At 33.3% G+C, this 72,089-nt stretch overlaps 2 protein-coding genes, 3 long non-coding RNA genes and 2 pseudogenes across 5 annotated transcripts; 5 read left to right on the forward strand and 2 right to left on the reverse strand.

Annotated features, from left to right (window-relative positions):
- Positions 1–4,699: 4,699 nt before the first annotated feature.
- LOC114396752 lies at positions 4,700–5,088 on the forward strand. Its single transcript, XR_003663332.1, has 2 exons — positions 4,700–4,745; positions 4,827–5,088. It is a non-coding gene; the product is annotated as an uncharacterized LOC114396752 (long non-coding RNA).
- Positions 5,089–7,215: 2,127 nt separating this feature from the next.
- On the forward strand, positions 7,216–10,636 carry LOC114396898 (MADS-box transcription factor 6-like). The gene is made up of 5 exons (XM_028359067.1): positions 7,216–7,262; positions 9,860–9,935; positions 10,164–10,225; positions 10,433–10,532; positions 10,604–10,636. The coding sequence occupies exons 1-5, from the start codon at positions 7,216–7,218 to the stop codon at positions 10,634–10,636; spliced, it is 318 nt and encodes a 105-aa protein (XP_028214868.1).
- A 6,650-nt stretch (positions 10,637–17,286) lies between these two features.
- LOC114396750 lies at positions 17,287–18,114 on the reverse strand. The gene is made up of 3 exons (XR_003663330.1): positions 18,042–18,114; positions 17,643–17,752; positions 17,287–17,339 (listed from the first exon to the last, which is right to left on the reverse strand). It is a non-coding gene; the product is annotated as an uncharacterized LOC114396750 (long non-coding RNA).
- Positions 18,115–22,061: 3,947 nt separating this feature from the next.
- LOC114396899 lies at positions 22,062–30,205 on the forward strand (annotated as a pseudogene).
- A 1,527-nt stretch (positions 30,206–31,732) lies between these two features.
- On the forward strand, positions 31,733–32,230 carry LOC114396751. The gene is made up of 3 exons (XR_003663331.1): positions 31,733–31,778; positions 31,989–32,064; positions 32,181–32,230. It is a non-coding gene; the product is annotated as an uncharacterized LOC114396751 (long non-coding RNA).
- Positions 32,231–35,108: 2,878 nt separating this feature from the next.
- On the reverse strand, positions 35,109–39,163 carry LOC114396900 (annotated as a pseudogene).
- A 7,357-nt stretch (positions 39,164–46,520) lies between these two features.
- LOC114395577 (protein DMP9-like) lies at positions 46,521–47,276 on the forward strand. Its single transcript, XM_028357396.1, has one exon. The coding sequence runs from the start codon at positions 46,521–46,523 to the stop codon at positions 47,163–47,165; it is 645 nt and encodes a 214-aa protein (XP_028213197.1). The 3' UTR covers positions 47,166–47,276.
- Positions 47,277–72,089: the final 24,813 nt, after the last annotated feature.

A 72,089-nucleotide genomic window follows, 5' to 3' on the forward strand; every position in this document is an offset into this window, starting at 1 on the left:
TGTTAAACCGTTGTTTCTTTCTAAATATATAGTTTTGATGGTGAGTAGAGTCATCAGCTACTTGTAATTCATTAGTGTCTCTGGGTGAGCTTGGGCGAGGGACACTGCAACTTCTGATGGGCAAGCCATTGCGTAAGTGTCTATTGGGAGGTTAGTTGGATTTGTTTTTGTCCCTTATGGTTTCAGTATTCGTGATTAATTTTATAGCTTCTGGTGAGACCATCTCCTGATTTGTCTTTCGTATTTCAAATATTTGACAGGGATTTAGTATTAGAACATCTTGTGCGGATGGTGCAGTGTCGCAGATTGTTTTCTACCCACTATCATCGATTAGCTGTTGATTATCTCAAAGATCCAAAAGTATTACCAGTTTTTTATCCGGTGTAATCATCAGTGGTAAATTTTCAGAAAGGAGAAAATCAGTTTGTGCCAGTGTCTGCGCCAGGTTAAAGTACCACAAGGATACTCTTCAAATATTAAGAGCCTTGTGCAGTTCAAGGAGCTTAAACTGGTGGGGTTAAAGTCTCATGATTGTCACGTGTTGATGCAACAATTGTTAGCCGTGGCCATACGAGACATTTTGCCTAACAAAGGCAGGTTAGCCATAACTCGCATGTGTTTTTTCTTCAATGCCATATGTAGCAAAGTCCTTGATCCGGTCAAGTTTGATGACTTGGAAAACGAGGCTGTAATTATACTGTGCCAGTTGGAGATGTATTTTCCTCCTGCTTTCTTTGACATCATGGTCAATTTAATTGTTCACTTGGTCAGAGAAATCAAAGGTTGTGGTCCTGTTTATCTGCGCTGGATGTACCCGGTTGAGCGCTACATGAAGATCTTAAAAGGGTATACCAAGAATCTACATCGTCCAGAAGCATCTATTGTTGAAAGGTACATCACAGAAGAAGCCGTTGAATTTTGTTCAAAGTACATTGAAAAGGCTAAACCTGTTGGCCTTCCTGAGTCTCGCCATGACGACAGAGTGGGCGGTAAGGGTTCAAGAGGACTGCATGTTATCACTCCAAGTGTAGAAGATTTGTTACAAGCTCACTTGTATGTATTGAATAACAGTAATGAAGTTTTGCCATACATAGTTCAGCATGAACATTTAGTCAAACAAAGTAATCCAAAAATGTCAAAGAACTGACTCTTGAAAAATCATAACAAGATTTTCTCTGATTGGTTTAAAGATACAATCTTTGCTGACGAAAATGCTTCTGAAACATTAAGAAAGCTAGCTCATGGGCCTAAAAGAAATGTTATAGCTTGGCAAGGATACGACATAAACAAGTATTCCTTTTACACAAAAGCACAAGACAACAAAAGTACAATGCAAAACAACGGGGTCACCCTAAGGGCTGAATCTCAACACTTTGCAACTGTACATGATGACAATCCCTGTGTAGCTTCAATCCCTTACTTTGGCTTCATTGATGAAATATGGGAGCTTAACTATGTCAAATTTACTGTTTGTGTTTTCAAATGTAAGTGGGTTGACAGCAACACCGGTGTGCGGACTGATGATGTAGGATTTACGTTGGTAGACTTAAAGAAACTAGCTTACCAGAATGACCCTTTCATCATGGCAGAACAAGCTAAGCAAGTATTTTATGTGCAAGACCCTTGTGATGAAAGGTGGTCTGTGGTTCTAAACGGGAAAACAATTGGTGTTAATGTAGAAGATGATGATTCATACATGGACACTTATGTTAGTCCTTTGTCTACACAAATGACTTCTAACAATGTCGGAGAAGAAGAAGCTGACGACGTTCATGCTAATCGTAATGATCATGATGAAGGAGAATTAATTGACATCGTCTAACGTAATTTTCTAATATAATATTTCATTTTGGTACATTCATTTAAATAACTCATACAGTGTTTTTTGATAATATTAACTAACTCAACTTTTTCTCTTAAAAGGACCATGGCTACTCCACCTGCCTCGCCTCCTCCTCCTCTTCCTCCTCCTCCTGCAGACGCTGATGCGTCTCCATCTACGTTGAAGCGGACACGCAAGGCGACACGGCTACGATCATTGGCCACTAGACCACCTGGGGCAGAAAGACCTGTGGTCAACGTCGATCCTGCTACCGGCAAGGCCGACGGTCCCCACAAGAAGAAATTAAGAACATATTTGAGGATTGTCGCTCGTGATAAGGTCGACGTGACATATGACACCTGGAAGGAAGTCCCTACTGCTCAGAAGGATTTGATATGGGAGGATATTCAGGTATTTGAGTTTTCTTCGTTGATTTTCTTTAATAGTCTAAATTTGTTATTTACTTACAATAAAACCTAATTTATTGTTTGTCAGGCGAAATTTCAAATTCCTGAAGCTTTTGACAGTAGGACAAAGAAGAAAATTCTTCAGATTGTCGGCGAGCGCTGGAGGCAGTTTAAATCTGACTTGACTAGGAAATTGGCACTTGCAGTCGACAAGGACGGTGTGGACGACATTGTCTGTGAAAAATATGGCATTAGCAAGGAAAAATGGACTCAGTTTTGTTAGACCCGCAGAGACCCCTCATGGGAGGTATGTACTTTGTCATTTTAGTTGTTTTCCACAACAAAATCACTTCTTATAATTTATTGTAATAATAATTTTCATTAATGTTAAACTTTTGCAGGATGTACGGAAAAAGGCACAGGCCTCCCAGAAGCAAAACACTGCCCCCCACATATTGTCTCGTGGGGTTATGAATATTTAGAAGAAAAGCTCATGGCTGAGAAGACAAAGAAAAGACTAGAAGAAGCTGCCCAGTCTGGAAGCACTGAGGGCATCATTGACCCTCCATCTCCCATCAGACGCCACGTGAAATGGAAGATGGCCCGCACGAAGAAAACTGGACAGATGACGTCTGAGGCAGCAAATGAAATAGCTGACAGGATTGCAAGTCATTTTTAATTAATAATTGTAATTATCTTTGTGTATTTTGTGAATTCCTTGGACAAATATGTGTTCGGTACAAGATTCTTTGGACGAGCAGGCGTCACAGGGATCGTTTGTCCCCCATGGACGTCAAGATATCCTGATTGCTGCCATTGGGCGACCAGAGCACCCTGGCCGTGTTCGTGCTGTTGGAGCTGGTGTCACCATAAAGCAATACTTTGGATCAGCTTCACGAACATCCCGCAGTTCTTCCTCCATGCCTCTTGAAGACCTAGAACAGCTGACCCAACAAATCAGAGACCAACTAGAGGAGTCAATCACAGAAAAAGTGACTCGAAAGATGATGGAATCCTTCAGCCAGATGCAGTCCCAGTTTCAGTCTCAAATGCAATCACAGGGAATTGCACTACCTCCAGAGCCAAAGGTTGGTCCCTCAGGTCTTCGTGTCAGCACAAAGGAGAGTTGTATTGTTCCCTCAGGGAACAATCCAGGGACGGGTGACTCAGGCAAATGCGGCCTATATATTGAAGAAAATCCTTCCCGCTTGGTTGTCCTAGGAAGACTTTACGAGGGATCCACAACAGTTCACAACATCCCTTTGTTGCATGGCCAAGTCAAGGTTGGTGTTGAGGAGGTTAAAGATACAGAGGCTCTCGTTCCTGTACCCACTGACGAGGTTACCTTAGTTGGGCAGGCACTTAACACTTTCCTTGCTTGGCCAACACATCTTGTGAAGCGTTTATCAGAACAGGTATTTTACTCTGATTATATGTTTATTTTTTTCAATTAATTTGTTCACTGTAATCAAAACTTGCTAATTAACTATGTTTTATCAATAGGCAGTTGTGTCTCCAGCAAAACCTCCAGAAAGCCCGGATGAAGAGGTCGATGATCCCCTGTACCTGATGACATTGACCATCCCACAACTATTTTTGAAGCCGCTCCAGGTTATGTGGGATGCTACCATATTCGGGGTGTTTAATCAAAACTTCCCGTTGTATATAAAGCACGAAGATCTCTCTGAAATTGCACATGGTGGTCAATGTCTCAGCATATCTGTTATACAGTTGTGGATTCTGTAAGTCATTTTAGATTACTATTAATTACCAAAGTAATTGTTTTAGATTCATACATAATTAACTTTGACTTAACAACACAGCCATATGACTGAGACAAGTGTGCGAGCGGGGAATTCTGATGTGTATGGATTCCTCGAGCCACAGTCCATTCAGAGATCTGGGCAATCACAATTTGAATCCGAAAGTTACATCAAGAGTTGGATACAGAGTTCAAAATGAGATGTTTACCTTGGAGCCTATCTGAATAGGTAAGTCAAACACAATAATTGAATTTAAATAATCTATACTACTACAATAACCCATATTCGTCTCTACTGCAGTGGACACTGGCAAATGGTCGTCATTCTATCTAAGGAAAACCTAGTTGTCTGGTTTTGTTCTTTGCATAACAGGCCAGATAACTACCTTAAGGGAATAATTAACAGGTCAGTATTGTTTTCAATACATTTTCATTGGCATAACTCAACAACAGCAATATTTTAATGTTCCTTATATTCAACACTAGTGCTTTGAAAGGACTTGATGATACTCCACAACCGAAATCCAAGGCTGCTGCTAGGTGGATTGTTGTTAAGGTACGTGATTTAAATAAAAGTTCTACTTATATATATTTTATGTGTGTGTACACTAATTGTAGTTAACGTTTAATTAATATCCAAATTTCATTATGTATTTAGTGTAATAGACAAAAAGGAACCACTGAATGTGGCTACTACGTGATGCACTGGATGTCCACGATAATCTTAGGATCTTTCAGGAATAATTGGGAGACGGTAATTGTTTATTACAAACAAATTTGGTTTTTTTATAATTGTTATTACATTATTAATTTATTTTTTTATTTGATCATGCAGTATTTTAATGAAGTTAGACCATTGGAAGCAGAGAGATTCAAGGCACTTCGCATACAGTGGGCACAGTATTATCTAAAAGTTAGAAATCAAACATAGGATGTTAGGCAACTATGTAACTTTAGGTTAATTAATTAGTTTACGTACTTTGCATTACATTTTTTACAATTGTTGTTTCATCTTAACATTGAACAACCTTTGTTGATAGCTAGTTTTTTGCTAAAATCTATTTGAAAACTGAATGCAAATGATATATGTTGTGTGCTGTGTGGTCTGATTTTAAATTTACAGGTTAAATTTTGGTTTTTTTGTAAAAACAAAGACATTATATAAAAAAAATTCCTGAAAACAACATCGGTTTTTTATAAAAACCAATGTTAACGTGGGTTAACATCGGTTTTTTATAAAAAAAACCGATGTTAACTGTCAATAGCAACACATTCGTTAACATCGGTTTTTTGAAAAAACTGATGTTAACTGTCAATCATAACACATTCATTAACATCGGTTTTCTGTAAAAAAAACCGATGTTAAAATTCAATAGTAACACATTCGTTAACATCGGTTTTTTATAAAAACCGATGTTAACGTGGGTTAACATCGGTTTTTTGAAAAAAAACGATGTTAACTATCAATAGTAACACATCCGTTAACATCAGTTTTTTGAAAAAACTGATGTTAACCCAAGTTAACATCGGTTTTTATAAAAACCGATGTTAACTGTCAATAGTAACACATTCGTTAACATCGGTTTTTTATAAAAACCGATAAAAAATCGATGTTAACGTGGGTTAACATCGGTTTTGTTAAAAAACCGATGTTAACTGTCAATAGTAACACATTCGTTAACATCAATTTTTTACAGAAAACCGATGTTAACTGTCAACAATAACACATTCGTTAACATCGGTTTTTTGTAAAAACCGATGTTAACTTTCAACATTAATATACATTTTCTGGGTGTAATTCATATTAGCAACATCGGTTATTTATATAACCGATGTTGGTAATTTTAAGTTAACATCGGTTTTTCAAAAACCGATGTTAACGATAATACTATCAACGTCGATACTTTCAACATCGGTTGAAAAACCGATGTTGAAAGTCATAAATAACCGATGTAGAAAACATATTTTCTAATAGTGTTTGGACACAGTCAACCTAACATTTTGCTAAGTTTCAAGCCAATTTTCAGGATTACTCTGACTACGTCTGCACTGTGTCAAGCTCAAAGCTTTGACTTAAGTTCTCAAATTGGAAATTAAAGAAGAAAAACTTAAAACAAAGAGATTGGGGGTGGAAAGAAAAGATAGAATATAAATGCTGAAAGTTAGAGAGAAAAAAAAAAGCCAAGTTGACAAAATTATGTTATTAGTAGAAATATTTTTGAACTCGTTAATTTTGTCTTTCTGAGATATTAATTTCATTAAGTGATCTTAATTACCTTTATTACTTAATTTATATAACTTGCCCTAATTAAGAGTAATAAATTATGTTATTAATATAAAATTAATTTGATTCATCTTTAAATATGCACACAATAAATTTAATTTTTAAATCAAAGTTTATATTTTATCAAAATTTATATATGTTTTAATTTTTATTCAAATCATTGGTTTGAAATAATTAGGAAGTCAAGATGAAGAGCCAGAACTGAAAACACAATACTCATTCTCACTCCGTCCCATTATTATGTCTACAATCAAGTATTTTTCTTTTAATAAGTCTTTTCATATTTGACTTTAACTATAGAAATCTAAAGTAATAGATAACTCTAGATTATCAGTAGTTAATTTGAGATAAATGATACTATAATATTCAATAATTAATTGAAAATAAATGACGGTAATAAATGCAAGTTTTTCATTCTGTTCGATCTTTGTAATATGTTGATTTTTTAGGCTTTTATGGGCAACCCTAAGACTTATTATGAGCTTCAATTCTTCCCCTTCTTCGAAACGAATGTTAATGTGTATTAATTTTATTTATTTATTTTTCATTTTGATAAGGATATTAAGATAATTTGTGTTTCTATATTCTCTTTCAGTACTTTGTTAATGCTATAGATAAAGGCTTCCATATTTGTGCACACATATCTCAACTTTTGTTTTTAATGTATAATTTATCGTCTACTTTTTTTTGTGTGTCAGCTACATTCTTCGAGATGCAAAAAATTGATAAACTCTATCTTTTGTTTCTTTTGGATAAGACAACACTACTAAAAATCTTGGTTTTTACAACACAGTAACAACTTCGGTCTGCCTAAAATGATGTTGTATAATAAGTGGTGGCAATTCGGTAATTATAAAGATAGCAAACAAAGACGGTGATGTAGAAACCCGTCTTTGAATTCGTGAATCATATCTTCAACAACGTTCGTGTTGTCAACACGATGTGGTTGGCACAGCATTATACTCGCGTGCTACAAGCAACACTCACGTGCGTCGAACCCTAGCCTTCGTCACTATACCCTCTAACAACACTCACGTGCCATAGCTAGCCTCGAACAAGACTCTCGCGCGCCCTATCTAGCCTCAAACAAAACCTCTGAAGACCTTCCTCAGTCACTGAGGTCTCCCTTCCTGTCAACTCCCACCGTTCGTGGCGGCGCACCCGTAGCCTGTTGTGACTCACCACTCTTACGCGACCAAATTAGGTTTGTTGTAAGATTTCTTTTTGGTCCCTCTTTTACGGTTTTACCTATTTTCGCTTTTCATTGTTTTTTTTTTCAAAATAGAAAAACAAATAGTAAGTTGGTATTTCACTCCCCTGAGTATTTCATTGATCAATCTTGGTCTTGCTGATACAGTGTTTGTATGTTGTTAGTGTTTTTATTACTGCTTTGGTAGAAGTAGAAGCTAGGTAGGTGAATAAGTAAGGCTATACTTTTCTTTGGCTTTTTATGGCTTTACTGTTTCTATGCCTAGGTGAATAAGTAGTCATAATATTCTGATTAAGCTTTCTATTATACATTAAGCAAGGTTCAGTGTTTTGCAAAAAAAGTAATGCCTAAATTAGTGTTGAATAACCAGTAACCAAAGAAAAGCAGAGGTAAAACTTTTAAAGAATAACCAATAACCAAAGTTGCATAAAGAATAAGCAGAGGTGAAGAAGCTAGGTAGGCTCTACTTTTGAAGTGGTTACTGGTTCAGTGCTGAATAACCAGTAACCAAAGTTAAATGTCCATTTACTCTTACTCTGATGCTAGTTCATAACATGTTATATGTTTGTTCCTTTTACAGCCTGGGAAGCCTGGGAATCAATTCATTTGATTTAAGTAGTTTATGCATGGAAACGTGTTAAAGAATGATAATTGAATCATTTTTTATCTAGTGTATGAGCATGTGAAATAACAAACGAGGTCACTGCTTGAGGGTATTGAAATTGAAGGCACTAGATAAAAAAAGAAAACATAAAAAAAACGGTGAGAATTGAGATGGGAACAAGATCACAATCAAAAAAAGAGAAACATGTTATATGTTTGTTCCTTTTACAGAAAAAACTTGTCATGCTTTAAACTAGACCTCCATATGCTTATGTTATCAATTACTTTAATGAGTTTCTGTTTGCAGCAAAAATTATAAGGGCCAAATGATTAAATTTATTCCAGGTGCTTGATCGTGCCATCATGTAGCCTTTATTTTTCCATACTTCGTACTCTACTTTATTGCCAAGTGTAGAAGCAGTTACTTCCCTTCACATCTTTATACAAATATTTAAGTAGGCTTTTCATTCTCCATAGGTCCATATAACCAAACTTGTCTTCCACTAAGTTCATGCGTTGGCCTTGCATTTTCCTCATATCCTTGTGGAAAACAGTTGCAATTTAGATAATGCTTAAGTAGATGTACTTGTATTGTATGATCACTTATATGGGAATTTTAGATTTGATAAATAGTTCTAAAAGAGAAGGTTCTGTACTACACCTTTTAGTTCTATAAATTGCAGTTTTCATTAAGTTAACTTTTATTAGCATATGAGCAAATGAAAAAACAAATAATGTCAATCCCATGCATACACAAATTTTACATGTTCAGAGAAAAAGAAATGCCTTTACCATTTTTTAGAAGACCCACGCTGTTAGAAATGCTCAAAATTGATGGGTCACAGCTTCAGTTATTTGAAACCCATTATAGTAAAGCTTCACTTGTGATTGAACACACAAATATCTGTTTTTGATAATCACTGCCCACTCTGGTTTGTCATTTACCAAATTTCCTGTTTTTGATTGGCTAATTATAATTCCAGCCTTAATTTTGCAATATGTTGCATCCCCTGAAATATGATGAATGAATTAAACATTAATTATATTAAAAAACTTAATTACTATTTTGTTTCTCTAATTTATTTTTAATTTTGATTTCATCCTTTTATTATTAAAATATTCAATTAGATCTTTTAATTTTTAAAAATGATTCAGTTAGATACTTTCATTTGTAGAAGTTTTAATGATGTACTTTATTTTTTTATAATAGTTTTAATTTGATCCCATTTTTATTTTCATTTGCTTTAAAAAATCCAAAAAAATAAGATCAGATTTGGTTTTAAATAGGACCAAATGAAATTTATTTAAAAAATAAGACATCTAATTGAAACTTTTAAAAATAAAAGAATTAAAAATTAAAAGACCTAATTAATTTTTTTTAATAATAAGATGATTAAACTCAAATTAAAAAAAATAGAAGAGGAAAATAGTGATTAAGTAAAAAAGAAGCTAATTGCTCGTAAAAGGTGTTATGTGACATATAATTATGTGTGACATGCTAAGTGCCATCAAGATTAAGTTTATCAAACAAGTTAGTCTCTTTTAACATGATAAATCAAAGTTTGAGTTTTTTCATTTCACTTAAGTAGATGTACTTGCATTGTATGAACTAATAAATATAGTTTTTGCTAGTTAAGAAAATCATGTGAATAAAGTACAGAACCTTCTTCACAATTGTCCTAACAACACCTTCGGTGCATGGTGGAGTTGTAAGAGAACCAACATATTCTGTTAAGCTAATATTGACCAATCAGTTTCCCTTAATTTGCAGGACTACCAAAACTATTGAGCAATACCATCGTAGCTCTTTTACTCCTCAAGACGAACACGTTGAATGTGAAACTCAGGTACGCATGTGTTCACTAACTCAAGTTAGTAGTGAATTATTAGCCCTGTCCACAACAATATAGTATATATATATATATATATATATATATATATATATATATATATATATATATATATATATATATAAATGTAAGTCTTAATGATATGATACATCTCTATATATAACAGCAGTCAATTAATTTGATCTTGTTAGTGAATATTTATTAATTTTTTGTTTTGGCAATCAGAGCTGGTACCAAGAGGTGTCAAAGCTAAAGGCAAAGTATGATTCTCTTCAAAGGACCCAGAGGTAATCACTTATGCCTCTTCTAAAGAATAGACTTGTTTTAATATATATCTAATATCTAATACCTTCTGATGAATATATTATCATGTTTTCAGCAGTCACATGCATATGTATCTTAATCACAAACAAAAGGAGTTAATTAATATAGTAACAAAGGTTAGAAAATCATAACCACCCATGTAAAGTTAATTAACTTTCCAATTGTTTTAGGCATTTGCTTGGGGAAGATGTTGGACCATTGAACATAAAGGAGCTGCAGAATCTTGAGAAACAGCTTGAAGGGTCATTAGCACAACCAAGGCAAAGGAAGGTGCGAACACATATTTGTAGAATTTCTCTTTATTGCTCTATGGATTCTTGATGGTACTATACCTTAATTAGGTTGTAAAGCATGTGCCTATATACAAGAACTGACAGCAATCTTTCCAGTGCTTTAACTAGACTATGCATCATACTGTATGAGATCATATATATATATATATATATATATATATATATATATATATATATATATAAGTGTATGTGTACGTATAATCACCGTTTCCATATGATATAAGGCTGAGGTAATGGAAAAAAATGATATAGAGGAAGGAGTTTACTTGCCAAAAGATATGTAAAGTTAACTAATTTTTTATTTTTCGTGTCAAAGTCCTTGAGATAGTTGGGATAAGCATGTTCCTTGATTGTTTGGGGCAGTGTTTGGGTGGTTCTTGGCTCGGTTTTGGAGGGATTCCAACCCCGAGGAGAATTTGGGAGGGAGTTGATTGTATAGTGGGGTTTTTTGCTTTAAGTGGTATACAGGATTTTGGTTGGATGTTAATGATGTTGGGGTATGTTAGGGTAGTGAAGCTTTACTAGTAAAACCAGTGGGAACTTTTGTGAGGACTCTTATGTTTTTCTTGTTGTGCAAGGTTCTCCCCACTCCTTGTGGGTATCCCTCTGCACTATATATTAATATTATTATTTGTCTTCCAAAAATGAACTTACAAAAACATGAATTTGAGAATTGAAAAATATAAATTTTAATTTGAAAAATTGAAAATGATAAATCTTAAACTTGAAGGACTAAAAATATATTTAAGGAAAAAAAATACGGAAAAGTGTAAAATTGAGGGTGTAAAAGTTATAATTATGAACAAACCTGAATTAAAAGTAACATTTTTTCTTAGAAATTATGTTTGTAACATTTTCTAATAGCTAAGAGAAATAAGAAGAGGATAGAGGGAAGTGTAAAAATCAAATGAATGATATAATAGAAGAAAAAAATGAATTTAAAAAAATTATAAAATCTATTCATAAGAATAATATAATTTGTTTTCAAGCTCACTCCAGGCCCACTTCTAGCAAGGCAGCAAGCGGTACCACATATGCTTGGCTGCCAAAGTATGTGCTTTGCGGTACCACATATGCTTTGCTGCCAAAGTATGTGCGTGTGTCACAATAGAGTGTGCATTCTTTTAATCCCTCGTGAAAATTGCAACGATATAAACAATGTGCATTCTTTTAATCCCAATACAACATTCAATTTTCCCTTGTGCATTTCTGAGCATTTTCTAAGAGATGAGCATCTGCAGAGTCATTAGTACTGGTCATTTGACTACCAGTAGCTCTAATTTTCTTTTGTCCAATTTCATCCGGAAGTTCAGGCTTGTCATCTTCTTCTGTAAGTTCAGGCTTGACATCTCCATCATTAGCCTTTATATAAACTTGCTCATCACTGTGAAGTCAAGGACGAAAATCAGGGAAAAAGAACAAAGAAAAGAAAGTCAAATTTTGAACTCCTCATGTGATGAACATAAAACAAGTAACAATTAACACATTTATTTTGACAGAATATGCATTTAAATATCATAGACAATTGATGCAGTTTTAATAGCACACAAGAGTATCAAGAATATCTAGGCACCAGCTCCTATGTCTTTCTGTTTAATTATGACTATTAGAAAACATCAATATTCAAAGGGCTCTTTGCAACTGGCAACACCACTTTCATGATGATATTTTATGCCAACAACTACATCTTTCAGGCTTTAGAATAATATACGACTTTCTATCTATTTTGTTAAGAAGTGCCCCATTAGCTAGGAAAATAATCTAAGTAGTTGTTATAAGACTTGAGCAACCCTTTCCTCTCGAGCTAGCTTTTATGATTGAGTTAGGCCTGGTCCATTTAATGGAAATACTTGATTTGGTAACTGTTAAGAATATAGGCAAGTATTATGGATTAAGGAAGCAACGACTCCTAAAATCAAGGGGTGACTAATTGGGAGCTTGATTCTGGGTGGCCAATTCCTATTAATTAGGATGTTGATTGCAGGGTGATAGATTGACAATTAAACATTTGTATACCCTTAACCCATCCTTCTATTATAACATATGCAGTAGGGGCACTCCCCTTTCTTGAGGTGTTGAGTGTTAGACACGTTAATTCCCACACCAACACCAGTATGGCACATGTTAGCACTACTCATTCAATGTTCACTTAAAAAAAAATTATTGACCCAAACATACTATATGACTCAAACACTCAAGTCAACACCTCCATCTCCATATGGACAGACATTTTAAGAAAACTAGTATTATAAAAAAATATTTAGTTTTTAGCATTAAGAAAAAGTCACTTTAAAATGTAATATAAAATATTAAAAAACAATGTCTCTTAGTATGTTTTGTGAGGCTCATTATAATAGAAAGGTGCATATACAAGAATATACAAATATTGGTTACTATTTTAGATCTTTTATGTTTCTCATATGTATGTGTGTTTTATAGAAGTGTCCCACACTCCCACTATCCTATATTTTTTACATTGACCATGTCAGAGCATCTGTGTTAGTGTTGGGTCTAGTGTCCATGTTGGAGTCATCTGTCAGAGTATAATAAGCATGAGGAGTGAGGACTAAGGCAAAGTGTGCTTCATCCCACAACATTTTTACTCCTCTCTCTCTCTCTCTCCCCAACACAATGACCATGGAAAACTACTCATTTAATATGATACAAATTTAAATCATTTCTTACCTATAATCAGCATGCTTTCTCTTTCCACCAGCCACTCTAGCATTGTCCTTCCAAGCATTGGCTTCAATTTCATCTCCTGAGATAATTTTATTATCAACATTATAAGGTTTAAAAACCGGTATAAATGCTTTGAAGCCACCAATATGATCAATGGTTTCCCACAGTCCAAGTGTGGACTAAAATAAAGAAAGCAACAGGAATAATATTCCCTGTATGGTGAGTACCTTTCAAAAAACATTCTTCTGAACTCAAGCACAGGACATCAGTTGCTTGATCTTTTGTTTCATTCTTGTCTGCACTATCAACTATAAGCACGTTAAGATTATGACAATCAGTCTAGCTTACAGAAGAAGAGCACAAAAAGTTGATTTATGATATACTTTTCATTCAACCAAAAAGCTAGTGATATACAATTTAATTTACCAGATAAGAAAGAGCCCACTGACATACCAAGTTGAAGACCCATTTCGGATTCAATTCTGGATGGACTAGTTTTGGTAAGGGACTCATCGAATAACTTGGTTCCGTCAAAGCCACTTGGGTCATCCCTTGCTCCACGGACACTTTTCTTTAAATCATTATGCACTAAGGATTTAGAAGTTACGCTACAGGATATGTTGTTTGACAAAGACAGTTCCAGTTCTTCTTCCTCCATGATTTGTAACGTATTTGTCTTTGTCTTCACTTCCCCACTTTGCTGACCATTTGTGTCAGACATTAAAATACATGATTCAGTCATTGGGTACCCACCAACTTCAAAAGGCAATAGGCTTTTCTCACTTGTTGCTGGAACCCATATTGTTTGGTCAACCATTGAAACAACAACAGCTGTCTCTCCTGTATCAGCAACAGACACAGACACTTTTCCTGAAAAGGAATCCTCAACATGGCATTCACTATTACTATTATGATTATCTGCATTACATTCCACCGTTGTCCTCTCTACTGAATTGGATGTTCCTTTAGAAACTTCATCAACAACACATCTAAAACAAAACCCTGAATTAGAATACAAAAAGATAGAAAAATATATCAAATCAGCAACAACACATCTAAAACAAAACTCTCAATTATAATACTAAAGGATAGAAAAAAATATCAAATTTTGTCAGCAAACAATTTTATAATTCATGTGATGGTAGCTTACCTAGGGATTTTGTTAAAGACACCCCTTTGCTAGTTAGTTTTATTTTGTTATTGGATAAAACACATTATTTTCATAGTTAATTACATCGTAAATAATTTCTAACTTTTGTTTAGATTACAATCATCTGACCATGTTTTCTGTCATAGGGAACCATAGACTTTAAATTAGCAGCTACTGTTGGTTTTTTGGAGGAAATTATAAAAACAGAGAGAAGAGAGACAATGCGTATGCAGAAAAAATAGAATTATTCTATTCTAATTCAAATTGTTCTCAGCAGCGATACAATAAATAGAAAAAGATAAACTAATTAGATAACAAGATATTAGCAAAACAGAATATTAAAACTAACTTGTTCCTTAAAGATAAGAACCACTTATTTGACTAGGCTAATCCATTAAAACTGCCTTACTCCTAAAATATAGGGAATCAACTTATTTACTAAATCCTATTTTAAAAATTGAAAAATAAAATATTATGCAGTTACAAAAGTATATCTTCAACACTCCTCCTTGCTTTTGGAACTGCAAACTCCAATTCTTTGAGTTCAAGTTTGTTGATAGGTAGTGACTTTGTAAACATGTCAGCCAGTTGATCTTTAGACTTACAATAAATTAAGTTCACTTCACCACTTTGTTGCATCTTTATCAAATAATAGAACTTGATGTTGAAATGTTTAGTCTTCCCATGACACACGGGATTGTTTGCAATAGCAATGGCTACTTGATTGTCAACAAAATTTTTAGTTTTGTTCTTTTTAGAAAATAGAATGTTTGACCTTGTTGAAGTGAGATACATTAGACATCCAATCAAGCTCCCACAATATCCTTCATCAATGTTATCAACACCTTCTTCTTTTCTGAACTTCTCATTTTGATTCATTAGTGTGCTAGCAGATTTGCATTCCTCCATTTGAAACTTCTTCAAATTTTCTTTTGCATATTTCCTTTTTTTCATGTTTAGCATTCTTTCAAGATGGCAATGATCAAGTCTCTTGTGCTTGAATTCCGTGGGTGTGACTTGAGTGAAATAGGTTGTATGCTCCTCCTCTGCTGGATCAAATGAGAAGATTTTACCTTTCATTTTAACCCTTAGAACTTCCCGGCCAAAATTGTCATAGATAAAGCAATGTTGATGTTCAAAGGACACTTTAAATCCCTTTTTAATCAACTGACCTACGCTTAGCAAGTTTTGGTCAATGTTAGGTACATAAAGAACATCTGATATTAATTTGATACCTGAACACGTTGAAATTGCAACAGTTCCTTTTCCTTTTACAGGAATATAGCCACCATTCCCAATTCTGACCTTTGAGACATTAGTTGGCTTCAAATCTTTGAATAAAGTCTTATCGTATGTCATGTGGTTTGTACAACCACTATCAATCAACCAACTTTCACTTGATTCACTACTCAAGAAGCATGTGGCCACAAACAGTTGGTCCTCTTCTTCTTGATTAGCAATCTGAGCTCCCTCATCATGGTGATTTTTGTTGGCGCAGATCACCGCTTCATGTCCTATCTGGTTGCACTTGTTACATTTTGCATCTGGTCTCCTCCAACATCTGAAAGGTGCATGACCTTTTTTGCCACAATGCTGACAAGGTGGATAATTTTTCTTTTTATCCTTACATTGGTTGTTTGCACTGTTTTCGCTGCTTGCTGGCTGATTCTTCTTGAAAAAATCCTTTTTTCTTTCATCAACTTCATGATGTTTGGCGGGCAAAGCACCTTCGACAACACGATCTTGCCTCATCAACCTTCGCTGCTCTTGAGCTTGCAGGGCATGTAGCACTTCTGCCAATGTGATTTTCGATAGATCCTTTGTGTTCTCCAATGAAGCTATAGATGCTTCATACCTCTCCGGCACTGTTACCAAAATTTTCTCTACAATTCTCGAATCAGCAAAATCACTTCCCAACAACTTTATCTTGTTGGCAATACCCAATAATTTGTTTGAGTATTGTTTGATTGTCTCTGACTCTTGCATCCTTTGAAGCTCAAATTCTCTCCTTAAATTCAGCACTTGCATGCTTCGTATTCTATCATCTCCAGCGTATTCCTCTTTCAGATAATCCCAAATTGCTTTGGGTGATTTAAGAGTCATGATTCTGATGAATATCATTTGTGAAACACCAGTGAACAAACATGACCTCGCCTTTGCCTTCTTCATCTTTCTTTCCTTGTGATTTTTAATTTGGGCCATGGTAGGATTTTCAGGCAGCGGATATATTTCATAATCCTCTTCCACAGCATCCCATAAATCCAAAGACTCCATGTAGGATTGCATTTTCACTTCCCAAAGATCATAATTCTCTCCATCAAAGATTGGAAGAGTTATGTGGGAAAAACTTGCTTCACCTTCCATGGTAGAGGTCTCGTAAGAATAAGGCTCTGATACCAATTGTTGGTTTTTTGGAGGAAATTATAAAAATAGAGGAGAGAAGAGAGACAATGCGTATGCAGAAAAAATAGAATTATTCTATTCTAATTCAAATTGTTCTCAGCAGCGATACAATAAATAGAAAAAGATAAACTAATTAGATAACAAGATATTAGCAAAACAGAATATTAAAACTAACTTGTTCCTTAAAGATAAGAACCACTTATTTGACTAGGCTAATCCATTAAAACTGCCTTACTCCTAAAATATAAGGAATCAACTTATTTACTAAATCCTATTTTAAAAATTGAAAAATAAAATATTATGCAGTTACAAAAGTATATCTTCAACAGCTACAACTTATTACACTCTATATTACTATTTATAAGATAGCAGCCAATATGTACCAAGGATGTTAATAAATACAAACCATATTGAGCTTTGAGATTAAAGGAAAAGAAAAGGCAATTAGAAGAACAAAAATACCTAGCAGAATGGCCAGTTTACCTGGGGCATAACCATGTACTGTCTGATGTACCTTCAGTATCAAATCCCACATAGAAGGCATGATACCTGTCAATAAAAGACACCTATTAGACTTAACTATGCTTCTAACAGTGTTTGTTATGAACTTATCACAAATACTTTGACAAGTTAACAAACATTTTTTTCTGCCAAATGTCCCTTACAGATGAGGTCTAAGCCTAGGCAAACATGCAATTACACATAGCTGACCAATGCAACCCCAACATCCTAGTCATAAAAGATAATAATAACCTACTGAAATTTTAGTCAATGACATCTTAAACAAAAACAAAAATCATTTCAAACAATATATCTGAAACCTATTAACCTAATCTGTTGATTTAAGTTTACCATATATCACATGAATCACAGGCTATTGATGTATCGAGATCAGAATCTCCTTCAATAGTAGCCAACCCATTGCGAACCTTGCAGCCATCACCATCCAAGCAAATAACTGCCTACAAAATGATGAAATACATAAGGATTAGTGTTATGCATTAAATGTTCAAAATGGCAAGAATGTTGACAATTATATTAGTCCGTGAACAAATTATCTGCAAGGATTTTCGTTATTTAAAAATGTTGAGGAATTTATAAATGTATTAATTGTGTCAGAGAATCAACTTATGATAAGAATCAAAAGATATTTGCATAGAGGATATATGCTCATGCAAAAATACAAGAAATACTAGAAGTCAAGATTTCTTGCCTGCAATTCTAAAATTATATTATATGGAAAAAAATTACATTTTCATCAATGTACTAAGAGGGAAATGACAGTGTGTTATTCTTCTCTTCAATGGACCAGTCATCATCTCTGCAGTCATGAAGGAAAACAGTTAAGGTTATATAAATTTATTTACTGTAGAAACATTATCAAACTGTAAAGCATTTACTCAAAATTGAGTAATGAAACTGTGAAGAATTTACTTAAAATTCAGTCATAGTGATGGATGGCTAGAATTATGCAAAATTCATGACTTTCAACTCAAACACCAATTCTGAAAATCCTAACCTTAAATTGAGTAATGAAAATAAGGCTGTCAATCATACACACATAATAGAGGAAAAGTTACTTGAAGAATGAATCATCTTCAACTTTATTGTTTCCAATGGTATCATATACCTTCACAATCATGAGTTTCACATGTTTAGTCAAGCACCAAATTTAATAGTATTTTCAAGGTATTAGATGCATTAAAAACACAAAATTTCATAATAATATTAATCAAAACAACAAAGTAAATGGCCTAAAACAGAATTAATAAAGTGAGCAAATTCAATTGTAACCTGAAGATTTATACTAAAGCAATGAAGATAAAGCAGCATTCCGCAATTTTATATCACTCACTGGAACACAAGTGATTAACTGAAACTCATTCTGGCAAAGTGGGCAAAGATTAGTGATGGTAGCCCAGTTGTCATTGCATACAAAGCAGAACCTGTGAAATAAATGTACAGAGTCAAAATTTCAGATATTTCAACATACATATTGAAAAATGAAGAAAATATTATCAGCATTTAATGGGACCAAGTGGAGGAAAAGAATGAAAATTTAACATAACGAAATCATGGTGCAAACTAATAGAGGCTCTCCTACATGCATTTAATCCCAATACAACATTCAATTTTCCCTTGTAGCTTTCAAATTTAGCACCTCCATACAACAAAATAAGCTCCACCATTTTAGGACTAACTCCCCAAATAATAACCATATATAAGACTATTTTATGTTTCCTCCAGCATAAGAACCTGAAAAAACTGTTTGTCGTTGTTGTATTCTGTTAAGCTAATCGCCATTGACCACCTATTCGATACTATGCCACTTTCCCTTTGAGCAAAATACATTGTATTCAACTTTTCATTGACACCTCTGTCTTCAAACCAGGGCCTAATCCCCTACTCCACTAGCCACTGCCACTACCATCCCAATTTGACACAGTACATAATGTTATTCCCCTTCCTTTACATATCTAAAATCAATGTAAAGACTCCAATGCAACTTCCCAACAATATCTGACAAGGCAATTCCATCGGAGGATTTTGACCCTTGAACTTTTCGATAAGAAATTTTAATTTACAATTGTAATAAAATAGTGTTCCTACTTTCCCAGCAATTTTTCAATTTACAATTGTAACATTAATATATTAATTGCTAAATCAATTGGGCTGATTGTAGAATATGCCAAATTGAATCACCGCATGCCCCACTAAATTAAATGCAAAATGAAAGCCACTCACAAACTTTTCACATGACAATTCACCAACAAATTTCTCATATCCATAATAAAAATCAAATTTACATCTTTTTTAAGATATAAATTCATTCTTTAGCAACTACAACAACCTTTAAATAAATATTTCATTGGCAAGTATCATAATTTGAATGACTCAGGATATTTCGGAGTGGTCGGTTCGGATGATATAACACTTCTCAAATGTGTATACTATATAAAAATATATATATATTTATTATAAATTTTAATTAATAATATACTAATTTGTTTATTAAAAAACATGGGTAACAAGAAGCAAAAGATCATTGACTATACCTAGGCTTGAAACTGAAAGTATAACAAGCTATTAGTTAGCCATTTAGTTATTCTAGATAGCACCAAATCATCTACCACTGTAATCCAATGGGAAGCTAATTCCTGTGGCTGTTAAGAAAGGTGATACTGTTATTTTGCACACTGTAATCCAATGTTTGAACATAACTATACTACAATTATGGACCATGTAAATATATTTCATGTCATTCACTAATATTGTATGTCTGCTGCGTTGTATACATGATGTTAACTGAATTTTTCAACTGTTCAAAATAGGTATATGGACGAATTGAGTCAAAGAGACGGTCTAGGATCGGTGTATGGATTCCTTGAGCCACAGGCTATACTAAATGCAAATGATAGACGTGGACAATGTCAAGAATACATTGAAAAATGGCTTAAGGAATCGAACCGACATGTCTATCTAGGCGCTTATTTGAATAAGCAAGTTGACTGTGTTGTGCTATAAGTTAAATGATGTTTGTGTTATTGATACATCACTGTTGTACATGCAAATGTACGGGAAATTGACAACTTATTGTTTTGTGTCCTACTAAAATACTGTCGTCTAGTTTTGTTCTTTGCGTAGAAGGCCAGATGTTCATATAAAAGCTACAATTAACAAGTTAAGTAACTCATTTTAAGTTGTGGAATTTTGGTTATAGAACCCGCAGTACTATAGTAGTGTAGCCCACATTAGCTAACAATTTTAATGTTTCTTTTACAGTGCATTTAAGACTTTGGAAACCAACAGTGAGGGGAAATTTGGTCACAGTACACCGCGGTGGATTGAACTGAAGGTTAGTCGTAAATTTTGAATTTGGATGCAAATGATTTCCATTTGGAAAACATGTTAATGGTAACGTTGAATGATTTTTCCCATTCAATGTAGAGTCACGTTCAAAGTGGAGCCTATGAGTGTGGCTATTATGTCATGCATTGGAAGTGGAACATAATCGTCGGGCAGTTGAAGACTAATTGGACGCTGGTAAATTTTGTCTTCATTTTTTGTCTTCATTTTGTAGCACTACATAACTAATTACTTGTATTTTATATTGTGTAGTGGTTCAATGATGGCAAGCCGCTAGACATCGACACGATCACAACATTAAGGAAAAAATGGGCAGAATATTTTGTAAAACTTAGAAGCATCCAATGTACAAAGCTGTAGTTCACATGCGAACAACCGCTTTGGTGTTTGTCATGTATTTCATTAATTGGTAGAAACAATTTACCTGATGTAATGACTTTTATGTGTCAATAACAATAGATATTTGTTAAAAACATGTTGTTTTGCACCTCAAGTTTGACACAATGTGTTCAATTTGCATTTGGTATTTGCGTCGGAACGATCATTGTTTGTTGTGCAAGCAACCTCGCAAATTCTGCAAGTCTTCCCAAAGGTGGCAAATGATAACTACTAATCATTTCAACGAACTACAGTTCCAAAGGTACTCTTTCTCACAATTTTCACTTCCTTCCATTCTTTAATCTCATTTTCTCTTCAATAGGATTTCTATTGGAGAAGAAAGTTTTCTTCTCATCGTGATTTTGTTTTTATACTAGCCTTTTGATTATGACAAAGAAGTACTTAACTGAAACTGCAACTGTCATCCTACTTTTTAACTCGAAAATGTTTACTGCTAAACTTAACTTCTCACTACATATTGGAGCATTTAAAACTTTAGAACTGGAACTGCAGTTATTTCTTGTGCTCAGAAAGGTGTTTCTCTTAAACTATTGTGAAGAACTATGATTACTAAAGATTACATTTTGCTTTTTGTAGGATGTTTGAGATTGTTTGGCTTTGGAGCTACTACAACAGGTCTCTAGTCTGCACATGTATTCTATTTTATACTATTTCCATGAAATTTTATTCTTATGTATTTCTTTTCTCTCTTCAATTTTTCTTAGGGCCACTGCTGAAGTGAATGAAACTGCTAAGAATTTTGGTGATGAAAAGCAAAAGCCTTCAGGTGAGGATGATGTTGCTGCAAATGGAAACAAGGAAAATCCTACTAATGAAGCTTAATTTCCATTTCCATCATTAAAATTTGTCAATTTTCCTTCTAAATATTGGGTGTATTTATACTTCTTGCATTTCTTAACATGCCTTTTATTTGTATTGTTGTATGTAGAATTTCTTAGTTAATGCTTTTAGTTTCTTTAAATTTTATAGCTTAATTAATAGCATTTATTTCTTGCTGGATAAGAGATGACTCTCGAGGAATATGAAAAAGTACTAGAAGAGAGAAGGAAGGCTTTCCACGCACTTAAGATTGAGGAGAGAAAGGTACGTAGATACTAAAGTTTTTGAATCCTTGCAGCATCTCTCGAACAACAAAGGCAATGATGACATCTTTATTAAGCTAGTAAGGCTTACGACTCTCTGTTTCCAGTCTAGTTTAGTTTTACGTATTAAGTGTTAACTCCTTATTTAATTTATTCTACCATTTTCATTGAATTACCATGGGATTTCAAAGTTGGATTTGTTTTACTTTGGTATGTTTTTAGCATTTTGGTAATTCTGCTACATGGCCCTAACGGTTTGGAACCATCGTTATTTGGATAACCTACATCCGTTGTTGGGAGCTTTGCAGAAAAAAGTTAAAAGGTAAAATGTAGAGGTAGGCAAATGGTATTTTTTATATTCTTTACAAATGTCTTACATTGATTATCATATCTGTGCCATCAAATTTATTATATATTGTGGGACTTTCAAAGGGTCAAACTAATCCGGTTATATGCAACAATACGAAACTTAATGCAATTCTAACTGTGTTAAGTCGCATGATAAAGGTTTCAGTTAATGATTAACATAGATTACCGTGGGGAAACAATTCTGACTGGAGAACAACAGTATAGAACCAAAATCGCCGATGGAAATTCATCTTAGTTTTGTTTGGGAGATATAAGCCCCTAATTGCTTTTTGCTTTAGAAAATAAATTTTCAAAATTTTAAATAAAAATCACACATTTCAATAGAAATTTATGACTGAGATTAATTGATACATGATCATTAACTTGGAATTTGGAAAACATTCTCCATTCCCTTTTTGAAGTATTTGCGGTGAAGTCAAGTTGCAATTGAATGGCAGAAAGTGGTGACATGGGGGGCTTAAAGGATATGATGCATTATACCAATTGATGGCATTTATTTAATGTTCAAGTATTGTACATTTTTGTGTGGAGTGCATCTTGGTACCTTGAGTCCTTTGGAGGTTTGACTATATCAATATAAGTTGTTGAAGACTCTTGTTGGTTGGTAACCTCTGCATGAAGGGCCATTTTGTGCTAGCCTCTATCGTGGGAAGCACATTGGCAGCCATCTTTGGTTGCTGATTGTGACACCCTCTACCCCGACATATAAATAAATAAAATATATAAAAAAATATCGGTAACCAAATTCACACGGGTAAAAGGTTCACATTCACTTTACTATTATCAATTAAAACTTATTAAAATATATTCGGCTCGAAACAAGGCCGTCAAAATTTACAAAAATATTTTGTTAAATCAGTGAGATAAAATAAAATAGACTAACATTATGCAATTAATATAAACTTATGCCCCACTGTCACATCTTATCAGAGCATTGTGTCCCGACGTCCTTCAGCACAAGGTTCCTTTAAGCACTTCACCTAGCCATCTGCTCCCCCGAACACAAGGTTCAAGATCATCACAGGATCCAAACACAAACAGCAAACCGGGAGTGAGTTATCACATTCCTAACTACTAGAGAGAAACAAAACAACATATAGTAACCAAATACAATTTACTTAGCATATCTCACATTATTTCATCACTTTGTCATTCAAAATTCACTTTTCATCCATCAATCACACTTTTCAATCATCAATCACACGTTCTGATCAAGACATAATAACACCTCAATTTCATAATAAACCATTAGCAAGCGCATGAGACAATTATGCTAAGACTCAAGCCTACATGCAATGTGGTACCATGTCAGTGAAAAACCACCCTGGGGCGCTTAGGAGTATATAACAAGACACACCACACAATGGGTTTGTCAGGTCACTCTCACTAAGTAAGATCATAGGGAGACCAGTCAGGGTCACGATGTTTTGCGAGAATGCTCCAACCATATGGGATCAGCATAGGCTTAAAGGAGCACTCAAATCCGGTGACCCCCAAGGCCTATACTCCGAAGAGTCCGTCAGGGCCTTTCCCTCCTGATTCAGGTCCAACCCCTAAAATCATTTTAGCACACAGACACTGCTAGTGAATTATACAATACCCACGACCTCACACTCGTGTCTTAAACACGTACAACATATTGCGCTACAATTTAACACTGGTTCCTAAACAGGAACCTACACTTTCTCTTTAACATTGGTTTCCTAAATAGGAAACCTACACTTTCTCTTTAACACTGCGCATTTACACTTTTCTCAAGATAACACTGGTCGGGTTATTGTACAATTCACAGCTTACAACATAAATAATGTCACATCAAGAGTTAATCACACACTTATTCACAACCAAAACTCATTCACAATTTCACATCTCATAATGTCACAATTTACCATCACATGTTTTCACGTATCTCACAATTCAACACCCGTTCTACTTTACACTTTTACTCAATCTCAAGGCAACATATTATTCCACAATTCATCACATATTTCATTTATAAGCACTGCTCATGAATTATACAATACCACGACCTCACACTCCTGTTTCACACATGTTTAACACAATTGCGCTACAATTTAACATTGGTTCCTAAACTAGGAACCTACATTTTCTCTTTAACACTGCGCATAAACACTGGTCGGGTTATTGTATAATTCATAGCTCACGATATAATTAATGTAACATCAAGTGTTAAATACATCCACTTATTTACAATCGAATATCATATCCACACTTTAACATCTCATAACATCACATCAACCATCTCATAACATTCCTAATGATATTCATAAGGTACAACATACACATGTTCATCAAATTTAACCATAATATTCTCAAACTCCAACACTTAATAATTTTTGGAATCATACTATAACACTTTACAATATTATTTACATAATTTATTAATATAAATAACTACCTCTATACATATATAAACTAGCATACATCATATTGAATCACAAATTACAAAGTAAGCTTTCAATGCACAAATTCTAAATAATTATATGAACACTTTGGTCAATTTCAATTATGATATTAACTTTTTAAATTATATATAAAAACCTAAACAGCAAGAAAAAGAGAAAATACAAAATCAATATATCTCTCTAAATTTATCCTTTATTTCATCAATTCATATTAATTAGAAAGTACTCGATTTATAGGGTTCACGCTCAACACAATAGCATATCAATTCTATAACAATTGGTCTGTCAAACATATATAATTCACTGTAATAATTATAAGGATAAAATGAAAATTACAAAAACATCCCCAAAATCCATTCCAATTGATATCTCTAAGGATCCCTACACATGTTCTCACTAATTCCCAATTGTGAATAACTCATCCCTTACCTCTAAGCGGGCTCACGTGTTTTCAGTCAGCGATAGCAACATCTCTAGCGGTTCCCTGAGATTCCCCCAATCTTTTTCCTCTAATTGCTTCGATAGAGTTCCCAAACGTCAAAGAGACAGAGAAGGGATTGAAACCTCCACTTGTACTGTCATCATGTGATTTATTTTTCTCCCTCCCAAAATATTATCTCGCAAATCCCAACGGTTAAAGCTTGCTAAACTGAATTTTGAACAACATATCCAAATTTCATGAAAATCCAACGGTTAACGAAACCGGAATCGTAGTTTTTCCGAGACAGCTCTGGGTTTCTGCGGGAAAGGAAAATGCTACAATGTGAGGGGTATTTCTCTTAGCTCAGACATAATAATATCGAAATTCCCAACGGTGAGAATGCTTGGAATTGGGTTGCGAACGTGATGCTCAAATTTCACGACGATCCAACGGTGAATGAGTCTGAGATTGTCATTTTTCTGAGACAGCTTAGGTGGCCTGCGGGAAAAAATGAGGGTTTGGGAGAAGAGAGAAAAAAAAAACGAAATTGTGAGGCAGAGGAGGCTGAGGAGTCAGTCTGAAAACTGACCTATCATGTTGCTATTTATAGCTAGGGGCATTTCCGACCTATTATTTACTCTATTTATTTATTTATTATTTATTATTTTATAAAAACAAACTTTATTTTATTCTCTATCAAACAAATAAATAAAATACCCTTTTTATTTTCTCTCAAATCATTATTTTAATTAATAATTATATCTCCTTATTTATTTATTTATAAAATCTCATCATTATTTTTAAAATTCTATTTATTTATAAATAACAATTCTTTTTAATCTAGTTTACGAAAATTGGGATGTTACACTGATTGTATGATTTAATTGTGGCTTAGCGGTAGTTTGTCAGATGACCTGCCCAAAATTGTAAATAGTTTGAAACTCAGTTATCTGTAGGTGACAACTGCTGCGGGGAATACTGTTCATAATATCAAGGGAACCTCTGGTGACAAGTTCAGTTTTAAAGCCCCAACACATGGAATGTATAAATTTTGTTTTCCTATGATAAACTTGATATATCAGATGAAGTTAAAGAGCATGTATAAATATTTCAATTATATATGAACTATTGTATGTATGCAACTCAGTGATTTTAGTCAGCCAAATCTGATCTATTGAACGTTCCTTCCTCTAGTTATCTATTAAGATTACAATGGATATTGCACCACTGTGGCACTTCTTTATCTCTAATTCTTTTTCTATTTACACAATCTTGTTTAATTCTCCCAACAATTTCAGGTTGAGTTGGTTCTTGCCCAGTTTAGAAGAGCTAATGGGAGGGTTGATGAACCAGCTGTCAGGTTGAGTTGTTTATATTTCAACTCTGGATCTTTCAACAAACCCCATGTCTCTGATGCTTCTTTGACTCTCTCAACAACCCTTTCGTTCAAGGGGTAATTTGCCAATATAAGTTCGAGAAGGGTAATTTTACATTCAAGAATTTCATTATTGTTGTCTTACAATTCCTTGCCGACTTTGATATTGTCTATGCTTGCTGTGGATTATCTAGTGGACAAGGTTGCATGCTATGTCTAAGATGAAGGTGCTGCCATGCTTACATTTGAAGCACTTTCTGAGACTTCTGAGTTTGCAAGGAAATGGGTTCCATTCTGCAAGAAGTTCTGCATTGAACCACGGGCTCCTGAATGGTATTTTGCTCAGAAGGTTGACTACTTGAAGGATAAAGTGGATGCGACATTTATAAGAGAACGTCGTGCCATTAAGGTTTGAAATTGTTCCTATCATGTCATTTTCAGACCAAAAGGAAAAGCCATAAAATTCAAATTTGAAATTTGCATGAAATATGACTAATTGAGAAACATAGTTTATACTAAAGGAAAGTCGAGTTATTGCAGAGTTCTGCTTTAAGACAAAACTTAGATGTAGGTTCTTAGGTGTTTTTAGTGGTGTTCTACTATCAAAACTGGAGTTTCTCCTTGGTAATTCACCTAACAAATGTTTGCATTAAAAATCAATATAGATTACTGAAGTGAAATTTCAATTCTGATTGAAGAATAACATTAGAAACACCTTAAGAGTTGTATGTAAGTTTTGTCCTTTGCTGCTATCTATAATTTTTCATTTTTTTCTATTTGGCTTCAAGCATTAACAGGTTGCATTTGGTGTTCACAATTGTGTTGACACAGAGGGAGTATGAAGAGTTCAAAGTGAGGATTAATGCATTGGTGGCTTTGGCACAAAAGGTTCCTGAGGATGGTTGGACAATGCAGGATGGTACTCCATGGCCTGGGGACAATGTCAGACATCATCCCGGAATGATACAAGTGAGTACCATGTTATGATGCAATCTTGGTCTTCTGTGTATATTGAAAATGCTTTGTTGACATGGCATGTTTGTATGAGTTTAAGTGTTAAACTGTGATGCTATTTTACAGGTTTTCCTTGGTCAAAATCGTGTTCGTGACTTCGAAGGAAATGAATTACCTCATCTTGTCTATGTGTCTCGTGAGAAAAGACCTGGATATGATCACCACAAAAAAGCTGGAGCTATGAATGCTTTGGTAGAGTGTCCTTCTCACTATAAAACTGAACTTTCTCAGTTTTCTTCTTTCTCCATTTTCCTTACCATTTTTCTAATGCTTTGCTGATTGATTGTGAAGGTGAGAGTCTCGGCAATAATCACCAATGCTCCTTATGTACTGAATGTTGATTGTGATCACTACATAAATAACAGTAAGGCCCTTCGTGAAGCCATGTGCTTCATGATGGATCCTACATCAGGGAAAAAAATATGCTACGTACAGTTTCCTCAAAGATTTGATGGGATTGATCGTCATGATAGATACTCGAATCGCAATGTTGTATTCTTTGATGTAAGTAAGAATTTGCTACTGTTGTTTGTGCATATATAATATACATTCATATACCTTGCAGTTTGCTTTGAAGGAAAAGCTAATATTTGTTTCAATGTGTATAGATCAATATGAAAGGTTTAGATGGCATCCAAGGACCAATATATGTGGGAACTGGGTGTGTCTTCAGGAGATAGGCATTCTATGGATATGATGTCCCTACATTGAAGAAAGCACCAAGAAAGACACGTAACTGTTGGCCTAAATGGTGCTGCTGTCTGTGTTGTGGATCTAAGAAGAAAAAGATTAAAGCAAAGTCAAGTGTGAAAAAGAAGATAAAGAATAAGGATGATATAAAGCAAATGCATGCACTAGAAAATATTGAAGAGGGAATTGAAGGTACGAAATGCCTCAAATTGGCCATGTGTTTCATTTGGAAACATTCATATGCATTCTAAGACTCTAAATAATACTTTGAGATGCATTTGGTTGAGCTTTGATCCACTATTATAATGTACTTATGTGCATACTTTTACTATCTTCGCATGCTTACAAAACTTAATAGTTTTTTAATGGCATTTTGTATTCCTCTTGAAACCTTGATCACATGAATTGACAATGAGAAGTCATCACTAATGTCTCAATCGAAGTTTGAGAAGAAGTTTGGGCAATCATCTATTTTCATAGCTTCAACACTCTTGGAAGATGGGGGTGTTCCAAAAGCAGCAAGTTCTGCTACACTCTTGAAAGAGGCCATCCATGTAATTAGTTGTGGTTATGAAGATAAGACAGAATGGGGGAAAGAGGTATGCTATTTGTTTCATATTTAAAGCCTTGAAGCTCTTTCAAGCTCTGGTCTTCCTGTACTTAGAGCTCTGCTACATTTGTCTTTCAGGTTGGGTGGATATATGGCTCAGTTACCAAAGATATATTAACAAGTTTCAAGATGCATTGTCATGGTTGGAGATCTGTATACTGCATGCCAAAAAGGCCTGCTTTTAAAGGTTCAGCTCCTATAAATCTCTCAAATCGTCTGCATCAAGTTCTTCGGTGGGCTCTTGGATCTGTTGAGATCTTTTTCAGTAGGCATTGTCCCATATGGTATGGCTATGGTGGTGGCTTGAAATCGCTGGAACGATTCTCTTACATAAACTCAGTTGTTTATCCTCTGACTTCAATTCCCTTAATTGCCTATTGTGCATTGCCAGCTGTCTGTCTGCTCACTGGGAAGTTCATTGTCCCCGAGGTAGGATTAATTTTTCTTTACTTTTAAGTACAATCCTCAAACTGAGTTCAAGTTACATCCTAGGAATACATAAACACAGGAGCAATTCTTGCATAAGTACAGTGCCTCTAGGAACCACCACTCAAAAAGCTAAAGATGTATTAAAATCATAATATAGATATAGTTATCTCTAACTTTCGATTAGTAGTACCGGTGGCTTTAGGTACTGTGCTCAGACAAAATTCAAGAATTGCTCTAAACAATAAACATAGAATGTGATGCACTTTATGGTGCTTTAAACTAATGCTTTTTTTTGTTTTCTTTTCTTCACAGATAAGTAACTATGCCAGTATCATTTTCATGGCCCTCTTCATCTCTATAGCTGCAACTGGCATCCTGGAAATGCAGTGGGGAGGTGTCGGTATACATGACTGGTGGAGGAACGAGCAGTTCTGGGACATTGGTGGTGCCTCCTCACATCTCTTTGCTCTCTTTCAGGGTTTGCTCAAAGTTCTGGCAGGAATTCAGTCAGTATTGAAAATAAGCTTCCTCCTGCCAAAAAAATTGAACAACTATCATACAACCTTACTACATTGTTGCCGTGTCTTCCTGTAAGAATCTTTTGATATTCTGTCCTTTGGTCTCTCTGTCTCTCTGTTCTTTTACTTGATGTTAAGGGCTATTGGCTATATTGTATCTAATTTTAGTTAATTGACAAGAATAACAAGCTTTTGGCATGGATTTAGCTCCTAAATTATGGTAACACACTAAAAAGTTGTGAATATTTGCATGTCAGTATTTTCATCCTTGTATATTCTAAATGAGATATAAAATCTAAGAATATGAGTTTAGAATTTGCAGAAGCAAGAATATAAGGCTTGAAGAGGTTGACAAATTTTTAATTAGGTTCATATATAACACTATATTTATCATTTTTAAATAGGTTCTTGAACTATATTTATTGTTTAATTAGGTCCCTATTGGATCTTTGTTGGACCACAAGTTAAAGAATCCAATAAAAAAATTAAAAAACTAATAACTAAAAATTTGGAAAAAGTTAAAAAACCTGCTGAATAATTAAACTTTTTTATCATATCGTATTGTTTATTATATTTAGACTTTTCTCTTATTTTTCTTCTCTATAAATATCTATAAACAGAGGTGTACAAGAACTTGGGTGAAAAAAGTATGAAAAATGTAAAAAAGAAAAACCAGTTATTCACTCAAGCTAGATAGGTATATGAAATTGATTTTTTTACTGTCCTTTTTCATGTTTTTTTGTGCCGTCCCTTCAAAACGACGTCATTTTGAAGTAACAACACAAGAAGGAACAATACTAAGTTTGATGCCCGTCATAACCTTGGGTTTTAATATGACATGTTATTTCAGCCAAAATATTTTACATGATTTAGAGTTTTGACTAAGGACGTACAAAAAAATATCAACACTAAGTTTGCAAGTAAATTTAAGAAAATTTTAACTAGAACCGGAGAATAATATCTTAATATGACAATCAGTACGTTTTACTATCTGTTTAAAATAGTATCATCAAAATTAAACGGCCTAGATTATTAGTTTTGAATACCTTCTAAAATCAATTCTTACTCCTAAAATTATAGTGAAAATTTTAAAAGTTGAAGTACGTACCTATTTATTGTTTTGATATTTAATGTGATTTTAGTAGAATTAAAAGCTAATTCAAACACACTATATTTGTTTGAGATGGTGCAACAATATTGCCATTGGGTGCGTGGAGGTGATTAGGGGCGTGAAAAAAAAATAATCCGAACCATTTTAAATTAAAACCAAATAGAATTTAAAAAACATGATCATTTTGAGAAAAAAAATGAACCAAATCACTTTTTGAAATTGGTTTTGGTTCGAATTGAACCATTTTTATAAAATGGTTTGATTTGATTTTGTAAAAACTGAATCATATGTTTGCATAAGATGATGAACCAAATGGGACTGAACCAAAACTTAAAAGGAACTGAACCCATTTGATAAAAAAAAAACAAACCAAACCATTTTACAAACCATGATACAAATGGGACCGAAGTTTATGCTTCTTTTTGTAAAAAAATTTATTGTGATATGGTTGCTTGTGTACGCTAAATCTTGTTTTGGTATTTTTTTTCATGACTGCTTGCCATGTTTTGATTCTATGGTTAATGCAAAGTTAATTGTCTACTGCAGGTATCATTATATCTTGACAAGTTCTCTGGTTTATGTCAATCAGTACTTCATGAATGCAAACTTACCCTTTTACAAATAATATGTGATCACGGTCTTTTTGTGGAAATGCCTGGAAGGGACCCTTCAGATAGGTACTTATCAATATTATTTACTGATGATAACTGTTTTAGTTGACCTATGATAACCTATGTGATTGGACATGGTTTTCTTTAAATGACATGAAACTATGTTATATTGAACTGGAAGGTGCTAATAAGTAAAACTTATTGGAACAAATTGAAACTCTAAGATTGTATATTATCAATGAACCCCACATGTTTGACTGTATTCTATTGGTTTAGGAACTACCTTTCTTCTGTATTGATACAAGAACTCTTTGTTACTTTGGATCATGAAGATTTGTCTCTAAGAGCAAAGGTGAGTTTAGTTAGAATTGAGCAATCTTGATTTTTTTCTGCCTGATCAAAGTTTTATCATTTCTGATTCATAATGTTTACCTTCGACATTATCATTCTTGTCTATCCAATCTACAGGCAGCAAGAATCTTGGTAGTGCTCTTGTGCAAACATGAGTTTGATGTGAGATACCAGATGACTGAAGATAAATTGTATATTGCTCAGCTATATTTCCCACTTGTTGGACAGGTGTGTAAAATTATTTAATTTTAATTTTTTGACATTATGTTAGGAAAGAGGACCGAAGTTTATGTAATCATGTTATCATTTTTTTAAACTAGTCCTTGATGTCCAATTTCTGTAATGTATTTTGTTGGTCTTTTCAGATATTAATTAGATGAAATCCCTGTTTTCAAAATCACAAGCATAATAATATATTTTCAAAATCCAGATTGATGGATAACCCTTCTCAGAAAAATCCCTCATATCCAAATTGAGTGGCTCTGAAAAAAATTGTTTACGATCTAGGCTTGTGTAGTAATTTTTTGGGTGTCTTACTAATATTGAGGTGTCCTTCTGTTTAACCATTTTTTTTTATAAGAAAAATAAATATTTTCAAAATAAACTAAAACCTGCTGGAATTTGTTTATGTGAAAACTGGACAATGCAAGTTAAGTGCAACTTATAAATTCCATCATCCACAACATGCGGGTGTCCAAATTCTAGTGCAGTAAAAGAAATCTGATCTACACTTTTATCTAAGAGAGATTTAGTTTACCTGGTTGAACCACATAATCATAACAGGGCACTAAGCTAAGACCATGGTCAACTGCTATGACCAGTTTGGCACAAATAAACTCTTGTATTAGAATTAAAAATTCTACAATTGATTACCGAAAATAAAAAAATATAGGAAAATCTACTATTATATGTGAAGCATGTGTAGAACAAACAAAGTTAAGAGTTTGTCTAGTGAGCCCTTCAAAAGGGAACTTTTTATTTTTGTACTCCAGTGTGGGGTTGTTTCCATGACACAAGACACGGAAGACTCATACAATATACAATTGTTGGATAATTTTTGTGTGTTGTTAGAGATGATTTTAACTGCTCCTTTTGAAAATCATGAAGCAAACAAGAACTTCCGATGTAATTGGTTGATTATTTTGCATAAAACGAGGATTCACATGTGCATAATACATGCAGCTAGTGTATGTCATGCTAAGATTGTACCTCCAAATTATATTTTTATGATTTTTTATATTCTATTATGATCTTTATAATCAATATTATTCTTTTTTTAAAATAATTGACCTTTCATTGGGGGTGTTGGACTGTTTTGGCTAATTAAAAACTTAAAATCTCCCTGAAATAATAAATTTCAGAATTCAAATGTATAAAGTGGATGAAAAGAACATGAAAGAAAAAATAAGAAGAAAATTAGCTTGATTTTTTTTATTGCATGCGTAAAGTATGAACTATAGAATGGTTAATGAGTTCTGATTGATTAGTTTCCAGTTCTTTATTGTGTTGATAACAAAATTTAAAACTTGAATGAGTGAAGGAATTAAGTGAAGAAGCTGCCATGTGCCTTCTTGCACAATTTGATGGATAGTCTTAAAACGGTGGAGGAATGGACAATCTGTAGAGTCGTGGGAGGCTCATAAGGCACCGGTCCAAACTATCATAAAGCTGCCCTCAAGAGAGCTTGTTATAGGTAGGTACTAGGTATTGCTACTTGTTGATGCATTTTTGTCAACATTTTTTTATTATGTCTTATTAGTTCATAGTCATGTTTTTAAGGAAGGATTTATACTTCGGGTTCTGGCTACGGGTGTGAGGTCTTGTTACCTTATAAAGCTTTATTTGGTAATTATGTTAATTTTATGAACAAATTTTTATTTGGTAGGAGTATATTAAATAAGTGCTTAATGAAATTCTTTATTTAAATGCATCCTTAGTTTCTTTTCACAGAATAAAAAAGATGCATTCTTAGTTTATAATTTTTAAGGATCCTTTAACTGGATTGAATATTTTAGGTGAATGATGATAAACTGTAGAAGCCTAAAGGCCAATGGAGGAAGTTCAATTTTTTTACTATTTTTTTTATTTTTATAAAATACATTTTAAGATGGTTCTATGAGAAAACCGTCTTAGAATTCTCAATATATTTTATTTTTTAAAAAAAAGAAATACATTATAAGACGATTCTTTGGAAATCTGTCTTAGAATCCTAAATTTATTTTATTTTTTTAAAAAATATATATATATTCTAAGAAAAATTGTCTTAGAAAAGCTGCACATTCTAAGACGGTTCTTAGGAAAATAATCATCTTAGAATGTACAGTTTTTCTAAGACGGTTTTTTAAGAATCGTTATAAAAAGTTGACTTTCTATGACTTTAACTACAAATACGGTTCAAACCGTCTTTAAAAGTGTCTTAGAACTAATGTAGAATCATTTTTTTGTAATAGTACATTATAGTGATACTTTTAATTTCGTTGAGATATTTTATAAATATAGACAAAGCAAAATATAACCAAAAAAATTGTATTTAACAAACAGAGAAGTCAAAACATATAGTCAACCTTTTATAATCATATATATGTATATATAAATTGGTAAACTAGCTATTAAATTAGTATTTAATTATTTTTTTTAACTAAATTCTTCTTTTCAGTTCATATAATACAACCTTAATCTTGAAAGCGGTATAAATAAATATTAATTAGCTGACTCCTAAGAACTTCAGTTAGCAAAAAGCTAGCGGCTCTAATATTTATATTTATTAAAAAAAGAATTCTTTCAATGAAACAATTTTCATATGAAAAAAGAAAAATTTGCACAATAATATTTTAATCAAACCTTATTTAATTTTGATTCTAAAATATCTACATAAAAAGAAAAACCCCATCACAAATGAAATGACTCGAGATTCAATTTTGTCAACTTATTTTTCTTCTTCTCTAACCTTTAATATCTCTCTATCTTTCCCCCTTTTTTCTTTTTGTTTGTTTGTTTTTGGGTCAGTGTCATAATCCTTAACTTTAAAAAAGAGAGTTCATTTGGTCAATTAATGCACCAAGTCCTTTTCCCTATTTCCAAATTTGTTTGGTTAGTTTTTAGTCCAAGTTGGCTCCAATATGATCGTGAACGTGAAAGGCACTTACCATAATATTTATCTGGCTTACGTTACGTAACATTTTTTCATTCTTATTTACAACATATTTTTTCACATATATTTTCCTGATGGGAAATACTAACATAAAGAATAATACACACCAATAATAATATCTTCAATGTGCAAGAATCAACCGAGGATACTAACAAATATAAAGTAGAAAAGTAAAAACCACAAGCACACGTAAGACATAAATTAACAACCACCAGGATCTCACCCTGTCCTCAGAGGAAATCATAGACGGTAACCAAGTCAGTTGCAGACATGAACAGATAAATTAGATTCTATCCATTTAACACATCTGATGCATATAAAACCGTCAATAACCGCCTAACCGTTTCAAATTTTCAGATCAATTCATGCACTATGTATAAAACCTTCCATCCAAATCCATCATTCCAATTCCTTACACACATGAATATGGATCTAAATGAACAAAAAATTGGCATCAAAGTGTACAACAACAATGCAACTCCAGCACCCGAACATGAAACACTGAACCCCTCTTCCAACCCTCCTCAACCCATGAAACGTCGTGCCCTAACCTCCCTCGTCACCTTCGAGATTGTCCTAAAAAAACTAATCCTTACCACTAAAATGTATAGCAAATGAAAATATAAGAAGGTCATCATGTGATATTAGAATGTCTCAACAAATTATATTTTAATATATATTTATACATTCTTTTAATAAGATGTTTTTGTTATCCTACTCTTTTATATATATATATATATACTAATCTTTTATATTTATACTATATATATAAATTATAAAAAATATTTTTAATGATGAAAAATCACTTCAATTAAATTGTGATACTATTAACACAAAGAATAAGAGAAACTAAAAATAACTATAATTTAATAAAGGAATAGCATGTGCACAAATTATATTGTTACTTAACCACAAAATTATCATATATGATAAATTTATTATTTTTTATAATAATTATTTTATAAGTGATACTGAAAAAAATTATAATTGATCAATGATATAAAAACTTTTGCATTAATCAAACTTTTGAATTAACTTTCATATAAATTTTAACATTGATAATTTTACCCTCTTCAACTATAATTTAATAAATGAATAACATGTGCACAGAGTATATTGTTATTTAATCACAAAATTATCAGATATGATAAATTTATCATTTTTTATTATGATTATTATATAAGTTATACCGAAAAAAAATTATGATTGATTAATGAGAAAAAAATTAAACTTTAGAATTAACTTTCATATATAAAATTTCTTATACGACTAAACTGTTATAGCTGTTGTTATATTTCGTCTATGGGTTTGGATAAGAACGTCATCCCGTGGTATTAGAAGGTCCCGTGATATTAGAAAGTGTTAACAAACTATACCCTTTTATGTATTTATATACTATTTTAAAATGAATAAAAATGACTTATAAACTTTGATAATTTTACCATCTCCAACTATAATTTAATAAATGAATAATATGTGTGCACACATTATATTATTATCTAATCACAAAACAACCATATATGATAAATTTATTAAATTTTATAATAATTATTTTATAAGTTATATTGAAAAAAAAATTATGATTGGTTAATGATAAAAAACTTTTAAATAAATTAAACCTTTGAATTAACTTTCATATATAATTTTTTATACTATTAAAACTGTTGTATTTATTATTATATTTAAGGAGGTTATCCCTTAGTATTAGAAGGTCCATTTGTATTACAAGGTCTCAACAAACTATACTCTCTTATATATTTATATATTCTTTTAAATGGGTGTTTTTGTTAGCCTACTCTTTTATATATTTATTATATATATACTACTCTTTTATATAATATATATATATATATATATATATATTATAGATTAAATTTTAAAACATATTTTATAATGATGAGAAATCACTTCAAATAAATTGTGATACCATTAACACAAAGAATAAGAGAAACTAAAAATAAATTTTTAAAAATTAAAAGGACTAATAAAGAACAAATTATTTTTTTGAAGGATGTGTTCCTTTACTGAATAGAGAGTATAAATGAAAAAAATAACAATAAAATAACATGGGACTTATGCTCACTAAAAAAAGCTTAAGGTAGTAATGGAAAAAGTAAAATGCATGGAGTCGCAATCAACCGAGTGAGGACAGAAATATAATTTCATTGATCTATTCCTTTATATATATATATATATATATATATATAAGTGCATAACACTAAGGTCGAAACTATATCCTCCTCCTTCAAACCAACCAAGGTGTCCCCTATAGACCAAACAGGTGTCAGCATATTAATCAAGTAAGCCACAACACTGCCACACAAGATGCTTGATATATATCATTTGCATATCATCTATATAGGTGTTTTTTTTTCTGGTTTGCATAACAATAAATGTATGGGATTTAAAATTAAACATGTAAATTCACCATTCACCATATCAAATTATCCCCAAAATATTCAAACAAAAGAAGTGAAAAAATACAATTAGTCACTACCATTGTTGTCTCTTAAAATAACCACAACAACTCAAATTCAAACCAAAACACTAATAAACAAAACAGCACCTTCAGCCAATGCATCTCCATATAAACTTATTCATCACCACCACCTTTCGCTACTAAAAAAAGGGCTTTCCACGACGCAGTTTTTACGACGGTCATGACACAAACATCTTAAAAATATATGCAGTGTCATTTTTGTAATTTGAAGCTACTATACGAAGATGGTGTTACTCAAATCCGTCTTAAAATTACTTGTTCAACGACGGGTACTACAACATCATTGTAGAAAGCGCAATGACATTTATTTTATAAAATAAATTATTTTATTTAAAATGATTTAAGACGGTGCGGATATGCACCGTCTTTGAAGCCGAGAGAGACGACAGTGATTTTATAAACACCGTCTTTAATTGGTTTAATTAAAATTAAAAAATAATGCCCACTTCTCTTTATCAGCTCTTACTTTTCACTCCGAAGGTTGTAAATTGAGAAAAGTAGCCGTGAAGAAAGAAGTTCGGTGCTCGTAGGTGAACGACTCGAAGTTGCTCTGCACTGGAACGATGTCGTCGGCGATGGCGGAACTTTTCTCCTCCGTCTTCGAATCGATGGCCGCGTAATCCAGATCTATGTAAGGAACCAGTTTGGTTTCGGAGAACAAGTACTGAGACAAATTTAGATCCGTCTTCGGATTAGCTAGCAGCCAAGACGCGGCCTCAGCCTCCTCGGTGCTGACGTCAGCGTCAGCATCGGTGTTGGAGAAGAAGCGGTGGTGGAAGTTGATCGGCAAGGAGGCCTTGAATGAGTGTACGGACTCAAAGAACGGCGTGACAGGGATGCGCTCGTGGCAGCTGGCGAGGGGGTTGGCGAAGTGGATATCACGGTCTCAGGCGAGGTAGAGAGTGGCGGCGTCGTCCTTGCAAGTCACATGCGTTGGCACCTGCTCGCACACCTCGCAGAGCGTGACACGCGAGTGGCGCGACCCGAGCTTGTTGGCAGCATGAACCTTAGAGTAAGGTCCGAGAGTAATTACTCATTATAGTGATTAAATCAATCTATTGTTGGGCTCTAGAATGGCAGTGTAAGGTCCGAGAGTAATTCATCATGTTCTTCGCAGTTAAATGTTTGCTTAATTAACAATATGTCAATGAATAAGTACTTAGGTATAATTACATTTTTTATGGAAAAGAAATTTCTTCATTTCTAAGGCAGAGACTGCTTCATGCTAGTGTTGCCATGATCCAAATCAAAGAAAATTACTACTATTGATATCTAACCAAGGCTATACAGTTTGTTGTTGTTTAGAATTATATTACAAGCCTTTATTTATGGTCAATTTGATACACAGTTGGGCATGCAATTTAATATTGAATGAGTCCTAGTATCTATGATCAAAACCTCGCATAACTCTCATACTCTGTATTGGCTGAGCCATATGCACAGAGCCATGTTTTTCACATGAACAAGGACTTAAAATGTAGAAATTATCTATGTCTCTAGGCTTTATAATGATTGCAAAAAATTGTAATTCTACACATCAAATAAAACTTTCATTGATTATTATCCAAATGCATGTCAGTTATAATTTAGAATTTACATTCAAAGAATTAATTATTGTTTATTTAATTACATTCAAAGAAAATGCATGAGTGTTTTCAGGCCCTAGTTGTTCCTCAATTGGTTATGGAGAAGCAGAGGAGTTAGGACCCTTGTTTCCTCAGGACAGCAGCCAACCAAAGCTAAAATTAAATCCTTATTCTTGGAATAACGGTTGGTGAATTTAGATTCGTAGCCAATAATTTTTCACCACATACCAAAACATATATACTATACATGGTCATTAATTCTCATAAGTTGATTTGTAAATTTGGTAAATGTGTTTATTCAAGATAAACTATATGCTAGAAAAAGCAATGATCCTTAACCAATATAATTTCTATTTCTATAGCTGCCAATCTTTTGTCTTTGGAATCCCCTGTTGGGGTGAGGTTCTCCTACACCAACACCAGCAGTGATATAAGTGAGCTTGGTGACACCATTACCGGTAATGTTAAATGTTGCTGTCATCTAAATATTTGTACTTTTTTTATCTTGCTTTTACTAAATGTGATTTATTGATGGAACGTTATTTTTCAACATCAGCTAAAGATTCACACACCTTTATCATCAAGTGGTTTAGAAGATTTCCACAATTCAGGTCACACAAATTCTACATTTCCGGTGAAAGCTATCCTGGTATCTAGCAATGTTCTAAAGCAGGCTATTGCTTGCTTCAACTCCCAAGTTGCTTCCTACACCTCCTTTATAACTTCTAGAATAAACAATGCAGAATGTAAAATTACATTCCGGAATACACTTTTTTTTTTTTTTACTTCTAGAATGACCAATTCAAAAAGTAAAAAATCATTCCAGCATTTGGTTCTTAGCAACAAGTATGACTCCAAATTGCTAGAAATCATTGATGCAAGGTGAGTTCATCAGTTCATGAATAGGTGGAATATGTCAACATCTAGTTTTCCTTATTTTACAAGTACTTTTAAATTATGAGGGTAGGCCTACAATCCATTTTATTTTGCATTTCCCCCCTTTGCTTCTCAACTTAGAACTTTAGTTGATAACTCATGTACCATGTATGGATCCTGATTCCTAAACTTACTATTATGCAAATGCAGATGGTCCAGAATGGTGACCACAAATGTTCAAAAAGTGGGAAGGAGCAAATGCTGAATGCATCTATAACTCGAGCCGATGACATGGAGCAAATGAGCATTTATATGAATGTGGTATAAATTATTTATTGCGCATGTTGGGCCATCTTGCTTTCCATTTCACTCTATGATTTGTGTTTATAACTTCATATGGTCCTACTTTGTCTCATTATCTTGTAGTTCCTTGAATTTTTGTTGTCTTCAGTTCTTGTCGATGTTGTAATTGCTGACTTGCTGTTTTTGAAAATGTTTACGTTTTCACCTCAACTGTTAATATGTAAAACTTAAAATCTGTATATTTCCCATTTCATTTTAGGTTTGGCTAGTGCTTGCAGCGTCTTGAACATGCTCATTCTCAAGGTGTCACAAGTGTTTCCTTCTCTCGTGATGGAAGTCAATTATTAAGCATTTCATTTGACAACACAACAAGGTTTTCATTTAATTTTACTCATTTGATGCAATTTTTCATTCTTATTTATATCTTTCTTTGGAGCTTAAGCCAGTTATTAAATTGAGAAAGCAATACAAGGTTTATAAAAATGAATTAAGGGTTATTGAAGGGTTACAAACATGAACACTCATATTTTATTCCTTTTGCTTTTGAAAAAAAAAACTCAAATAAGAGTACTTGCTTATAATGAAAGTTTTACCTTTTCTGTGAAATTTTTTAAATTAACATAATATTGATATGAATTAATTCTAATGTGTCAAATTTATACTGATGACGTTGTTTAATATATATTGATTAGCTTCTAGCTTATGGGTGTTGAGAAAGGCATCAAATTGGAAGGCTTGAGTTATATGTACCGATAATTAGTATAATTATATTTGTTTTATTCACAAGTGCTATAATGCATGTATTGCTTGAGTTATATGTCTTGTATTAGAAGATTAATATGATTTTTTTTAATTCTCTGGTATTGGCCTATGATCAGGATTTTGTCAAGAGATTTTTTCCTAGTACTTTCCTGGTTTCCTTTGTGGCTTTGGTATGTTTATGTCAATTAGCTTAGCATTTGATTCATCTATGTCCGTTTTACCAAGTATCTAATATGAGCTGGAAAGTATCTTTAATGAGTATTATTTGAACAACGTAATGTTAGAGCTGATGCATTACCCTATCTTATTATAAAGTATTACAATTATTATATGAAAAGTCACTTTAAGATAATTTTTTATTGTTTTTATTTTTTTTAGTGACATTAAATTGAAACATGTTATTCTCTTTTATCTTCTATTTTTTCCATCATTGTTTGGTCCTTGTGTTTTCTTTGTTGCTTTTTTTTTTTGGAACTGAGGTCTTCATTTAGATCTGTATTAATTGTGCCCCATTTAGATGTTGTTTTTGTCATTTCATAATAATGCTTTTATTATTTTAAATTAATTTTTTTTTCAAAATAACATTCTAAGACGGTCGTTAGCTAATGACCGTCTTAGAAAGGTACCTTTCTAAGACGATGGTTAGCTTAACAACGTCTTAGAAAGTTACATTTCTAAGACGTTGCTTAGCTAATGACCATTTTAGAAAGGTACCTTTCTAAGACGGTGCTTAGCTAACCATCGTCTTATAAGGCAACGTTTTTCTAAGACGGGTTTTATAGAGGCATCGTCGAAAGTTTTGGCTTTCGACGACGTTAGATTCAAAGACGGGTGACCACCGTCTTTGAATGCTCTTTTTGACCGATGTAGAAAGCGTTTTTTTTAGTAGTGTTTCAATTAGTTAATTAATTAATCATCCCTTAAACCAAACAGTACTTACCGGAACAGTGATGGTTAATAACTACTTATCTCATTTGCGCTCACGCGTGCGATCGGAGGCATGAACGACGTTGTTGAAGGCATAGCTGGTAGTTTCCAAATTTCAATTTTTTTAACACCTCTGTGTGCCACGTCATCTCATAGCATTGTAACAGACTTTGCAGACCAAATGGGCAATCATGGACAAAGAAACAACCTTCTTGAGCTGATCTTGCTGCATCTTTTTTTTTTCGTTGCTCCTTCCTTGATCGAAGATCGAGCTGCAACATTAAAATTCAGGATGAAAATAGAAAAAAATTGAACCAGTTAACCCAGTTTGGAAATGGAGATGAAACCCTATAACGGAAGCAGAAAGACTTAGCAGGAGACGCAAAGAGAGTAATTCAAAGACCAAAAACTATTTTGTGAGAGAGAGGTGTCAATAAAGAAAAGTTGGTTCAAATTTTTTAAAATTCCAACAATGCAATGAGGACATAAATGTATTTTCATTGGACTACTCTTTTATATTAGATATATCAGATGTAGCAACTTGAGGAAAAATACAAAAATTGATTATCATTTAAAATAAAAATATATAATATGTAATTATAAATATGTGGGGGTAATATTTGAGATCAACTGAAGTTTATGACACGAGTCAAAGAAGTACGTGTTGCCTAGCACTATAAAACCAAGAGCTCCAGAATATTCCTTAGGAACATGTGGCAGGGACTGCCATAGATGGTACACAGGATCCAAGGCATGCCATGATATTTTTCCATTTGGGTTCCTATTAATGACATATATCCACTCTTCTGCAACTCCAAGACTCTTGCAGAGAGAGTCAAAGAAGTTACCAACCAAAAGACAATACCATCTTTAGCCGACTAGCCCAAGTTTACGGTGTTCAACTCATGTGACTTGGATTAGGCATCTTCTCTGCTTGAATAAGCCAATTCAAGTCCATTTTCGGGTTTCGGGTTTTGGGTCGGGTCGGATTTTAACCGACCTTGGCTTCCTTTCTTTGTTCTCTTCATTAATCTAAAATCTTCTGCTTCTCCTCTGATTTTGGAGTCCTGACCTGATCGTGATTTTTTTAGACAGGAGGATGGTTCTAGAATTGGGAAATGATTAAGAGAAGTTTATTTATTTTTATATTTTAATTGATTAGGATGATTTTTAACCGATAGAAAATATAAATTTGATTTTATAATACATACTAATGATCTTTTGAGTCGTCATAAATTATGTTGTCAAATATTTATTATTTATCGGATGCGTTATCACTTAATTTATAACATAGACTAAAAAAATATTTTAAATATTAAGGAGCCGATTTGAAAATAAAATTTATCCACGGCCCCGCCGATGCCATCTACTATGGCTTCGTCACCCCGTCGTGGCCTTCCCGGAGGATGGCAGGTTCAAGGTCGGGTTCACCGACTTCGTCCACGAAGTCATGTCAGTGATGGTGTTCGTGGCCATTTCTATTTTGGATTATAGGGTCACCAATTGCCTTTCCCCCCGGGAGGGAGAGTTTCCTTTTGATGGTAGGGATTGTTTGCAGTGGTTTGTTCCTCATCTTCCCTACTTTCAGACATGGGATTGGTTGGATGTCTACTAGTTAATTATGTAAAACATGTACGTGTGTTGTGTTTCTTTTTGTTGTTTCTTTGCATTGTTTTTTTATGTTTATGTGAAAATAATGACCAAGGATCAACAATGTTGTTGGTTTGGTCAAGCTTGGATTATTGGTTGGATAAATGTGCTTAATTAACTATCCATTATATAATGACATCATTGATTCAAATGAATTTAATTTTTAGTTTTAGAATATTCATTTTCATACCATTTCTTTTCTAGAACTAGATATTATTTGTTAAAAAACCGATCAGATTGAATATCAATGTATCCTCTCATGATCCATCTTAGTACCATCATTGCAAATTTTGTGACAATTTGTAGTTTTTGTTTAGTTCATTTTTGTTTCTACTTTCGAGATTCTACAATTTTAAGAGGTCAATCCGAATTTTGAAGGAATTTTCGTTTGTATATGGTTATTTATAGGATAATTTTTTTATTATATAACTCATAAAAACACTCATTGTACATATATGATTTCTTTATCCATTAACATATGATATTATAATTATAATTATTTGGATTTGGACAAATTCAAGTATCAACATATATATGTACTAGACCCAACAAAGATCTAGACCCGAAATATTTTTATGGGTCTGATTTAGATCACATCCATCAAAGTTAGGTGCTCCAAAATCTTACTAACCTTTTTAGAGCACATTATTTTTACCTAACACTTTTGAATTTTTTGGGCAGTTAATGTGTTAGGACCAAATTATGTCACGTGTGACTTACCTGCATATGAATTTTATAAACAAACAAAGGAGGTCTCAAACTATTGAAGCATCAACTAATTTGAATATCAATATATCTTCGCAAGTATCTCATTCACCCATAAGATCCATCACAGAGGAATACAAACCACAAGAAAAGGGTGCCTAATTACATCCTAGATCATTGCTCATACATTATACAAATATTAAACTAATATATATGTATATATGTATATATATATATTTATTTTATCAATTGCTTATCTATTTTTGGAAGAATTAAAAGTGTGTTTGAATTAACATTAAAAACACATTAAATGAAAAAATTACATGTTTCATCGCAAAAATTTCGAGCAATTATGTTATAACTTTTATCTGAAAGTCTGTTGACATTGAATTCAACAGCTTGCCAAACACACACTTAGTTGATGATACAAAGTACATATATCATTAGGGTATACTAATGGAAGATAGATGTGCTTGAAATGAATGGAGATCCAATATAAGCATCAAAATAAATCTATTTTCTAATATATAAAACAATTTTATTTATAATACACCAACACAATCAATTCGTAGTATCTTTGCTCCACTAGGCGAAATGCAAAATTGAATTTCTCTAGTGTCACAGCAAAGAGTCTATTATTCCCCTGTAGTTTCTCTATAGTCCTACTTCAGGGTCTTCTTTGTTGATGCCATTATCATTGTTCCCTTGAAATTTGATATATTTTTACCACCTAGCCATTAGTACATAAATTACAAGGTCTGCTGCAGTGAGTGCTGCTAAGAGGAAGTAAAACATATCCAAATGTCCTTTGTTCAAGTTTCCTGGGATCCATCCTGGCATCTCATCAGTGGCAGAAATCTTCATCACAATTGCAACAAGCAAGCTACTAACACAGTTTCCTAGTGATATTGAAGTCATGCAAAGTGCACTACCAAAGCTCTTTAATCCAATGACATGAGCAAAAGTTACCCGAGGACTTGAGAATAAGTGATGATATGGATTCCAGTGACATGATTCTTTCAAATTGTAAAAGAAGTAGAGCTTATGATGGGGTGGATTTGGAGGACAATCCACCAGGGAATGCAGCAGATGACTGTATGGAAACCAGTAGACAAAATAGTCTATTGTGTTCATCGATGTCCCGATGTGCAGTTGAAGGTTGTCTATCTAAGGGATTTGCAGGACTACTCTCAACTCGTTCCTTTGTGCAGCTTGGTAGGGAGAGAAGAGCTTCCTTTTGATGAAGAACCCCCACCTATAGTTAAAGAAGTATATAGAAGTTTATTTTGCTAGTTGATACCTGTTGATGTATTCATTTTGAATGTTGGCGGCATTGTAATTTGTAACATCATCATGGTGAGTGTTAAATAACTTAACTATCCATTGCCTTTGATAAAATCAATAAAAATGAGTTGTGTTTTGGTTTTATGTTGACATTCCATCCCATTGCTTCAATATGTATACTTGAATTTGAGAACCAGGTACATATGTTGAACAGTTATATAAAATTTTAAAACTTGAATGAAATTTAAAAAATTCTTTGTGTTGTGTTTCACGTCATGACTAGTAAAAAAGGTAAGACGTCCAATTCTATTTTTATTAGCTGGCTGTTTATTTATTTTTATTCGTAACAACGTGTTGTTATATAACACAGTTAATTACTTGGCCTCCATAAAATTTTCAATTATGTTCTCAAGTGGGTTTTATTTATTGCTATTGAAAATTATGTTTTATTATGACAAAAAAATTTAAGCTTGCATCACATTCTATTTTTTAAGATTAAATCAAACATAAAAATAATGACATAATGAGTCATGTTCCTTTTCAAATTTCTGGAGAGAAAAAAAATCACAATTTAAACTTAACCGTTTCAAATTGTCACAATTTAAACTTGTAAAACCGTCAATAACCACCTAACTTTCAAATTGTAAGAAATCCATACACTGTATAAAACCTTCCATCCAAATCCACCATTCCAATTCCTTACACACATGAATATGGATCTAAATGAACAACAAATCGGCATCAAAGTGTACAACAACAATGCAACTCCAGCACCCGAACATGAAACACCGAACCCCTCTTCAAACCCTCCTCAACCCAAGAAACATCGTGCCCTAATGGCAAAGGGCGTCCAAAAAACCCTATCAAAAACCTCCCTCCTCGGTAACTTCCTCCCCACAGGAACCCTCCTCACTTTTGAGATGGTCCTCCCCTCCATATACAAGAACGGCCAGTGCACCCACATTCACACCCTCATGATCCACTTCCTCCTCTTGGTTTGTGCCCTCTCCTGCTTCTTCTTCCACTTCACCGATAGCTTCCACGGCCCTGACGGTGCCGTCTACTATGGCTTCGTCACCCCGAGGGGCCTCGCCGTCTTCAAGCCCGCTGTGGCCGTCCCGGAAGACGACAGGTTTAAGGTCGGGTTCACCGACTTCATCCATGCCGTCATGTCGGTGATGGTGTTCGTGGCCATTGCTATTTCGGATCATAGGGTCACCAATTGCCTTTTCCCCGGGAAGGATAAGGATATGGAGCAAGTGAGGGAGAGTTTCCCTTTGATGGTGGGGATTGTTTGTAGTAGTTTGTTTCTGGTCTTTCCTACTTTCAGACGTGGGATTGGTTGCATGTCTGCCTAGTTAATTATGTAACATGTAACATATGTACGTGTGTTGTGTTGTTTTTTTTATTGTTTCCTTACATTGTCTTTTTTTATGTTTGTGAAAATAATGACCAAGGATCAACAACCCTATTGGTTTGGTCAGGTTTGGATTATTGGTCGGATAATTGTGCTTAATTAATTGTCCGATTCTATGTTCATTCTATAATGACATCTCAAATGAATTTAATTTTTAGTTTTAGAATATTCATTTTTGTACCATTGCTTTTCTAGAACTGGATATTCTTTTCTAGAAAATCGATCCGATTGAATATCAATGTATGATCCATGTTAGTACATCATTGCGACTTTTATGACAATTTGCAGTTTTTGTTTAGTTCACTTTTGTTTCTACTTTTGAGATTCTACAATTTTAAGAGGTCAAGTTGCGCTTCGAAGGAATTTTCATTTGTATAAGGTTATTTATATGATAACCTTTTTATTATATAACTCATAAAAATACTCTCTAATACTTTAGCGCGTCAAAATCTCTTTTTTCATATATTCATTCAACTATTAGAGAATGAATTCCACGGGCGAAGATGTATATTGTAAGGTCGGGAGACAAATAATCAGGCAAGAACAAGATTTTAACTCTGAAAATTTCTCATAATAAGGACAAAAATTACAAGTCATCTCTCGACCAAAGAAATACTTTTACTATGATCAAAGTTGTTGTTGTGAGCAGTTTATCTCACATTTCAGATTATTGATCAACGATTCCATCGTTGAAAATTAAGAATTATATCTATTGAATCTACTATCTAAATTTAAATTTAATTATAATCCCATAGTAAACAAATCTCAAGTCGTGTTTGGACGTTTGACTCTCTGGTGAGTATGTTAGTTAAACACTTAGCTTTTCATCTTTCTTTTTGTTGTTGTTCTCACAATATCTTTTAATTCTAATTTGATCCATTTATCCTTAAAGAAGTGAGACAAATGAACTTACACTCTTTGGGCCTCTAATTCTCCCCCATAGGAATGAAGCTCAAATTAAAATGGAACATTTCCTTTCAAAATAATCATGTTCATACACAGTCAAATATAAAATATACATACATCTCTTTGACAAAGATTTGAACTTTAATTTATTATGTTTTGAAAGGCTAATTTCTTATAATAAATCCAAACTCTATATCTACACAACTTAACCTTTTATTGCTAGTGAAAAGGGACCCTCGAGATTATTTTTTGTCATTACTGGCAAACTATAAAAAAAATAGAAAATAATAAGCAAATATCTTTTTCACTTATCATTTTGCGCATTATCTGACTCATTATTGTAAAACTTTCAACCAAATTTTCTGGGTTTCACCTTCCCTTGGATAAGCACAAATATTATACGTCAGTAAGTTCAATAGGGATATTTTTTTTCAACTTTTTATGTTTATTAATTTCTTTAAGTGTCCCTTAAGATTGTGCAATATAATGTGCACAAATTTATATATAGAAATAAATAAACAAAGCCGATGTTGTTCCTCCTTATAGTTTGGCGGATGTATAAAAAGAAATACTTCAGATTGTGCAATATTGCAATATGTTCCCTAACTAAATAAATTAATTGGCAGAAGCACTTGATTACTTTTTGCTAGTGACTTAGTGGTATCTGACTCAGCATTTTGAGAACTTGCAAAAAGATAATTGCGTGGTTTCCACTATCTTGGACATAAATAGATTGACTACGCCAGCAAGTTTAATTAAGAAAAGAAATGTTTTTTTGACAAGAGAAAAGAAATGTTAATTACAGTTAAATAGGCAAAGCCAAATTTGGTTAGGCAAGTAGAGTCCTTGAAGGTGTGAAGTCCTCTTTAATATTATGCTAACAGTGGATCCAACTGGTTAACATGCGACAGTTTTTTTTTTGTGTGTGTGTGTGTGTTATGCGTTGTTTATACTTTTTATTGTTAAAGATTTTATAGGAAAGTTCAGAGGCATTATCATAATGGAAGAGAATTAGAGAATGATAAACAAATGTATGAAATAAATGTTTAAAATCATACAAGTTATTTAATAAAATCACTAAGGTCCAAAGTGTTACGCTTGGTAATATTCAGAATTTCCACTACTTGATAATAATCTTGAAGTGTATGCACCAAAACAAATATATTTTTAATATCAAATATAATTGTACTTGAAACACATCATCAAATACAATCTCTAGTTCTTCTGCTTCAACAAGAGAATAAAGCATAATAGATTTTCTCCTCCATTATTGCAACAACACTACTACAAAAAGATGATTCTACATTGGTTCTAAGTCAAAACTTTCTACGACGGTTCTTGAAAAACCGTCTTAGAATATAAAATTTATTAAGAAAAATAAAATAAATTTAAGATTTTAAGATGGTTTTCCAAAAAAGATCGTCTTAGAATGTAGATATTCTAAACCGTCTTAGAATGTATTTCTTTTAAAAAAATATTGAGGATTATAAGACGGTTTTCTCCTAGAACTGTCCTAGAATGTATTTGTTAAAAAAATAAAAAATATTAAAAAAATTGAACTTCCTCCATTGGCCTTCAGGCTTCTGCAGTATACAGTCATTCACCTAAAATTATAAACGTCAATTCAGCTGGAGGATCCTTAAAAATTATAAACTAAGGATGCATTTTTTTCATTCTGTGGAAATTAAGAAACTAAGGATGCATTTAAATAAAGAATTTCATTTAGCACTTATTTAATATACTCTTACCAAATAAAAATTTGTTCATAAAATTAACAAAATTACTGAGATAAGTTAAAAAAAACTTATTTTAACAAGTTTATCTGTAAATCTTATTAAAATAAAGGCTCAAATTTAATATTTGTTAATAAAAAATATGAAGATAAAACTGTTTTTTTTTGTTTTAAAATAAAAAATTTAAATACACGAGTTAAGAATAATAGATGTACCAATCTACCCAATTTTTGATTCACTAAATTGGAGCATGGTGCCTGGACCTGGAGCTTAATTCACTGTTTTTTTCTATAACTTCAAAATAAAAAATAATAAAACCTATTGTTTAATTAAAGTTTATAAACAATTAATTATTACACTTAGATTCTATTATCTTTAAGAGGAGCAACTAAATTGGAGCCTGGTGCTTGGACCTGGAGCTGCCTACTTTACTTTCGTGGAATCTATCATGCTACATCAAATTTAAGAATTCATCATTTTTTTACTTATTTAAAAATACAAATAATTCTTACATATCTAATTAAAAATTTGTTAATATATGTCACATTTGTAGGCTCTAAACTAGTTGAAGAATCTAATTCATCTGGTAATATATATATATATATATATATATATATATATATATATATATATATATATATATAGAGAGAGAGAGAGAGAGAGAGAGAGAGAGAGAGAGAAAGAGAGGAAGTGAATAGGCATTTTGGTCCCGGTCTTTGTACCCATTTTGTAAATTAGTCCCTATCCTTTTGAAATGTAAAAAATAGTCTCTATCTTCACATCTGTTATGCAAATAAGTCTCTACCGTTAAAATTCAATTTCCACTGTTAGTCATATGTCTATGTGGTAAGTCTTTGACCCCTTTAATTAGCTTTGGAGAAAGCAAGTCTCCTTCTCACATGAAAAAAAATAAATTTCAATGAATCAAAATAAAACACTCATTCAATTATGCATCCAAGGTTTTAAACTACTGCAGATGAGGACTGCATTGGCCATAGTAGCCAATGACATTAACTATAACATAAAACCACTACTGCAATTTAAACCTCAATAGTACTAGAGTTTTGAAACCGCAATTGTAGCTGCAACATTGCGGTCAAGGTTTTAAATTGCATTCAGGGTTGTAGTTTCGCCACATCAAATACAGCCACAATTGAGGTCATGTTACGGTTGCAAACACCCCAAAAATCCTTGACATTGTGGACAAAATCATGGTCGTGGACCACTATTTAAAACCTTGATTGTGGTTTTGGAACTCTAATTTGAGGAAGAAGAAGCAAGTTAAAATTGCCAACTGTTTTGCAGCCACAATCTGTTTTGCAGCACACAATGCAGCCACAATCTATTTTGCAGCAAGTTAAAATTCGTGGATCGTTATTTAAATACAGCCACAATCTGTTTTGCAGCACTGTTGGCTCCATTTGGGTTCTATTTTTTTAGAAACCCTAATTTGAGGAAGAAGAAGCAAGTTAAAATTTCCAGCTATGCACCTCACTAACGACATTACTTTCAAATTTAGCAGCAATGACTATTTTGTAAAACTTATGTAAAGACATGGACTATTTTTTTCATTTTAAAAGGATAGGGACTAATTTGCAAAATGGGTATAAAGACAGGGACCAAAATGTCTATTCACTATATATATATATATATATATATATATATATATATATATCCAAAAAATAAATTTTAAAAAAATCCAATAGTCTGAGAACCTACATAAAGATCCCCATCAGCTCTATAATAATAAAATCATGCTCTCAAAGCAACAATAATATTTAAAAATAAGTACTGAGTATACACTGTATCATGAGACTAGTGCCGGTCCTGAGTATACACTGTATCCATTGCAACCATTCACCACTCGGGCAGCCTTTGACTTTGCATATATATATATATATATACTAGCTAACAGGGACTAAAGCACAAGCTGTATCACGACGACATTTATTTGGAATATGTAGTACCTTAATCACATGTACTACAGTAACCGCACTGTTATTAACTGCACTAGTGCAGCTGCCAGCATGATACCAATGCATTTCCTCCAATTATAACCAGTATACTGCCCTTAGCATCAAACCACTATAAGTAGCAGTAATACCTAGACTGCATCATCGAAAATGTGTTGTGTCATTTCCAACCAAAGCAATTAAGCAAACTAAAAAGAAAATCCTAAAAACATCAGTATGAAAGCTCCAAAAAATAAATTTAAAAAAATCCAATAGTCTGAGAACCTGCCTAAAGATCCCAATAAGCTCTATAATAATAAAACCATGCTCTCAAAGCAACAATAATATTTAAAAAGAAGTATTGAGTATACACTGTATCCCGAGACTAGTGTCGGTCCTGAGTATACATTGTACCTATTACAACCATTCACCACTTGGGCAACCTTTGACTTTGCATCATATGAAGGCTTTGGTTGCTTTTTATGCATAGCTCCTACTACTTTTCCCTTTTGTAACATATGCCCTACCATCATTTGTACCAGGATTTTGAGAAACATTCTTCATTTCCTTCACAAAGAAGAAAGACAAGTGAATAAAAGTAGTTTTTTTTTCTAGTAGTGTGGCATTTTGCAATGAAAGCAAGAGTGCCTCTTTCAAAGCTGGTTGGTTGAAATTGATATGGTCATAGGAAACTTTGTGGACTTGTCTTTGCCTTTTTTATGTTAGAGCCTCTCTCACTTTACCTCCATTATTTTTCCTGAGCATAAGAATAAGACTTCAATCACGGAAATTGGAAATAAATTAAAAAAAGTTTTAATAAAAAAAAACATGATTAAATTTTGAATAATTTGATTAGTTAAGATACTCAAGTTTGGACCAGGTCAAGAAATTCTAGCTTACATATGTGTGTCAGAGAACATGAAATATGTCATTGTACATTAAAGAAATGAATATGTTCTTTACAAGCTCGTGAGCTGATTCACAAATATAACATTGTTGTGCCAAGATCAGATTTACTCACAAGAAATATGAGTTTCTTGTTTGAACAAGAATAAGAAAAATGCAGAAAAGGGATGAACAAAGAAGAACTTCACAAAAATGTGATTTGACTAGAGTAAAAATTCAACTCTAAATCTCCTCACAGCAACCACTTTTATTTAAACTCTATAGATTCCTCCTCTGGGTACAATCTATCTATTGATCTAGGCTATGCAGAAAAAGAAAATAGAAGCACTATCTCAAGCCTAGCTAACTTAACCAACTTAAAACTACCTAATTGTTAACTGTTATAACAGAATAACAAAAAAAAAACAGAAAAAAACTAAGTTGGTAAAGTCTAAGAGAGACTAACTAATGGTTGTTAATGAGCCAACATACAATAATTCTCCACCTTGATTCAATAACAACACATTAACAAGAACAAAAACAGTGGCTGCAAAAATAGGATTCAATCACCCTTCAGCTAAATTAAGTCCAAACAATGGAAAAATTTGCTGCTTGGAAGAGCCTTTGTGATCATATCAGAAGGATTGTGATCAGTTGAAATCTTCTTCACTATAATTGATCCTTGACCAATAACTTCTCTGACAAAATGCAGCTTAATATCATTGTGCTTTGTCCTCTCATGATGCACAAAATTTTTGGATGAATCAATGGCACTTTGGCTATCACAGTGTACTATGATCACTTTGTCTTGTATCTTCAACTCCTTTGCAATGCCTTCAAGCCACAGAGATTCTTTCACAGCTTTTGTAAGAGCAATATACTAAGCTTCAATGGTTTAAATTATATCATCATGTGTCTTAGGTGCTTGACTTGTACTGAGCTTAAACTGCGGAGACATAGGAGTAGTTACAGGTTTGGAATTTGACATTCTAAACCTTTCAAGAACTTTTCTAAGATATAACTCCTGGGACAGATACAACAATTTCTTTTTTCTGTCCCGTTTGATTTCTATTCCTAATATCCTCTTGGCTGCTCCCAAATCCTTCATTTCAAATTCCCTGCTCAGCTCAGATTTCAATTTTTCAACCTCACTCTTGCTATTACTTGTTATCAAAATATCATCAACATATAATAGCAATATCACAAACTTGGCTTTAGAAGGAAATTTGAAGTAAACATAGTTATCATAATGACTTCTATGAAACTTTATGTGAGCCATAAATTCATCAAATCTCCTATTCCATTGCCTGGGGGATTGCTTTAAACCATACAAGGATTTGTTTAATTTGCAAACATAATCCTCTTTACCTCTGACTTCAAACCCCTCAAGTTATTTCATCAATATCACCTCATCAAGCTTTCCATACAAAAATGTTGTCTTCACATCCATTTTTTCTAACACAAGATCAAATTCTGCCACCATAGCCATAAGTATTCTAATTGACCTGTGTTTCACTACAGGAGAGAAAACTTCATTGAAGTCAATTCCCTCCTTTTGAGTGAATCCTCGAGCAACAAGTCTAGCTTTAAATCTATCTAGTTCAACTCCTTGGATGCCTTTTTTCTTCTTGAAGATCCACTTGTAGCTGACCACTCTAGAACCAGGGGTTTTTTTAATCAATTCCTATGTATGGTTGTCATGGAGAGACTTAATCTCTTCATTCATGGCACTTAGCCGTTTTTCTTTCTCCTTGCTAGCTAAGACAACTTTAAAAGTTTTTGGATCTTCCTCCAAAACTTCACTGGCAGCTACTAGAGCAAATGCTATTAGATCAACATATCCATACCTTTCATGTTGTTTGATTTCCCTTCTCGTTCTATCTCAAGCTAGCATATAGCCAGCTTCTTCTTGTTGTTTTTCTTCAAATTTCTCTTCATCAAGAGGCCAATTAACAGCTTATGTTTCAGCATGCTTGTCCTTAATCTCCACCTCAAAAATTAATCTTTTAGAACCAGCTTCCTTACTCTGATCAGTGTTGGATTGAACCATGCAGGGCTTGGTCTTGTAGGCCATCTCAGCTTCATTGAAGACAACATCACGACTCACTAAACACCTCTTAAAACCAGCCTCCAAACACCACAGCTTATACCCTTTCACTCCCTCAGGATATCCTAGAAAGATGCACTTGACAGCTCTAGGTTCCAATTTGTCTTGCCTGATGTGAGCATAGGCAACACAGCCAAACACCTTTAGCTATTTTAGACTCGATGGATGGCTAGACCAAATCTCCTTAGGGGTTTTAAAATTTAGAGCTGTTGAAGGACACTTGTTGATGAGATATACAACAGCCATTGCTACTTCAGCCCAAAAAATCTTGGGTAATCCTGCACTCAGCAACATACATCTCACTCTCTCCAAAATGGTCCTATTGAATCTTTCAGCTAAACCATTTTGTTGAGGGGTGCTCGCAACTGTCCTATGCCTTGCAATGCCATTCTCTTTGCAGAAATCATTAAAAGGTTCAGAGCAGAACTCAAGACCATTATCAGTATGAAAGCTCTTCATCTTTCTGCCTGTTTGGTTTTCCACAAGCGTCTTCCAGCTTTTGAAGTTATCAAAAGCCTCATCTTTTTTTTTTCTAAATGTAGATCCACAACTTCCTTGAGTAGTCATCCACAATGCTCAAGAAATACCTTGCTCCAAAATGAGAGGGGGTCTTGGTTGGACCCCAAAGATCAGCATTGAATTTGACTCTGCAGGATTTGCCATAGACACAATGTTCACAGAACTTCAATTTCTCCATTCTGTCCCCACATAGCAGCTCCTATTTTGCCAATTCAATCAACCCCTTTCTCACTTAGATGGCCCAACCTCATGTGCCATAACTCAATTTTTGATAAAACTCTTCCTGTTGCAGTGGCTGCAGAGCCAATTACAACTTCACCATCCACAAAATAGAGCCTATTCTCCATAATTCCCCTCATGACAATCATGGAGTCTTTAACTACATTTAGTATTCCTTTTTCACCCTTGAACACATACCCTCTTTTATCAAATTCACAAAGAGAGAATAAATTTTTCTTCAGCTCAGGTACATATCTGACCTCTGTGAGAATTCTCTCAACCCCATCATGAAACTTGAACCTTATACACCCAATTCCTTCAATTTTGCAAGGCTTGTTATCTCCAAGGAGTACTAACCCATCTGCTTGATCAGAAAATTGTTCAAACCATGATCTATTTGGTGTCATATGCCATGAACACCCTGAATCCATTATCCATTTAGTTTCTGGATTCTTTTCAAACACCATCAGTGCCTCTGCAGATTCATAGCCATCATCTTGAACAATTGCAGCATTTCCTGAGTCCTTTTTCCTATTGTTATTGCCACCATTTTTCTGCTTTTCAGGACAAACTTTCCTTGTATGATCCTCCTTTTTACAGTGATAACATTTGATTTTGAAGACATTTCCTTCACCATTCTTCTGGTTTTCTGGCTTTTGCTTCTTCTTATCAGATTTACTATCTTTCTTAAAGGTCTTGCCTCTTGCTGTCGGCCCTTCACCACTTGTAGAGGACTTCTTTTCCTTTCTTTCATTCAATTCCTTTGAACTCAGAGCAACCTGCACTTCATTAAGAGAAACAGAGTCTTTTCCAAACAGTAAAGTCTCTTTGAAATGAGAGTAACTCTTAAGCAAAGAGCACAACAATAGCAAAGCTTGATCCTTATCATCAATGGTGACATAGATATTTTCAAGGTCTAGCAACAGTTTATTAAACAAATCCAATTGTTCTCTTACTGATCTATCTTCATGCATTTTAAACAAATACAAAGGCTGCTTTAGGTAAAGCGATTAACTAAAGATTTAATCATGTACAAACCTACAAGCTTTGACCAAACCCCAGCAGTAGTTGTTTCCTTAGAGACTTACCTCAACACCTTGTCTCCGAGACTGAGGATAATTGCACTGTGTGCCTTCTACAGTAGTGTTTTCTTATCCCCATCAACCATCATCTTTTTTGAGTTTGGCTTCTCCATCAAGTGCTTCTACCAGGCCCTGTTGAACAAGAAGGGCTTTCATCTTCAATTGCCATAGCCCAAAATCATTTTGCCCTGTGAATTTTTCAACCTCATACTTGGTCGAGCACAAAATCATCCACGCTCACCGCACCAGTTTGTTGTGCCAAGATCAGATTTACTCACAAGAAATATGAGTTTCTTGTTTGAACAAGAATAAGCAAAATGCAGAAAAGGGATGAACAAAGGAGAACTTCATAGAAATGTGATTTGACTAGAGTAAAAATTCAACTCTAAATCTCCTCACAGCAACCACTTTTATTTAAACTTTGCAAATCCCTCCTCTGGGTGCAATCTCTCTATTGATCTAGGCTATGTAGAAAAAGAAAATGGAAGCACTATCTCAAGCCTAGCTAACTTAACCAACTTAAAAATAAGTTGGTAAAGTCTAAGAGAGACTAACTAATAGTTGTTAATGAACCAACATACAACAAACATAAATATTTTCATATTCATAATATACTAATAGTTAAATTTTCTGTCTGTTATGGTTTTGCAAACCTTTACATAGTCAGTTTGGGTTCCAAGTCTGAATTAAAAAAAGAAAAAGGTCACTAGTCATTAGATCTTTATGACATGGATTAACGATATGATAAAAATGTTTCTAAAAAATATTTATAAGATTGGTAAGACGAGAGGGAAAATATAAGTTATATACTACTGCTTTGTTATTATAAACTTTAAGTTTAATTATATTTTCAATTTTTCTATTTTTTTAATTTGAATTTGATCTTTTTTTCACAACTAAAAACTAAAAAAACATTTTGAATTGTCCTATTTTTAAGATTATTATTATTAATTTACTTCGAGAAAAATAATTATGCACTAAAAGTGTAATATCATTTTGTCTTTAAAATCTATCATAATTAAGGATTTTTTTTTATTTTTGTTTTCATTTTTTTACTTTTAATTTACAAAACTGACATGACATGTTATTTTCAATTTGTTTCATGTTTTCAAAATATTTGTATAATAAATAGAAGAAAAAAACAATTTTACTATTTTCTGTAGAAATCTTTAAAAAGAAAGAAACATATTGAAAATAATATAATAATTTTGTAAATTAAAAATAAAAACAGAAAATGAAAATAGAAGTAAATAGAGTCTAAATAAAAATGAGAGAAAAACAATTATTTTCCCAGCTATCTATTGATAAAAAAAAAGTGAAAACGCACCTAATATACTTGGTAAATTTATGCTAGTAATAATGCCATAATGCTTGGACTTTAGCAGTTTATCTAAATTAAATTTGATGGTGTAGCACAAATAACAAATATATAAAATTTACAATTGTTTCCAATACTATAAGAAGCATAATGAACATGCTACATTGATATGGACAATAACATGTATATTTATAATGTAGAATAATTAGAGATCCAAATAAACTAAGTACTACAACAGTTCTTGGAAGAGTTCAAGAAACAGGTTTATATGTACCTTCCCAGTATGAAGAGCAACTTTACGGACAGAGGACTGAAACAACAAATAACTAAAAGGTTAAATGCAATACTTCACATTAAAACAATATTAGTTTCATCTCTAGGAAAACAAAGATTATAATGTAATTATAAAATAAATCATGATTTATACAAATTTTATAATAAACAGAACTTGAAAGTTGAAAACACTTTGGTCTTATCCATTAGATGACAACTGTACTGTACTGGTCTTATCCCAATGAAAACTCACTGCAAGAAGAGATAGCCCTGGTTTCTAATGTAAAACATCACATTTTACAAATAATGGGAGACCACTGTTAGGGATGTGGATGGGTGTCTTAGGATCAGATGTGCAAAGCCTTCTCCCCGCAGCAAGAAGTTTATTTCTTCTGTGGAAACCCGTGATTACCGGGTCACAAGGTAGCAAACTATAGCAGTGCATCAAGATTAACCCTCAAGTAAATTTTATAATTATTTTTTTAACAAATTGAGGTAAATGATGGCAGGTGACTGATGATTTACGATTCAAAAATGCACAAAATTTCTCATCCAACTCCATGTGTGTAATGGAAAAATGGAATGCACAAAGCTAATGAAAATCATTTAAAATAACAGAGAAAAAAAGGCAATGGAGGAAAATCATTTCCATTGTAAACAAGGCCCTGAAATCAAAACAAGAGACAGAGCCTTTTTTCTTCTCCATAAGTGACAAATCAAATAATAGCCAAATCAACATCTTGCATTTCATCAATAAAGCAGTGCACACTTCAATAATTTCACAAACTCTCTCTCTCTCTCTCTCTCTCTCTCTCTCTCTCTGCATAAAGTTCAATATTCACAATATCCAGGAAGACTATGTGCTACATGTTCTTGATCATCCAAGAAAGTTCTTGAATCCAACACTGAATTTAGGCTTGCTTTTATATCATTGCTTATCTTCGTTTTGTGCAGAAGCCAACAACTTCTGTCAAATTCAACTGAAAATCCACTAGACTTACAAGTAGCCCATTAATTTCTAATAAAATCTTACAACTTACTATTTTATAAAATCTTACAATTTACTATTTTCCGTATCCTTACGGCTTTTTTCAAGAGGTCTCATATAAAATTCGATCCTAGTTTTTTGCTTTGGTAACTAAAAGTGGGCATCTATGCAGATCAATTTCAGAAAATCATTTCATTGCAATCCAGAGTAACAAAGCACCCCGTCCAAGTGCACTACAATTAACTCTAAAGGTAACATAGGATAGCTTCTTGGTAGCATGTTTCTTTCTTAGACACATGTACCTCTGATAAGTACTGGTTCCCCAATTTGGGGCCAAGTTCGGGCTCCATCAAAGCATCTAGTCCACTTTGTCAATAACAGCACCGAAGCTCTCATCCTCAAACTGCATGGCGGTCATGTCCATGATGCGCCATCGCATGAGGGGATGGTCGCGGACGTTGCGGTGGAGCATGTCGGAGATGACGATCTTGGAGAAGTCGATGTTGGTGATGGCGGTGTGGCCAGCGTCGTAGAGGTGCTCGGAGAGGCGGAAGTTGCCGCAGCCGGGGATGAGGAGCTAAAGCGGGAGAGGAACGGTTTTGAGGAGGGAGAGGAGTGGCTCCCTGAGGTTGGGTCATTCGGCGTACCACTCGAAGGAATCACCGTGGAGGGTGAAGAACTTTTCCCAGTTCTCTTTGCTCGTGAAGTCTCCCAGGGTTTCCAGAATGTCTTCCGGGGGACGACCATGGCAGTGAGAACGTTAATGACCTTAATAGCAGCCTTGTAGAGAACATTCCGGAGACTTTGCCTTGGTCCTTCTCACAAAGGCTATGGAAACCTAAAGGGGGAGTAAAGAGTGAGAGGGAAAGTCTAAGAGTTAGAAGAGGAAAGGACTTGAGAGAGAAATGAAATTTTAAAAATAGTGAAAAATATTCTAAAACGGTTTTTACTTAGAATGATAGTCTTCTAAGGTGGTTTTATAAGACCGTCTTAGATTGACAATCTTCTAAGGCAATTTTCGTAAAATCGTCGTAAAAAATTTGCATTTATTTACGAAAATGTCATTGTGTTTCATTCTAAGTCAGTTATTGATCGATTGACATAAAATCAACGTCCTAAAAAACTATTTTTATAGTAGTGATCATTCCAAATCTCCCCCTATTAAGAAACCTTGATGTCTCCATAAAAAATAGTTAATTTGTCTTCAAGGTTCCTCACTTCTCCCTGGATTCACTGCTCTTGTTAATTAGTCTTAGCAACCCATAACTCAAGAATGTCACCACGGCAAAATGGACAAACTGGTTCATAATTAGAAGAGCTAGATGTACAATCATCATTCTTCTCTTGTCATAGCCTCAGGGTGCAATGAGCACACATTTGATGGCCACAGGGTCTGACCTTAATTGTGCACACTTGGTCAAAGCATATGAAACATAACTCCACATTACTGACTTATATAAAGAGAAACAACCATCAAATAAATCATGTATCATCTTTTCTAGACAAAATGTTCATTCCATGTAATCCTGAAAAACACTAGACCACATTCATGCATTGACATGACACATTAATGTGGTTATTGCATTCTAAATCATGAAAGCCTATGAATGAAGTATTGCTAGAAAAAAATCAGCCTACTACATGACAAACATTCCAAAGACTACATGCAGATGAAATAGTATTTTTGTAATTTTCAAGTGTCCCAAAGAACTTGCTTGGGACCTCTACCAAGGCTTAGTCTTTAATCAAACTTTTCCATAAGCACATATAAGAAGATAAAATGTATTGAGTTTCTCCATCAGCTAAAATCAACTTATACACCTTAGTTTTTGGAGAAGTTAAATGATAAGAGCATCTATATAAGTTAAGCTCATAATTGATTTTAGCTTATGCAAGAAGTTCAAATCATTTTACCACCTTCTTTTCTTCTTCTTCTAAGTGTTTATAGATAAGCTTATCCAAACGAGGACAAATCTTAACTAATCAGACAAGAAAGAAATGTGTTGTACCTTAGAGGCAATATTATCATTATTACTCTCCGAATGCAGTGAGGATGGTGGCATGTTAACTTCTACCAAGGCCTTTGCTTCCTGATCAAGCTCATTGATGAACTTTAACTGGTATGGCCAAACAAGCGGTGCTGACGAAGGACCCAACAGGGCAGCACATTCCTTATGCTGGTGCTCCAGGGCAACTGTGTAAGGCGTATTCCTAAAAAGAATTATTTAAGCCAGATCTTAATAGATTTGCTTCTTATGACTAAGGAAACCATGAAATTTTTGTTTTTAAGTAACCATGAAATCTTTAAGAATTATGGAAAGGATAGAAAAAAATCTAATGTAGGAAATCATTCTCTATTGATATTAACAAGTTAGGACAAACAAAATCTTTGATGGCTCTAAGTGTTATTTCTGCAGAAACATTTATCATTGTAAAATGCACACTATATGTGAATAGTGAAACTCAAATGCTTCTTGCACAAGGGATATTATAACTATAACCAAGTAAAATATTGGATCAAACTGGTCCATAAGTATTCTTTTCTTGAGTCTTATTTGAAGATATTTAGGTGCAATATATAGACATCAAGCACAAATTGTAGTTAATGATGGAATTTTCGAAAGGGTCCACGTTCCTCTATTTTTTCCGTTGTAGTTTTTTTGGGAATTTTTTTTTTCTGAATTTGGTCCATTTTTCCCCCACGTTCAATCCTTATCTCTACAATGTTCAGTAACAAACTTACGTCCTTATCCTCAAACCCACGTTCTGATCAAAATTGGTTGAGCTCTATGATGGGCAGACTCTATAAATAGGATGGGGTGCTGTCAATTTTGAATCACCAAGCCTACTTCTCTATTCAGAAAAATACACCATCTATTTTGAGTGAGTAAGGATCTGGAAAAACAAAGCTGACTTCGGGTTTGTGCTTGCGTCGCTTCATGTTTGATCTGCAATGGCTGGAGGTACGCTTTGTGTTGTTTAGCTTCCGTTGTTTGATCTGAATATGTCATTTAAATTCATTCGCATGTTTAGATCACTATGTATATCTCTTACATTTGGTATCAGAGCTCATGTATGGCTTTGCCTTGCTTCAGTTTTGGAACTATATGTCAATAACGTTGTTCTATTCAATACGGGTATTTCATTTTGATGGCTTTTAATTCAAACTAATATGAGAAATCTGAAAGAGATTGATGAGTCTTCTATGATTTAAAGTATTTTTTCATGTTGAATATGACTGGAAACCTTCGGGTTTTCCTTTCTGTCGCTACTTTTGGCTCATGATGACATCACACGTTTTAATAAGCCATTATATGGTGTTGAATATGGCCCTTGATATCACGGGAAACCTGTCCCTGAAATTTGAAAGCATATACTAAAACTTGTGTGTGTGTGTGTGTGTGTGTGTGTGTGTGTCTATATATATATATATATATATGATATAATAAGGTCATCTTTTCACCTATAGGAAAAAGCATATTAATTTATTATTTATCTACTTAATCAATATGATTTAAATATGAGCTATTAAGTGCATTTTAGTGTGTTTGAATTATTTATTTATTTATTAAGATTAATTGTATGTTTATTTTGGTATTTAAGCATGCAATATTAAGCTAAATAATTTATGCACATTAAATTTAATGGTAAAGAGCTTATATGGTTTCAACTATTGGATAATTGTATGCATATATTATTTATTTACTTTTGAAGTTTTGCGTGTATGATTTTATACATGCGAAGTTATCTTGAATATTTGTTTTTGTTATTCAATTTATTTACATTATTTAGAATATTATGTAAATATTTAGTTCTTTATTAAGAATTAATGTTAGGTGATTAATATGATTTAATTAATTAGAGAATAGCCACAACATCTTTAATTGATTAGGTTTATATATTAAGTGTAAAAATCACATTTAAAAAACATTGGTTGTGATTAATCATATTTAATGTGATAAAATATACCCACAGGAATTTAGTTATGTTTGTATGATTAATTAGGATAAAATATTTGGTTATATTTCTTAATTTACCCACATAAATTGAGAAAAAGGAACATAATATGATAGTTCTAATTGAGTAGGACTTTGGCCCACAGGCAAGTTGTATGTCACTAGGTTCATAAACTAATGCATATTTTACATTGGTAAAACATGAAAATTTTTTGAGTCTCAAATTATGAGAATGTATTCTTGAACTTTGCAATTAATCAATCTACAAACATTTCTAATATTAAGTGTGATATTCTCAAATTGAAAGGGGACAATTATAAGGTTTGGAGGGAGAGAATTCTCCTTCATTTAGGCTAGATGGATATTGACTATGCTATTAGGAAAGACGAACCGCCAGGCATTACTGAAACTAGCACTCCAGACGTTGTCAGTCTTTATGAAAAGTGGGAGAAATCTAATCGTCCGTCCGTAATGTTCATAAAGACTAATATATCTACTAGTATTCATAGTTCCATCAATCAGCATGAAAAGGTCAAGGATCTTTTGAAGGCCATTGATGATCAGTTTATTGCATCTGATAAGGCCCTTGCCAGCACCCTTATAATGTAGTTCTCATCCTTAAAGCTCCAAGGGATAAGGGGTGTACGTGATCACATCATGCACATGAGGGATATAGTGGCTCAATTAAAAGCCTTGGAGGTTACCATGTTTGATTTTTTCCTAGTACACTATATTTTGTGTACTCTGCCCTTGCAATATGCTCCCTGATCGAGGCCGTACTCGAATCAAATAAACATTAAAAATGCAGTATCTAGGAAGTGATCCTAGGTCGTCTCCCAACGAGCAATGATCAACCAAACGTTCATAACAGATAGTAATAAAACAGTAACAAATTGGAGGGGTTGTTTGTTTTTGTAATTTGAACAACGAGCAAATTTTAATTAGAAAATAACAGAATTAAAACATGTTGTTTCCCCTTGATTCACAAGCAAGTCTCTTTATCAATTCAACCACTTAATCCAACCCTAAATTAAATTAGTAAGCGAAATTTAACATAAGGTTGTCATTTTGTGATTAAGCAAAACATACACCAATTAATCATGAACGAAACTGATCATTAAGCATGAACTTAAATTAAGCGCAGAGACAATTAATCAAGCACTAAGCATGCATGGATTAATAACAACAAACACAGAGTAATTGGTGAAGAGGAAAAACTGATCAGAATTCAATAGTAATAATAAAACCTCAAAGAGAGTTATGCTTGATCCTCAAGAGAAAATAACGCTGGAGACTTAGCCTTCCATTAATCAGTAGAAAACAAAATTGCAGATTGAAGTAGAAAATGAAATTGTAGATTGAAATAGAAAACAAATTTTATTGCTACGTGAATAGTACGCATGAATAGTAAAAACTGGAATTGCAAAACCTAAAATTATTCTCCTCTCCAAACGAAAAACTCCCTAAAACTAAAATCTTAGTGCTGTTATATAGGTTCTCAGCCCCAAAGCTTACAAATCTGTTTTAAGTCCAAGCCCATAAATAAAATAAAATCTAGACAAGATAAGATAAGATTTGATAAAATAAAATCTAGATGAAATAAAATCTAGATAAGATAAGATAAGATTGGAGGAAATAATATCCAGATGAGATAAAATCTGGATAAGATAAGATTTGATAAAATAAAATTGTCTGCTCTCTTCAAGTCCAAGCCCAATTCTGGATTCAAGCCCAATTGGTTATAATTCTCTTGAAATTAAATTAAAAACACAAAATTAGTCCAGTAGGCCCAAATGATAAAACTGCATAATAAATTTGACAATTAAGGCTAATCAGTAATTAAAATGATGACAAAAAGGGTTCAGAAATAGGAAAAAATGATGACACATCACTCCCTTCAGAATCTCTTATAACACACATAAAGACAAATGGTCAATAAATCAGTTGATGACCATGTGTGTTCAAGAAGAGGAAAGGTTAATTATGGAAGAGGGCGAAAGGGTGAACTTAACGTTCATGGAAAGAAGAAAGGGGATCAACCCAAAAACAAGAGCAAGATTCCTGCTCAGGCAATCATAAAGAAAGATTCCAAGTGTTTCTTTTGCAAGAAGAAAAGACACATGAAGAAAGACTACTTAAAGTTTAAGAGCTAGATGGACAAGAAAGGTATTCCATTTGATTTTGTTTGTTATGAATCTAATATGGTTAGTATTAATCATAACACATGGTGGCTTGATTTTGGTTCTACAATCCATGTTTCTAATACCTTGCAGGGTATGGAAAACCTAAGGAGGCAAGTGGGAAGTGAGCAACACATCTATTCAAGAGGCAAGATGAGCTCACATGTGGAGTCCATTAGGACGTGCAATTTGGTTTTAAGCAGCGGTTTCATTTTACATTTAGAAAAGACTTTTTATGTTCCAAGTTTTTCTAAGAATTTGATTTCTGTATCAAGACTTGCGCCATTGGGTTTTTCTTTTAATTTTTCGGATTCTGGTTTTAATTTAATTAATAAATCTAGAATTATTGGTTCTGGTACATTACTCGATGGTCTTTACTATATTGAACTGTAAAATGATGTTGCTTATAATTCTATGCATGTTATCGACGGGGTTAAACGATGTGTTGTGAATGAGGAATCCTCTATGTTGTGGCACCATAGATTAAAACACATCTCTATCGAGAAAATTAAGAGATTGGTAAATGAAGAAGAACTTAGTACTTTAGATTTTGCTGATTTCGAGACTTGTGTGGATTACATTAAGGGTAAGCAAACTAACAAGTCTAAAAAGGGTGCAAAAAGGAGCTCAAACCTATTAGAAATCGTACATACAAATATTTGTTGTCCATAGATGGATGCAAGTAGTCTGAAATACTTTATCACCTTTATAGACGATTATTCACGATATATGTATCTCTACTTACTTCGTACTAAGGATGAAGCTTTGGATGCCTTTAAAGTTTTTAAGGCTGAAGTCGAGAAACAGTGTGGAAAGCAAATTAAGATCGTGAGATCTGATCAAGGTGGAGAGTACTATGGTAGATACACGGAGAACGGACAAGCACCTGATCTGTTTGTGAAGTTTCTTCAGGAACATGGGATTGTTTCCCAGTACACTATGTCTGGTTTTCCGGATCAGAATGGTGTGGCAGAAAGAAGAAACCAAACTTTAATGGAGAAGTGCCAAGCAAACCTTAACTGCTACTTCCATTATGGAGGCTGAGTTCGTTTCCTGTTTTGAGGCTACCTCGCATGGTGTATGGTTGAAGAGTTTCATGTCTGGCCTTAGAGTTGTGGACTCTATTTCTAGGCCATTAAAGTTGTACTGTGAAAACTCTACTGCGGTGTTTATGGCTAAAAATAACAAAAGTGGAAGTCGAAGCAAGCACATCGACATCAAGTACTTAGCCATAAGAGAACGTGTTAAAGAGAAGAAAGTGGTCATTGAACACGTCAGCACTGAGTTGATGATTGTTGATCCTTTAACTAAAGGCATGCCACCAAAGAATTTTAAGGATCATGTAGTACGAATGGGACTTGGTTCCATGATGTAATTTCATTGTACGTACATTTGTTATTTTCAATGAAACACTTATTCAGTTAGATGTTTTCTCATATGGATTTGTGCACATATTTATTTATTTCGAGAAAAATCATTCGTTTTAGATCTAGAATAAACATATGGTTTATTCATTAAGTTAAGAGCTAGTGTTGAGAGACTTGATATATTGTAATACATGGAAGATATTACTCATCATTAGAGGACCTATCGCCATGACTCACATATTATGTTTCTTGTTATGGTTGATGTTGAGTTAAATGGACCAAGTGGGAGAATGATGGAATTTTCGGATGGGTCCACGTTCCTCTGTTTTTGCCATTGCAGTTTTTTCAGAAATTTGTTTTCTGAATTTGGTCCATTTTCCTCCCACGTTCAATCCTTATCTCTGTAACATTTAGTAACAAACTCACGTCCTTATCCTTAAACCCACGTTCTGGTCAAAATTGGTTGAACTCTGTGATGGGCAGACTCTATAAATAGGATGTGATGCTCTCAGTTTTGAATCACCAAGCCTACTTCTCTATTCAGAAAAATACACCATCTATTTTGAGTGAGTAAGGGTCTAGAAAAACAAAGCTGACTTCAGGTTCGTGCTTGCGCCGCTTCGTGTCTGATCTGCAATGGCTGGAGGTACGCTTGTGCTATTTAGTTTCCGCTGTTTGATCTGAATATGTCATTTAAATTCATTCCCATGTTTAGATCAATATGTATATCTCTTACAGTCAAATTTTTCAATGATGAATTTGTTTCTTCGGCCAATGAAGTTTAGTTTTAATGTGGAGGAAACCAATTTAAAATTTAAGATTGGAAATGCATATTTAAATGTTTAGCATCTATATATAATGTTAATTGAAAAGTGAACCTTTCCTTGTTTTTAATGGCGCTCTAGTCTACACTGATAGTGATGGACCTTGAAATCTAATTGAAGTCTATCAGCTCCCCGAGCAAGCAAAATCCGGATACAGTCCAAGGAACCACCGAGGGCAGCCATATGAAGTGGTGTGCCTCCACAGGAACTGCATATGTCACTTCCAATAATCTGAGTGAAAAGCCATCAAAACTCATACAAGACTGATTAATGTATACTAACTCCATTCCTGTTTACAAGACTCATTTTCTAAATTTTCTTCGTTTTTATATAAGACATTTTAAACTGTGTCTGTTATTAACTATAAATTAATAAGATAAATTCATTCTGTATCCTGTGAGGATTGGAGAGGATGACCAGCAATCTAGCATACATGTATTAATTAGGTGAAAAAAGTGAAAGAATGAGTCCAGTAGTTTTATAAACAACTTTGAGAAAATAATACAAATTGTTAATAAATTTAATGCTACTTATTAAATTAAGCAAGATTCTTAAGATAGTAACTTCCAAGAGTGTGTTGTTTGTTTTATGTCAATCGCCATTAGCATTCAAGATGAGCAAACAGAAAAATTCAAATACAGCCCAAGACAAATTACCCAGTTCTAGCACCAATAAGAGCAGCATTATCTAAAAGGGCACCAACACATTTAGATTGTCCTTGGAGGGCTACAAGATGTTGTGGGGTGTAACCGTTAAAATCTCTTGAGTTGACATATCTTGCACATCCCCTGACAATTCCATTGAACTATTAGAAAAATAAAATAAAAATGAAAGAAATAAATAAGAAAAATGCAAAGCCTTTAATTAAATAATAAAATAACAGTAGCAAAATAAATTTAATTGATAGCACATGAAACAATAATGCATTATAACATACAATAAGCACAAGGAAAAATTAAATCAAGGGAAAGAATTAAATAGCCTAGGTTTAAGTGCGTAAATGTTATCCTTAGAGAGAAAACACCCCCACTACACGGTAAGAAATTCTGATTGCGCTCCTCTCCCAAGATACGACAACCTGTTGGTTCCGATCGTGTGCAGCGAAAGGATTCCCGAACCTTCTGAACACCAAATGCTCTTGCTCTAAAAAATAAGTTTTTATAGGAAAAGAAAGAGAATATATTTGGGAGAAAGAAACCAGACACTCTCTACTTCTGTGTATTTTAGAAAGGTGGGAAGAAATATATATATATATATAGGCACAGATCCCCTTATGCAACAACAAAATATGACCGTTGGAAACCAAAACCAATTTACAGGTGTCAAAACAAACGTAACAAACTAGTTGACTCATTAAAACAAAATTTTAAGAAAATCTAAAATAAATATTTTATTTTATAAAATAGAATTAATATATATTTATAAATTTTAAATTAAAACACAAATATTTACCAACATTACCCCACATAATTTAAAATTTTAAAATATATTTTCTAAAAGATAATTTGTTATAGAAACATATGAGAAAGAGCATGTGATATTGTATTTCAGTATAAGGAACCTTCCGGGTTTGAGCCTTATACCTAGTGTTTATGAACAATGTAGTGACTTAATTGTCTTGAACTACATATTCTTTAACCGGACTTTAGTACACAACCCCTACAATATTGGCATTCAATTAGGTTCTAATCAGTGGTAGTGCGTTACACAGCCTTGCGCTTGTATCTTGTTCCGTGAGTGTCACTTAGAGATTAGTCCATATCTCATAGTGGCGGCCCCACCACCACACTGACTAGGTGAATCCTCAAAGAGTGGGTTGTGACCCCCACCCCTACAATCATTGTCATCGGATTCATTAAGAGGTATGTTTTTTTACCAAAAATACACATATATAAATACCTCAACCTTAATATTGTCACAATTTATAATACACCTCGTCATAGGAATGAGAAACGGAACAGCTCTGCCAAATTTCATTTTGGTGTACTTTAGTCAACAAACAATTTCGTTGTTACCCGTTGAACTCCATTCATGGGATCACCAATCACATGGAGATGAGTGTTCATTGTTGTAACTAAATAATGGGCTTTAGTCCCATTTCCCTCGATGACTCAAGTACTTGTTGACTCGTCAACCCTTTTGTAAGCGGATCCACAATATTATTTTCTAACCTGACAAAGTCAAGAGAAATGACACCATGAGAAATCAAATTTCTTATAGACTTATGTCTCACTCTTAAGTGTCTTCTTTTTTCATTAAAATTTTGCTACCCACTTTAGATATAGCAATTTGACTATCACAATGCATTGGAATTGGAGGTATACGCTTATTCAACAATGACAAATCGCATAATACATTTTTAAGAAATTCAGCCTCACTAGTAGTAGTATTTAAAGCAATAATTTTCGCTTTCATGTGAAATGATAATTAGTCTAGTAGATTTTCACGATACTACACAACCAGCTAAAGCAAAGACATAACCACTTGTCAATTTTATTTCATCAAAATCATAACTTAAATTTTGTATCACTAAATTCCTCAATTACTTTCCAATCTACCAACTACATGTGCAATATTAGACAGGCCTATAGAAGTTTCTCAAATGCAACAAAGAACCGATACTTTGAGAATATTTATGTGAAGAAATTTCTTTACTCAAATTTTTCTTTAACTTGATGGATGAGTCATAAGGAGTAAAAACATGTTTCGCATCAAAATAATTAAACTTCTTCAATAGTTTTTCAACATAATAAGATTGGGTAAAAGTTATGCCATCATTTTTCTTTATAAGCTTAATTCCCAAAATCATATCTACTTGACCAAGGTCTTTTATGCCAAAGTTTCTAAACAATAAGGACTTCACATCATTTATGAAATGCATATTACTACCAAATATCAATATGTCATCCAAATACAAACATAAAATGACACATCCATTATCATCAAATTATTTCACACACACACATTTATCACTATCATTAATTTGAAAATCATACAAAAGAGTAACTTAATCAAACTTTTGTGTCATTTCCTTAGAGCTTGTTTCAAACCATATAAATATTTAACGATTTATTTTTTAAGGAAAAAAATTTTCAAAGAAAGTGACATCTCTAGATTACATAATAATAACATTATAAATTTCAGTCACTTTTGAATTAACAACTAAAAATTTATAAGTAGTATTATGTAAAAAATATCCAACAAAATACAATTAACATTTTTTTTCAATTTTCCTTTTCTTATTAATAGGGATATTAATACCAAATCCGACCTCTATATAACCTCTGCAAAGTAAAAGAAGTTCTTGGAAAAATAAAAATAAAAAGTTTCTTCTTCTTCTGTAGAGAATTCTTCCAATAATTTTTCTGACCATAATCTTTTCAAAAAAAGTGCATGCAGTACTTTTGTACTTACGAGCCAAAGTTTTTATACAAGAAAGCCAAAGTATATATCTTATTTGATACAAACTCTTTTTTTTTTTGCGGATCCATTGTAATAATGAGAAAAATTTCGGCATATCCGCAAAAACCGGTCAATAATATCAAAATCAGATAAATTGGCCCAAACCGGCTTACACACCCCACACTTTAAGATATTTCATATTTGGTTCTCTTTTTCTCCATAGCTAATAAAGATTTTTTTAAAATTTTTTTTATAAGGTACTCTATTAAGAATGCAACATGCAGAATATAAAGCTTCACCAAAGTGTTTATTTTATTGTTTTTGTGTGTTATATTTTCAAGACTTATCTTTTATCAATGAGTTATATATAAAGAGACAATCAATCAACATGTAGCAACAAAATATTTGCAGTAATAACAATAACATTAAACAATAGAAATTAAAAACCAAACATCAAACATTCTTATTTTAAAGACTTGTGTTCACAAGATTATTTGACCAAGTAAAAGATAACTTCTTAAGGTGGGAATGAAAGTAGTGAAATGTTTTTAGTTTTTCACATAAACTAATTCTAAAAGCATTTTATCTGTAAACCATCATTAATAAAGAAAATATATTTTAATAATAATTTCAAATTATAAGAAAATATTTTTCAACATTCTCACACTAATTTAAAATTTAAAGAAATGAAATAATATAAAAAGCATTTTTAATAGAGCATAAAGACTCAATGTATCCATTATACACATTTTGATAAAACAGGATGCTACCGCAGAAAAGACTATGCAAGAAGAAAGTATAAAGTTTTTCTCTCTAAGACTGTTAGAAAAATAAAATAAAAAATGAAAGAAATAAATAAGAAGAAAAATGCAAAGCCTTTAATTAAATAATAAAATAACAGTAGCAAAATAAATTTAATTGACAACACATGAAACAATAATACATTATAACATACAATAAGCACAAGGAAAAATTAAACCAAGGGAAAGAATTAAATAGCCATGGTTAAAAGTGCGTAAACGCTATCCTTAGAGAGAAAACGCCCCCACTGCACGGTAAGAAATTCTAATTGCGCTCCTCTCCCAAGATACGACAACTCATTGGTTCCGATCTTGTGCAGCGAAAGAATCCCGAACCTTTTGAACACCAAATGC

Source organism: Glycine soja, chromosome 18 (genome assembly GCF_004193775.1).
Source record: "Glycine soja cultivar W05 chromosome 18, ASM419377v2, whole genome shotgun sequence".
Classification (NCBI taxonomy): domain Eukaryota; kingdom Viridiplantae; phylum Streptophyta; class Magnoliopsida; order Fabales; family Fabaceae; genus Glycine; species Glycine soja.

Excerpts from the sequence above, each read along its gene's own strand:
- LOC114396898 (XM_028359067.1), top strand. The coding sequence starts at position 7,216 with ATGTGGTTGGCACAGCATTATACTCGCGTGCTACAAGCAACACTCAC. Across the intron at positions 7,263-9,859 it reads GTGCTACAAGCAACACTCAC|GACTACCAAAACTATTGAGC; the intron begins GTGCGTCGAACC and ends CTTAATTTGCAG. Across the intron at positions 9,936-10,163 it reads ACGTTGAATGTGAAACTCAG|AGCTGGTACCAAGAGGTGTC; the intron begins GTACGCATGTGT and ends TTTGGCAATCAG.
- LOC114395577 (XM_028357396.1), top strand. The coding sequence starts at position 46,521 with ATGGATCTAAATGAACAACAAATCGGCATCAAAGTGTACAACAACAAT.